Genomic DNA, 72,089 nt, shown 5'->3' on the forward strand with positions numbered 1-72,089 from the left:
CTATTTTTAACAGATTTCTATTTGTCTTTCGCCTATGGAGCATTTTGTTCTGTTAGAAAATTAACATTATTTCAATAGTCAAATTTGTCTTTCTCTTCTGTCATGGCTTCCTTCCAGGTTGTGTAATCTTCATTGTTAAATTATTTCTCAGGTGATACTACTGCTCTCTCCCATTTGAGAACCTTTACTGGTCTCAATTATTAATATGCACCTGAAAATCCATATTTCTGTAAAGAATCAGTGCAACTCACCCACTATAATGAAATGGAGTGTATCCTGAAACTCAAGAATGATTTGATTTAGGAAATCTATTCTATATTATATCATAGCAATATTTCAAAAGGGACAAACATATGGTAATTTCAACAGATGTAAAAAAATATGCGAGGCAATGCAACATATTTCTTACAGATGAAAAAGAAACTCTTGGAAAACTAAGAACATAATATTTCTGTAGATGATTAAGTGTCATAAAATATTAGCCAGCATAATGCTTAATGGTGAAGCACTAGGGACAATTCCAATTAAAACTGGGAACCTGACCAGAATTCCTGCAGCTGCCACCATTACTTTGCATTGTGATGAACGTACTGTCCAGCACAGTGTGGCAGAAAATGAGAAGAGGGCCCATGAATATCTGATGAGAACAAAATCATCATTATTTGCAGATGACATAGTGAGTACAGGGAAAATACAAAGAAATTCAACTGAAAATATCTTAGAATTAATGTAATTGCAGAAAGGGAATGTCTTAGTTCATTTGGACTGCTATTAAAAAAAATACCATAGGCTGAGTGGCTTAAACTACAAACATTTCTCACAATTCTGGAGACTGGGGAGTCCAAGAAACAAGGTGTTGACAGATGCAGTGTCTAGTGAGGGCCCCCTTCCTGGTTCATAGATAGCTGTCTTCTTGCTATGACCTCAAAAAGGGGCAAGAGAGCTGTCTGGAGCCTCTTTTAGAAGGGCACTAATCTCATTCACAAGGGCTCCACCCTCATGACCTAATCACCTCCCAAAGTCCCTGCCTCTAAATACCATCACATTGAGGTTAGGTTTCAACTTATGAATTTGGGAGGGATGCAGATATTCAGTGTACAGCAGAGAGGCAATAGAAAGTAAAGCGATGAAAAGATTATTTTTCTAGTAAACAAATAATAATTAGGAGAATTAATGGAAAATTTTTTTTAGTTTCTTTAAAAATAAACAATTCAAGCTAAGTCATTACAATAACCGCTCAAAATTTGTGGGGAGCTTATCTAAAGAAATTTCAAAACCCAGCTAAAGATATGTAAGTAAACATGGACAAAGGGATGTTCTTAGGTGGGATGGTCAAATGCTTTAACGATGTTAATTCTTCTCAGATTGATTTTTATGCTTAATATTTTTTCCATGAAAATCTCAATTTTGGGGGGTATTTGGTAAAATGATTCTGGAGTTCGTCTCAAAGAATAAGATGGGTAGGAGTAACAAATTATTTTGCAAAAGGTGCTGAGGGAGAGACCTTAATTTGTTGGATTTCAAAATGCTTAATGATGATATTGCAATGAAAATGACATACGCATCGAGGCAAGTTTCTAAATACACTCAGGATAGGTCCATGGTGCCTTATCTGAAACTCGTGGGATGAGATGTGTTTTGGAATTTAGAACTTGGTTTCTAGAAAGGTAATTTGGTTATATCCTAAATAATACTTAATACTTCCCATGGGGTCTGGACCAGCACTCCATAATCAAATACAGTGATATTTCTGTATTAAACTGAGTAGGATATATTGAACTCTACACAGCCTCCTACTGATTTAGGTCATATTTTGCTCTCAAATGAACTTTGGCACCAGACTCATGAAGAAGACCTTCGGGTTTTCAGAACTTTTGGAACTGTGGGTTGCAGACTGTGTACCTGCGTGTATGTATGTCATAGGCTGTGTTCCAGGAAGCTACTCTGAGATGGCGATTCTGTTGCAGGATACTTCTTGTGAGGTGCTCTTAGGGTCAGCATGGGAGGAGGAGATGGATGTATAATTGTCCAGAGGGAGGAGCTGAGCTGTGATTGGATTCCATCAAAGGCTTCAGCCACACAGGGAGCTAAAGGGGGCTTCATAGTCTCCTCAGTGCAGTGCCACCCAAGGTGAATCAAAGAGACAGCAGAACCTAGAGAGGAGGCCTTGGCTGTCTCTGTGGGCTGAGCCACTCTGGAACAGTGACCCTGATCCTCCTTGGTCTTGAGGTTCACAGCCTCCTAAAACCTGTGGCAGTGATTCTCTTTTCTTACTACAGTCCCCAGGCATGCTCTGCAAACAGACCGTTTCTTGATGGAAGAGACTTGGCCGATGTTTGTATTCTAGCCTCCCTGCTCTCTCTCTCCAAGGCTTCCCCACTTAACCTCTCTCTGCCCATCCTGCTAACCAGGTAATGGACACTCAGTGAGTGCAACCCAAACCAAATATTAGACTGTTAGTCAGCCTGGAATGTTCCTCAGTCATGTATATGAATAGCGTTTGCAATTTGGGGTTATCCACATGATCCGTCTCATTATCACAGATGACAAAGAACCAACTGTGTTCATAACCATATGAACATTACTCACACCAGCTAGATGTTATAAGCAAGAAAAAACAGAAAGGAAAAAAATGATTAAAATAAATGGAGCGCAGGGTGGGAGGCTGAGAGGAAGAAACAAATGAGAGATTGTTATAACTGGAAGGGACCATAAAGGACAGTCTTAAATTCCAACTCCATTATCTTTCATGGTTTCCATATCTTTGTAATCAACAGACAGAGTGAATTGAGCTTGGTCAGAGAGCTAGTAAGTGGCAGAGCCGGAACCAGAACTCATTCAGGTTCCTAACTCTGAGTGAGCTGTGTAAGATCCACGGGGGGCTTCTAAGTAATGGGAGGAAAAGAAGGAATTTGGAGAAAGCTGGAGGAGAAAAGTGAAGTTTTGATCAAGGCAAAGGTGATGTCAGCCACTTGGTTCTCACAGTGAACAGGAAATGTCATAATTTTCTGATCACTCTTAGAGTCAGTGCCACTGCTTACAAGTGGGAGCACACATCTCAGTTTTCCCACATCCTCTTGGCCTCTGTCTGGGTTCCTTGGGGCCTCAGGATGGCCCTGTGTTTATCTACAGTGTGATGGCTCATAACATCACTTCTCAGCTCCCATCCTTGCAGTCACCCCTCCAGCTTTCCTCTGGCTCTGTCGGGCTGCCTGGACTTCAGCCCGTCTTCTCGGAGGACTGCTATGGCCAAGATTCTCTTGAGCCCCATGACTCAGACCATGTAGTCTAAAGGGACTGGTATCCAACAGAACATTCAGGGTTTCCCCCCATCCCCGACCCACACTCCACCTTCTCACCTTGTTTCCTGACTCTGCCTGCATCTGCCCTTCATCTGTGGCCTCTAATGCAACCTGATATCCATGATTTTGTTCATGTAGCTCCCTCTGCCTGGGAGAGCTGCCCTCTCTGCTGGGGGAAATCTTAGCGATGGTTTAAGACCTAGTCATGTCTCATGTCTTGGGGAGGGACAGCTTTAGCGTCCAACGCATGTCGTCTTGCGCCCTGGCCCTTCCATGTACTAGCTCTGGGAATATGAGGATATGTGTTATGCCCAGCGTTGCTTAACTTTAGCTTGTGGGGTGACTAAATTCATGTATGTACAGCAACCAGATTGGTACCTGGCAAGATGAGTCCATAAGCCATTTCCCTTCCTTTTTCCTTTCCTATGGCTTAGTAGCCAATTTCCTTTTTTCCCCCTTCTTTTCTCTGAAGGCCTTTCCAGACCCTTAGAGGGAGTAGCTGTGCTCTTGGGCAGCCATTCTACAGGCCCTGCCGCTCTTTTTTTTTTTTTTTAATATGTTTTTATTGATTTCAGAGAGAGGAAGGGAGAGGGAGAGAGAGAGAAACATCAATGACAAGAGAGAGTCATTGATTGGCTGCCTTGTGTGCGCCCCGTAGTGGGGATTGAACCTGCAACCCGGGCATGTGCCCTGACAGGAAATCGAACCATGACCTCCTGGATCATAGGTCGATGCTCACCTTCTGAGCCACACCGGCTGGGCCCTGCTGCTCTTGTTAGATCTGAGCACTTGGGAGGCAGGACCTTGTCTTCTCTCTCTTTTCAGCTCTAGCTCAGTCCTGGCAAGTAAGGACTCAGAAAACCTGAATGAACTAGTGAATGGGTGATGCAGGGAATGAGGAAAGGACTGCATGCTGGTGATGTTATCTCTTAGTGGGAACCAAGAGATATTCTCTTTCTACGTCCTTGAATTATTGGCCACATTGAAAAAGACCTCATGGCTCAGTTTAGAGCATTGGGTGTTAAGGAGCTCTAAGGGGTTTCAGAGATCATCAGAGCTTTAAGCTGGGAGTGGGGTGGACTCTGGCGAGACAAACAGCCGGGCGCAGATGTCCTGCCTTCAGGTTCCTGGGCCAGGCCTTTCCCTGCTCCCCCATCCTGCTTGCCCCACACCCCAGGGAGGGGGGGATGGTGACTCAGCAAGAATGTTTACTAAATTCCCAGTATCTCGAATATTTCCAAACTGCAGGTCTTCAGACGGGTGGAGATTGAGTCTTGACCTGTCTGGTGACTGGACCTAAGCATCTGTAATGCCGATGAGAAGGTGCAGAAAGAATGCACCTCCTTGAATCCATATTTGATATGATCACACGACTCCCCATCTCCAGTGCTTCTCAATGCGGACTCTTCTGTCCTCAGACACACCCTACTAAGAAGGGGATCTCTTTCCTCCCTTTAAGAGCCACTCAAGGCCCAGCAGTGAAGCCATTTCCCTAGGACGCCTCATGAGTCAGTGAGGAGGCTTTAAATAGAACCGACCACCCTACCACTCCCACTTCCCACCCATGGACCACACTCTTGCACAGGAATGCAAGCCTTGCACATTCCTTTTTGGAACAAAATGCACCCCTTAGAATTAGCTCCAACAGTCCAGATTGAGTGGCATGAGTAAGGGAGCGAGGTTATGAGGACCAGGAAGGTGAAAGTGACTTGCTTTTCCTCTCTGTTTAGACCATGCATTTGTAGGGAGCTGAAATGTCAGGGGAAGGTGACCTAATTGTGAGACTGCATTTAAATGGTTACCCACCTGAGCCAAGGCCGCACATCCATAATCGCCATATGGCACTGGTCTTGGTAGCCAGTGCCACCTGCACGGCTAGTAATGGATAGCATGGGGAGATCAGTGTTTTTGATGCTGATTAATAAATTTTTCTTCTCACAGAGAAAGCCAGAAAGATAATACCTTGTTTAGTTCTTAAAACAGGTTATTCTCATAAAACAGGGAAATAAAGGGACAGAACAGAAGGTGTTGAGTAGGCTTGGGGAGAAAAATAGTAACGGGCACCGTGGATGCCCTGGCAGGTTGAATATCCTGTCCTGCATGGAAGAGTCTAGATTCCTTTAAGTTTCTACTTCAAAACAAACTCTTCCAGAGATGTGGCTTTACTGATATTTTATTCCTGATTCCCTCAACTGGGAGGGGAGTGTCAGAATTACCCGGGACTTTTTGTCACAAAGTCCATGGGTGCCTAGAATGGGATCAAGGACCGGGACCAGCTCTTCTGTGGCCAAGACAAAAACAAGGCCTGCAAAATCATTTTGGTCCCCGCCCCTCCTGTGCTAATGGGTAAAATTAGGATAGTGAAGATTATTAAAAGGCATATCTTCTAGCTACCAGCTTTTGAATGCAAGCTACTATATGGCAGAAACTGTGCTGAGCACTTTGTATGCATTCTTTCATTGCAAATTTTCACTGACAGCCATAGGGGTCATTATGATGCCATTGTACAGAAGAGGACACTGAGGCTGTGTACATTGCTTGGCAAAACTCACACATTCAGTAAGTTACGGAGCTGAGACTTCAACCCAACCTGGGCCTAGTGACAGCTTAGATGCTTTTGACTAGAATGACACAATGACATAATGTATAATCTCCAGAGCATTTCCTAATGTCTTTTGGGGTTTTGTGGCACAAAGAATGGGCTTTGCTCCTACTGATAGAGGGAAAGTGGGAAGGGGACAATACTTACTGAGCTTGGTGTCAGAGGATTTCGTTATGTCCATTCATTTAATTATCACAACAATCTTCTAAATTTAGTAGTATCATCTCTGTTTCTACAAATGATGTAGAATCTCAGGGAGGCAAAGAGCCTACGTTTTCAAGGCCCATCTGTGGTTGAGTTGACACGGAAACCTTGATGTGTCTCATTCTGATGCCCCAGCAGTTCACACCATGTCTCTTAAAGTTTCGTGCGTTGAGTGATTTTCATGTCAGCATATGACATTGGTCATTTATGCCTCTGATGTGGCATCTCCTGTGGTCTTAGGTGATCCAGCTATTCTACCTGACACGCCTTCCAAGAACCAGGGAACTGAATACATGTCCCAGGCAAGGTGGATGAAGTCTCTTTTATGCTTGTTTCAAATCGTGAGGCTTCAGCCCCACGTGCACTTGAAACACTGCCTCAGGCATGTAAAATCCAGGTGATGGCTCAGGAGTCAGATTTTATTGCTGTCTCCTTTCTATAAAGACAGAAAAGAAAGCCAGATGTAAATATTCAGCCGTAATATAAACATATTATGTATGTTTTTCATCTCTAAATATTTTAGATTACAAAATAATAAACTAGCCCGGCTGACGTGGCTCAGCGGTTGAGCATCGACCTATGAACGAGGAGGTCTTGGTTGGATTCCTGGTCAGGGGACATGCCCGGGTTGCAAGCTCGATCCCCAGTAGGGGGCTTGCACTAGGCAGCCAATCAGTAACTCATCTTTGATGTTTCTGTCTCTTTCCCTTCCTCTCTCTGAGATCAATAAAATATATTTAAAAAGTAATAAACTACTTAATTTATAACCGTACAACAAAACACACACGTGCATGCACACATACATGCCTGCACACCACACCGAGACCTAAAAAGCAAGCTCAGCATTAATGCAAATACACACCAGCTTTAGAGACCAGGGTGACAGATGTCATGGGTGATTCATGCCCATGAATCACTTACTTTAGCTCGTTGAAGAATGGCATGACGCAGCCCACACTAAGGGACACATTTGTTCTGTTTGGTAAATCCATAAAATTCCAGGCAGCTGTTTTGTTCCTTACATGGTTCATCCTGATTGGGGGGAGAGGGGGCATGGCAAAAATGTGGCTGGTGTGCATTCTGGGTGCAGTTAGTCCATCGTAGCTCCCTCCACGGTAGAGAGTGGCCCTCAGGCCTAGCCCTCAGTCCGTGCTGCGAACTTGTCTTGCTTGTTCCTCCGCAGTTTCTGACTTTCCCTGGGCAATATCATTGTCAGCACATATAACCCACCCAAGGCTGGGTGTCAAGAGTTTAGCTCAGTTACTGCATGGTGTTGCTGCCTTAGCATGCCTTTTGCATGGCTTTGGGGACCTTAACTGACACCAGCCCCCAATGCAAGAACACGTCCTGGACAGCAGCCCACAGAGTCATAGCCAATGCAGATTTCTAGTGTGACTTCCCAACAGTCCTTGTCATCAACAGAGTCCCTGTGCGCCGCTTAGATAAGACCCTCATGGTGCTCACCTGCTCTTTTTGGTTTGAACTGACCAGTCCAGCCTTAGCCCAGGAACCCCTCATTACTGCCCTAGGTCCTGCCTCTCTGCCTGCTTGCACCCTGCCTTTTCCTCCCCATGTGGCCCCTTAGGCATGCTGTGAATTTCCTCCAGGACCTCTGAGTAATGAACTTCTCTGTTTCAATTTCTTTTATGGTCTGTCGTTGAACCACAATTGACCACCCCATCATTCTGGGCTTTACTTAACAGAGTCATAAAAAGGTAGTAACAACCCAAATGTCCGCCTGTGGAAGAATGGATAAAGGAAATATGCTATGTCCATGCAGCAGAATATTGTTCAGCCTTAAAAAGGAAGGTAATTCTGACACATGCTACAATATGAATAAACCTTGCTTATGCTAAGTGTCAATATGAATAAACCTTGCTTATGCTAAGTGTCATAAGTCTATCACAAAAGACAAATAGTATATGTATGAATCAACAAATGTGAGGTACCTAGAGTAGTCATGTTCATAGACACAGAAAGTGGGATAGTAGTTGACAGGGGCTGGAGGGGGGAAATGAGAAATTGTTTAATAAGTATAGCATTTCAATTTTGCAAGATGGGAAGAGTTCTGAAGATTGGTTGTTCGACAACATGAGTATACTTAACACTACCGAGCTGTACGTTTAAAAATGATTAGGGTGGACAGTGTATTTGACCCCAATTAAAAAAAATAAAAATACAGTACTGTTAAAAAAAGAAACAACAGGCCCAAGATGGAGTCTCTTATCCCTAGGACAACAAACCAAGACTTAATGGCTATTTCTGCCTCTCCTGGCAATGTGACCTTAAACCAATCAGTCCAGAATGTCCTGATCACGTGACACTAGTGAGGTAAGAAGTGTCCCAAAGTAGGTACCCTTGCCTGAAACAGTCCTTTCTTCCCTTTTACTAATAACTTTCTTGTCCTGCCCAGTTTCTGCCTTCTATTTTTGTACAACTTCTCACAACTAGATAGGATGCTGCCCGATCTAGCAATCATTCAATAAAGACAATTAGATCCTTAAAACAGTACTGAGGCACAGCGAGAAGTCCAGGAGAGAAAGGACATTTGAAGGTATCGGAGAGTTTTGGGAAAAGGAATAGAGAGCTGATACATATTGCTCTCTTTTGTGAAATACACACAGCTGAATTTCAGAAGCAATCTCTCTATTTAATCATTACTAAAACCTTGTAGAGTAGATGTTATTTTACCCATTTCTAAAGATGGGACAAATGAAGTTGAGAGAGACTGAGTAATTTGGCAAGGCCCACAGCTGGCCAGTGGTAAGGCCGGGCTTCAAGCTCTACAAGACATGATTTCCAAGATGCCACGTCATCTCTGTGGAAGGAGGAAGAGGGCTGAGGCCTGGGCTTGGAGAACCACAAATAGGTCCAGGAGGGAAGAGAGAAGTCAGAAAGGATTCAGCAGGAGAAAGGTTAGAGCGGGAGAGATGCTGGGATCAGAAAAGTGTAGGGTCGTCGGAGTTCAAGAGAGAAATCCAGGGAGGCGATGAATGGCCCTTAAGTGTATCTGCCTTTCGTGTGATTGCTTATCATGCTACCTTTGTACTTAATTATTACAATTTTGTTCAGAAAAGAAAGCTAAATGAGCCTCATTTGCTTTAATTCTGTTGCTATTATGTGTACTCTTTTGAAATCCCATTTTTTGAAGTCATTCTGTGCTGCTTTCTACTTAATTCTTTATTATATAGTTTGACTTCCCTGAAATACTCACAATAGTGTTACCGAACAGAAAGAGCCCGTCCACTGGGCACTGGCAGAGCCAAACACTAGACACTGAGAATTGCGGTGGAGAAATGTTGGCTGTTTTATTATGAATGGTGCCACCCAGGAGAACGGAAGCTAATGCTCAAAAGCCTGAACTCCCTGATGGCATGTAGGTTACAGATCACATTGGGCAAAGTCACAAGACACCGTGGGTTAGGGGTTCAGGGTTGTGCGGGGAGCTGATTGGTTGGAGGGGAGGTAAGGTGATGAATCATTTCTTCAGGTCTTGAGGACAGCTCTGAGGTCTGCTCCCCTGTCCCTCTGTGTGGTTTTGTGGGGAAGTAGTCAGTTGGTTATGCCACTTTAGGGCTCAGGAGCTAAAACATGACTTAGGTCAAGATGTTATCTTTAGCCTGCTAAAGTCCAGACCTTGTGACCATTAGTCAGGTCTGGGCTACTGTCTTCTGCTACCTCGGGGGATGCTGATTATCTAGGTCTCTTGAGAGAGAAATGATTTCTAGAGCTAGGACTCAAAGCTATATTGAATCAAAGTCATAAAGACCCTCAGTTTCAATAGATGTCGCTTAAAATGTGTTTTCACTTCATTATCTGATGCTTTACCCTGGAAAAAACCAAATTTATGCAAGTTGGATTCCATGCCTCCCTTCCCTATGACCCTCCCTCACATTATTCCCCCCCCTCCCACCACACACACACACCATGATGTACCAGATGTCCCCAGGTGGCCCTGTAACTCCTTAGGACTAAAGAACAGCATATCCTTTTTTAAAGGAAGCAGAATATGCTACCCAAAATATGTCTCTTTGGCATAAGGATTATTTTGAGAGACTGCAGTCACAGGAGAAGCCCTAACAGCAGGGTAGAAATTCCCCTTCTATAAGAGAAATGTACATTCATGAAGGAGATCTGTTTGTAAGGGTGTCTCCATCTCTGTCCCAGGAAGAGGGAGATGAATCTAAATCACAAGAAACTCATCCATGGTGAGGCACCCACTTAAATCTGCACAACAACCTTACCCTTGCTGACCATGCTTACCCTTGCTCACCTCCCATGACTAGCCTTCCCCCAACTCCAACACCTTTCTTTTGTGTTTGGCCAAAGATGTATTGAAGGTAGTGGGTTGGGTCCTCTTGAGGGCATTACCGAGGTGTGCATGTTAATAAGCTTCTGTTGGTTTTTCTCTTGTTGATCTGCCTTTAACACAGGGGACCTCAGCAAAAATTCAGAAGGGTAAAGGAAAAATTATTTTTCCTGCCCTGCACTTTCAGCCTCCTGGCTTTCAGTGTAGAGATTGTAACTGTTACACAGTAGGTCACTGCCTCTAAGATGCCATTGTTATTATAGGCACCACTAAGAAGGAGAGGACCCCGTCAGATATATTTGTAGGACACCATCAAGAGACGTTAAAATGTTCACTTTCAAATCAATGAAATATGGTTGTGTAAAATTTTACTGTGATTAAAAAGAATACAAGTACCTTCTCTAAGGGCTTAACATAGACCCACAGATGAAATGCAAACACAGGTGGCCCAAGAGGGGAGCTTCAGTTGTGCTGCATCGCCCCACCACGCCAGCCCTCACCTCCTCCTCAAGGAAACCAGAATGTATCTGGCACATTGACACACTGGTGATTTTGAATTAAAGGCACTTAAGAAATAGCAGGTGCAAGGACACTCTGACCCTCTTTTTTCTTACTGAGAACAGGAGATAAACAGGTACCTTCCCAGATCCAGGAGGAAGGAAGACGACCTAGCACCAAAGATGGGGACTGAGGGCTGAGAAATCTGTACAAAACCTTTGTTAAACTAACCAGCTTCCTGGCCACTTCTTTGCGATCTACTATCCTCAAGACCAAACCTCTTTGTTTTGTCAATTTTTCACAAATGTATTGTGACATAGGGGAGAAATATTATCAATAAATGGTATGGTGCTGAGGACAAGTGAGGGTAGACCAAGGAAACCAGAAGTAAGAAGCCTCATGAACCTTGTCATCTTACCTTAGCCTTTCTTATAGTAAGCAGTTAAACATGTGCCACCTTGGCCTTCCCATAGTAAACAGTTAAACATGTGACCATACCCATGTTTGTGCATCTGGTCTACCCATCGCCACTGGGAAACAACTTCAGCAGTCAGGAGGCAAAATAGAGAATATCATTCCCATGACATTAACGTGGCGTTACGGACATCCGCGATCCTAAGAAGGCTAGTGGGATTTTGTGGGACTTGAAGGAGGACCTGGTTTTTTGTTCTGACTCTGTATTGTTACTTTTATTATACAGTCCTAATTTATTAAATAAACACTATCAGAAGGGACTATGAAGAAATGTCGCTGTTGCTAGATTAAGATGAAGGGCAAGTGTGTATTTTGCAGCTGGTGATACGGTAAAGGAGGTTTATAAGATAAAAGTCAATTGATAAATAAAAGTAGCATTTGGGAAAGAGAGTCATCACAGTGGGCTGGCAGGAAGGTTGCTGGGGAGGAAATGGGCTGAGACCTGGGCAGGAGGTAAGGGACAGTCCTGATTGACAGCGGAGGTGAAGCGTCGGAGGTAGAAGGGACTAACTAGCTCTGTGAGCAGTTCATGTCAACAGCGACCACCGGAGGTGCTGGCAGATGGCGCAGGACCTGGGACCCAGCAGGTGAGCAGAGCTTATAAGGAGAAGGCAGGTGGAGATGGAAATTCAGCCCACCAGCTGGCAGCATCTGGACCTGCCCTCGGGTCACAAGGCCTGGCCACTGGCTGAGGTTCAGAACAAAAACTAGAAGAGAGATTTAATCTTTAAAAATTGGAGCACATGGGTGCATTTTGGCTCAAACGTGCTGTTTACAAAGAAGCTGAACTACAGCTGGAGGCACAGAGGTCCTAGCTCCCAGGTCCAGGGAACTGGGAGGTGGGCTGGAGTTGTTTTAGCACTTTCTGCTTTAGAATGTTTGCTCCGCCAATCAAAAGGGCGTCCTCTTGCCAGGCTGAGGAGGGCAACTGTGGGCTGGTACAGACGATGGTGAAAATCCATGTTAAACCATAAAAGGAAGACCAGAACTAGTTAACTGAAGAAAAATTATGCAGCAAGCACCACATTGAGTCTGCATGGCTGTGTTTGGATGAATTCCGAACTAGCAGGAGGCACCAAGAATTAGAGATGGATTAGACAAAGGGTCCAAGTCCTGGAACATAGTGGATTCACTTCTATTATCTTTCTATCATTGGCAGGAGCTTGGACAGACCATTTAATTAATCCAAGAGGCAGTTTCATCGTCTCAAAAGTATATCCAGCTTTCTGTCCCCAATTCCACAAAGATTCACTGTGCACCCCTGTGCTATATGTGGTGCTAGGGAAACACAAAGACATGAAAGAAGGAGTGGCCCTGCCTCGGGGAGGTCACGGCCCATCAGGAAAGAGCAGGAGATAAGGGAAAGGATGAGACACTTACATTTACTAGGCACCAGGCCTGGGGCCTCCTACATGTGATCTCATTTAAAGAGCTCAACCAAGTGATGGGACAGGCATTATTATTTATTTTCTCAAAGATGAGAAGATAAAGGCCTGGAGAGGGGTTAGGTAACCTGTCCAAGGTCGTAGCATTGGTTACTGGTGAAGCCATGGTTTGAAGCCAGTTTGGTCTGACCTCAAAGCCCATGATCTTCCCCACATCCCCCACTGCTCAGAGGAGAGGGCACTGGGCAGGGACCTCTCCTTCAGTGCATGTGTGCAGTCCAGGGTCATTGGAGCCCGGGGGCGAGGCTGGGAATGTTTCATCTGGTTGTTTTTATTTGTTTGTTTGTTTTTTAAGTTAACATAGGATGGAAAAGGGCATTTAGGAAAATCGGGCAGTCTGATTTGTGTTAAAGTGCATTTTTCAGGCTGTGGACAGAATCTGAGCCTGTGAAATTGCAAAGGTAACTTCATAGCTTCTTCCACTAACGAGGCTGGGGCTGAGCAAACTATCATCTATCCCTCAGGAGGTGAGAGGGTGGCCTCAGAGGACAGGATGAAAATCAATAATGTTATCACTTCGGAGCAAGAAGCTGAGTGGGCACCAAATGCCAGCAGCCTGACAAGGCAAAGGCAGCCTTGGCCTGGGGCAATTGATATTGATTATAGTGACTTCAAGACAATTAGCTCTCGGCTTCGTCTCCCATTCATTTTACCTTCCTTCTCAAAATAAGTACCTTCAGAGCCACGGTGAACCATGGGTCCCTGGAGGGCTGGCTGTGCTGTGGAAAGACATCAGGAATCTCATCACTGTGCCATCAGCATCTCATCACAGGGCCCACCAGGAGCAAGGAAGGGTTTGGGAGCATCTGGGGCACCCAGGACCACAGACAGGAAAACACAACTGGTGATGGAGTTCAGGGCAGGCCACCCCCAACATGCCAGAGTAGCAGACTGATTATTTTGAATTAAAGTTACAGCTGGTACAAGAAGAACACACTGACCCACCCCTCTCTGTCCCCCTAAAGCAGGAAATAAATCTCCCACGTGAATGGGACCCTCCCTGCACCAGGATTCAGACATCCTTATAATTGGAAATAGGGAATTCAGGACCCAGAAGCTTGTTTAAACAAACCATATTACTTCACTAGTTTTCTGCCCTAAGCCCAAACTCTGCTTAGATTCTCCATGAATTAAGCACACAAGCCTAAGTCTTTGTCCTGTGAGTCTGTGATGTGCGTGTGTGCATATGTGTTGTGTCTGAGTGTGTTGTATAAACAGGTGTGCATGTGTGTCTGGGAGTATGTGTGGGGGTCGCTCTTTGGGTGAGTGTGTCTGTGTTGGTGTGTTTAGCCAGAGAGTTAGGCCTTGGCCTGAAGCGTATTTTCCTTCCCCCTTTGCTCACTTGCTACATGCCCCGTAGGTTATTTAATAGGTTTGATTACTTAACTTCGATGCTGATGAGTTTATTGGATTACACATCGGTCCCCACTGGTTCAGACTCCTTTGTGTGTTCTACTAATTAGCATCATTCCTGATTTTAACGCACTTAATTGGAATCGGCATAATCACGGCAGTCAGGTGGAGCTGAAGATGCCTTTCGCTTTATACTTTGAGAGGAAAAAGGGGGGTAAAGACCTCATGAGAGAGAGGAGAGGATTCGAGAGTCCTCCTCTGTATCCTGCCCACGTGCTGGGGAGCGTCTACCAAGGCATAACCAACGCTGCTGTTTGCCCCCAAGGAAGCGGGAACCCTGTCTCACCGACCTGGCCAGGCCTTGCTGGCACACAGTAGGCGCTTAGGACATACTTGCTGATGAATGTGGCGGGGTGAAACACGGGGCCCTCCTTGGAAAAAAAGTTTTATAGATAATATGGAAAAAATAGGCTTTCAGAACCGTGTTTCATGGAACAAAAATGACGATGTTAAACCGAAAATATGGTTTTTGTTATTTTTCCTAAAACTATTTTCTTTATATATTCCAAGCTTCTATGATAATAAAATAGTTTACTCTGATACCATTATCTCATATAAATAAAAACATAATTTAGAAAACTGATATATATATATATATATTTTACTCTTTAAGCAAAGCAAATGTCTAAGCTCCCATGGGGGAGATGCTCAGGGTCTGTGTTCCGGCGGCAGTTCTTCCTTCGTGGGCTCCCGAAATTTGGGGAGAAATGTGCTCTGTGCTCTTTTGATGGCAAAGAGTAGGTCTTAGGACGCCTTACATTTTCTCAACTCTCAGTACTAGAGAAAAGGCTCAGTAAATGCTTCCAATGAGATGTGAAATAACAGCAAGCTCGCTTGAGTGGAGCAGATCTATGTACCCCAAATCAATTTATTGAATGATTAATTTATCACATCATTATTCATGAGTTACTGATTAATTATTTCGAAGAATCACTTAGAGTTTATAATACTTCCTGTTTCACCATCATTCAGTATATTTTGTGTTTTCGTGTTCTTTGGGTCGGTGTTTGGTGGGAATCACAATTTCAGGTACCTTTAGAATTTGGAACTGAATTCTATCTTGACACGATTAAGGGTTTTACAGATGCTAAAGTGGGTTCATTTCTTCCATAGCATCTTCTACACACTCAGCTGCCCTTTTAATTTCTCTTAATTTACAAAATTCCTTTTTTTTCCTGCACTGGGGGAGAAAGGCATGGAGTCATCTCCCATCTTTGGGGAACTGTATTTGAGTTTGGGATACTCAGAGGCGTCTGTCACCCATGCTGTGTGTCCTGGTCCTCTCCACATCTCCCCGTCCCCATTGTACCCATGTGTGCACACAAATACAGATACCCATGTCCGTGTCTGTATCAGACCCCTCTGTGCTCACACGTCAGCTCTTTCCAAGAGGTGTGTGGTTTTCCTTGGTTAACCCAGGAAATAGGAAAGCTCGGCTTCCAGTTCATTTTCCTATATACATGACAACTTCAGTTTCTTTTTAAAGAGAGCCCATCTATCTGCCTATAAAACATTGCACTTTCAGAAAGCGCTCCGGTCCTGAAATAGAAAGCGTGTGTAAAATCCGCCTTCAACTGGGCTGGGCTGGCAAAGCATGAATGAGAAAAGCAATGGAAAAAAGAGCCCGCTGGGCTGAGGACAGTGAATGGAGTTCGGATTTCATGTGCAGGTCCTGCCACTCTTTATACATGGTACCTTCTGGACGCCGGCATTTCCATTCCGCTGCTTGGAATGGATTTGCCTTATTGTTGTCATTTGGTTTGGCCGGGGGAACAGACCTGGAGCCTCACCATGTGCCAAGGGCCAAGGCAGGCTCTGTTAGAAACGGCAGGGCAGGTGGAAGCAGCAGCTTCTTCCTTCAGGGAGCCAGATGTAGTCAGTCACCCGCTTGAAAGGTCCAGTGGCTCCCCGTGGCTTAGGATGCTGTGTGCTACTTGCGACCTGTACTGGCTTCTGTGACTCTCCTCGCCCACACTCCCCTGTGCCTAGCGTGCTTTCTCCCTCTCCATCAGGCCAGTTTCTTCCCACCTCGTGCCTTGCACTGGCTGCTCCCCCACTTGGAGAGCCTGTACCCCAGTCCTCTGCTGAGCTGGTCCTTGACACCCTTCAGACTCAAAAGATCTTCCCTGACCCCCTGCTCCTTACAGCACCTTCCCTCCCCACTGTACTCTCTCGGGTAGCACTCTGCTTCATTTTCATCATAATATTAATCTCCATGTGACATCAAAGACATTTTTTTCCTATCTGCTTCTCCCTAATCACTGGATCATAAGTTTGATGAGAGCAGGAAGCTTAGCTGCCCTGGGCACCTGGATATGCTCCTGACTCACAGTAACCTCAGGATATGTTTCTTTCATGAGTTCTTGAAACCACACTTTGTAGATGCAGGAACATCTTATTTTTCTCAGTATCCCATCAAAGAGGCTGTGCTGTGTGTTTTATTAATTTTTTTTTTTCCTCTTTTCATGTTGGGTGACAGTGGGTTTGGCCAGATAAATGTTTTGAATTGTTAGGTATTCGAATAGACCATTCATGGTTTCTTCCTCTGAAGGCCTGATCAGAAAATACTTCACATCAGGATGGTAAAAAAGCACCTAAATTTTCTTCTAGTGTTCCTGTGTGTTTGATTTATATGTCAATATTCAATCTATCCTGAATTTGTTTTGGACTAAGACACATGGTAAGACTCCAAATTAAATTTTATTCAAACTGCTAGTTGGTTGTCCCAACACCATGTATTGGAAAATTTTTCATCTCTCTACTGATTTGAAGTGACAGCTTAATAATATGCTAAATTTCTCTATATGCTTGCATCTTTCTCAGGACTGTTTTCTGTTCCATTGATCTGTTGGTCCAATTCTGTCCATGAACCACAACATTTTAATTATTATAGCTTTAAAAAAAAAATTATTTTTATTTTTAGATAGAGGAAGTGAGAGAGAGAGAAAAACATCAATATGAGAAAGAAACATCGATCCGTTGCTTCCCACAAGAGTCCACAACCTGTTGGTGTACAGAAAGATCAACCAACTGAGCCACCGGGCCAGGGCAGAACACAGCTTTTATCTGGCAGAGTCCATGTCTCCTTCTCAGGCCCCCACTATTATTGCCTTTTTAAATGTTTTATTCCCTACCCCTCAAATTCACTTTAGAATTATTATGTCAAATTTTTAAAAAACATGCTGGTGGGATTTATTGGGGTTGCCTTCATGGGATATACCAGTATTTTTAGGCTTGCTTGTCTAAACAGTTCAGCATGTTTCCTGATTTATTCTAATTTTTTTGTGTCCTCCAGGAATTTTCCTTTTTTCATTTTCATCTTATACCTGATGATCTATGGAAAATAAAACATCCTAAGCCTGCCCCTCTTTTTGTGCTATATCCACATTTCCTGTGGTTTGCTCTGAAGTGTCTCTCTGAACCCCACACATTGTGTCTGGGTTTAGTCCAGTGGAGTGAGAGCCACAGACAATGTTCTGAAGGTCCCGAGAGCCTTCCTGTTGGACAGAATCACCAGAGCCTCCCATGATTGTCAAGCTTTCTTAAAGCAGAGGTGAGCTTGCCAGGTCCCAGCCCTTCAGGTCCCACAATAATCTGCAGCAGACCACGTGCTAATCTTCCTGAAGCAGGCGATGTGTTTGTCACCCTGAGTTTGCTCGAGTCAGACAGACGTTCCTGTTAAACTCACCTTCCAGATACTAGAGGCTTGACTCAGGGCCATACCCAGCCCGAAAGGAGACATTAGCTCAGTGTGAATGTTGTGTGGGGATAAACAAAAGCAAGTCAGATTAACTTCTGTTGGCTCTGGACTGGAACCATCTTGGTCTGATTCTTGGGTCCCCCGTCCCCCACACCAGAATGGCAGACAGCGATTCCTGAGCTCAGCCAGGTACCAGATCCTTTATGGAAAGCGCAATCTCATAGAATCCTTGCAAGAACCTGAAATAACCGGCAATATTTCCCCTACATTGTAGGTGTTTAAAACCAAAAATCAAACTACTTGAGTCGTTTGTTCAGAATACTCAGCAGTAAGAACCAGAGTTAGGGTATGAACCCAGGTCTCTCTAATTCAGAACCTCCATATTTCTAAGTGGTGTGGGGGTGTTTGGGGTCCCCCACCCCCTCTTGTTTCTGGGCATCAGCATCTGCTGTTTCCTCCGTTCCCAGTCTTCCTGATTCATTTCTCCCCTTCTTACAATACCCGATCGATCATCAGCCCCTACCCGCTGCCTTTCCTTAAACCTCCGAACTCTCAAAGCCCAGCTTCCTCCGGGACCATTTCGCAGTCACGTTCTACGTTCTAACAGAAAAGACATTGTGTGTTTTTTTCCCTTCTTGATACTGAGCTCCTGGAGTGGGAAGGATCCTTCATTCTTAGCACTCTGTCTATCATGAGAAACACTTAATACTAATGGCTTCATTCATCTTTTCATTTATTTACTAAATAAGACAGGGGAAGTCCCTGCATGGAGCCTGCCTTCCAGTGGGGGGAGGTTGAAAGAGTAAACAGCAAATGAAAAACTGCGCGCATCTATTGTGTCTCCTTGTTTGCTCTGTTTGAAATTCACAGGGGGCCGAGTTGGTGGCTGCAGCAGCTGCTGCCTTTCGGCGTCGCCATCTGCTTCATCCTCGGTGTCCCAGGTGTTCAGCCTGCCTGACAGGGGCAGGGAGGCTCCCGCTCCTCCTTGTTGGTCCTGCTTCCCTGGGATCGGGAGTCTTCTTTCCACTTGGGGAATGGCCTGGGAGTACCCGGGAAATTCCCTTTTAGAGGTCATACGTTTCAGCTTCACTGCCATTCATAGAGCTGATGGTGATCTTATTTTATTTATTTATTTTTAAATATGTGTTTATTGATTGCAGACAGAGGAAGGGAGAGGGAGAGAGAAATAGAAGCATCAGTGATGAGTCATTGGTCGGCTGCCTCCTGCACGCCCCCGATTGGTTGGGGATCGAGCCCGCAACCCGGGCATGTGCCCTGACTGGAATCCAACTGGTGACCTTTGGGTGCGTGGGACGATGCTCCACCAATGTAGCCATACTGGCCAGGGCTGAATGGATATTTTTAAAAGAGTAGAGATTTGGTAAGAAAGTGAGTGTCAGTCCTTACTGGGTATATGTATAAATAATGAATATCCTGGTTAAAAAAATCAAACCCAAAGACTTATGCAACCATGATGGGTAAGAATTGTAAAACCTACCATTTAAACTTGTAATCTAGTTGATATGTGATTAAAATTGGAGGCTTCAATATTTCTTTAGGGAAGACTGCCCCCAATTAGAAGGACTAGTTAGAATATGCCATTTGGATACAATTTTTAAGCAAGTTTGGAGGTAAAATTCAGAAATGTTATAACCTGAACTAGATTCGGGACACCAGGACACTGTAAGAGATAGGCAAGGGGAGGCGAGCTGGGTGGTGCATTAACTGGATCAGGGCTGGGGTCATACCAGGGCCAGACAGTGCCACCCAAGCCCAAGTGATGGGTGAACAGAGAAAGGAACACGTATGCAGACAGAAGCCTGGATCCAAACAAAGAGGCCCCCTCCAGACAGGGTAACAACAGTGTCATGGGACACAAGGCAGGACAACTTCTGGATAAGGACCACCTCTAGGTCTTTTTGTTTGTTTTTAAAACCATCCAAGAGAGCTGATGAAATTGTCAGGCACTTTGAAACCTCCTGATACCAGTTCATCTGCTACTTCACTTCAGGCACCTCTTCTTCCCCTAAAGTAAACCATGCATGTTGCTCCTGACAGAGCCCACAGGCTCCCTGCCTCGGTCTTTGCATATGTTATTGCTTCTGCCCCAATTCTTTCCTTCCCCTTAGCATCTTCTATGTGTTCACTGCTGCTAATGCTTCAAGACCCAGATGAAAGAACAGCTTCAAGAAGGCTTCCTTGAGTCACTGAGCCCAGGGAACCCCTGCCTTTCCTTCTCTGGTAATTAGACCACAAGCCCCTTATGGGCAGGGTCTCTTTGTGATTCTCCATTGAATCCCCGATAGTACCTAGCCTGGAACACAGTACAAAGTAGCTGCTCATTAAACATGTTTAAACGAATGAAAAATGAAGTTCTAATCAACTATATGAATTCAGGATCCATATTTTTATTTTGCAGAATTAGATGAAATCATGTGCTCAGACACACGTGTCTTCTCCACCGCCTCCCACCTTTAAGATAAATGATAAATGATACCCAGCCATAATGGGTAACCATTTTCCCTTTACTCTTAGGATAAAAAATTAAAAAATCCTAACGCCGTTTGAGCTTTGAACTGGAGCTATCTTCCCGTTTCCAGGGTAATCGGAGTGGGTCCCAGAGGAGCCTGAGCCTCAGAAACCCCGGTGCTGGGACTTGGGCAGGACAGGGGCTCCGTTCTAATCCAAACCTGTGCTCAGTGACTTAGGGTTTTTTCCCCATTTATCGCTCAAGGCTCTGCTGATGAAAGGAACCGAATCAAGCACTTTTAAAGCTGCAGCATTGCAGAGAGGGGTTGAGGGCTTGAGAACTTTGCTTTGCCCCCCCCCCCCTTAATTGATTTAAAAAGCAAGAAAGGAGGAAGCAGCAATAAAGAAAAAAGAACAGCAAGCCTCCCAATCCCCCAAGCTGCTGACGTCCTCGCTCCCAGGGCGCATGACGCGCAGGCCAAGTGCGCCGAGAATGCATAAGCAGGAATATTTAATATGCGTGATAGAATTACGTGGTGTTGGTTCACTGATTTCCCAGTGTTGTTCTGCGCAGCTCTCTCCAAGGAGCAATCCCGGCGAAATGAAATTTTAATAAAAGGAATCCGTTCGGTATACTGTTGAACTTTCAGGACACTGTCTGCCTAGCCCAGTGGCACCAGGCTGACAACACGATCCTGTTTGAAAATAGGATGTTTAGGTACAAGTGTAATTCGCCAGCACAAAACAGTCCCTGCCCAGGATCCACGGAACACGTGCATTTTATTAAGCTGTCCCTGTGCAGGACTGTTTGTCTGCCTGTCTGTTTTTAGGTGGGCCTTGTTTATTTGCTTGGGTTATTATTTCCTTCAGCTGTTGTATAGGAACTTTGTGTAATTTATACGTGGGGCTCCGGAGGTGAGTTGTCCCTGAAATTTCAGCAATCAGTAATTTAGTTGGGTTCCGGACAGCTCCCTGCAGCCTGCTCTTTGAGGCTTGCAGAATCTGCACAGATGCAGTAACGCTCACAAGTTGAACACAGAAACCGCTGCTGAACCCAAACTTGATCATTGGACATCCGTGTGGGATACCCCGAGTGAGACGGACACCAGGGTGATTTCCGATTTCCACCCCCCTCTTTCTCTGATGACAGACCGAGATGGTAGAAATCCCTTGGCTGAAAAAGTGTAGCAGTTGCTAGTCCCCTTGCTCGAGGAACAGAGTGCTGTGTCATGCTGACGTTGACTAGCTCAGCAGGCCTTGTGGACATTACCTAAATTAATGCTCACACCAGGTCTTGGAGAGGACACAAAAGGTCAAATATCCCCCTACCCAGCAAAAGTGTTTCTATCCCTCCAGCAGCCTCATCAAAAGATGGAAATCTATGATGATTGACTTCCATATACAGTTGACCTTGAACAATGCAGGGGCTAGGGGTGCTGACCCCCCTCCTGTGCAGTTGAATATCCATGCATAACTTCTGACTCCCCCAAAACTTAACTACTAATGGCCTACTGTTGACCGGAGCCTGACTGATAACATAAACAGTCGATGAAGACCTATTTTGTCTGTTGTATGTATTATGTACTATATTCTTACAATAAAGTAAGCCAGAGCAAAGCAGATGTTATTAGGAAAAGGTCAGGAAGAGAAAATGCATTTACTATATTTATTGAAAAAATCTGCATGTGCACAGTTCAAACCTGTGTTGTTCAAGGGTCAGTTGTATATGGTAGTCCTCCCCATATCTGCATCCCAAACCAAACCAGGTTAGGGATTCTGTGTGTGTGTGTAGGGGGGGGGGAGATTGTTAGGGATTCTGTATGTGTGTGTGTGTGTGTGTGTGTGAGAGAGAGAGAGAGAGAGAGAGAAAGAGAGAGAGAGAGAGATTTGAGAACTGCAATGTAAGGAGGTGAGGTCACTAGTAAGTTCCTACAAGTCCCAGGCAGTGTGGACTAAGTCGTACAAAGAACAAAGAGCTCAGGCCCGCAGAGCTGCCTCCAGTCTCTTCTCTAACCTGAGGATGTGCCTTCACCCCGTCACGCCATGGGGATGCCTGCAGGACATGCCTTTTTGTTATATGTGGATACGCTGGGTCTTGGCAGGACAGGGTGGGTCCGGGAGAAAGAACAACCTCAGAAGAGGCTGAGCAGAGAAGCTAAAAGCTTGGAAAGTGGGAGAGGGAGCCTGGTGACTGCAGAAAGGCGTTAGAAGGAGACACAGGTGAGCAGCACCAAGGTGACCTCCAACTGGTGACTTGGAGTGGACTCATAGCTCCTCTCACGACATTGCCAGCTCCTCCCCCAGGGATGTCCATTCCTCTGAACCGCTCTTGTATTGGGGATGCTCCCAGCACAAAGACCAAGGCCAGCGGTGACTACAGAGTCAGCCTGAAGCCACTCGGGCTGGAAAGTTTTCTCCTTACTGTGTCCCCGCTTCCACGGAGCCACAGAGCCCCCACTTCATAGAGATCCATTCAACAGAAGCCCAAGTGGTCAGTTTCTGAACAGCCCAACTTACTCCCAGCAACGGGGCTCCTCACACACGCAGGCAGCTCTCTGTGCCCAGCTGCCCTGCTGTCCCGTGCGCTGGCGTTCCTGGCTTCTCCGGTGTCACACTATTTTTAAAGTTGTTACTATTTCGGATGTGACCGTTTTCTTAGAAAGTTACCATTTTTTCTTGGCAGCACACATCACCTCTTCCCTTCATGGTCATTTCACTCTAGCCAGGGTCCAGGATTTTACCCACTGTAACTAGTCACTGAGAGTTACAAAGAAAATCAGTGGGGGAAAAAGGAGATTTGCTTCTCAGCTGTTGTTTTTCTCCCCCTACCCTCCAGAAGACGTTTTCTTGCATCTTTTCTAGTCAATTCCTGCAACACATACTTCCATTCTGGATCTTTCCACATGCTTCCCCTTCACACACAAACACACACGAGCTCATGGCAAGTTTGAAAGACAGAACAGGTAGAATTATTACTGTTTTACAAGCGAGAGAATCGAATCTTTATATACTGAGTGACTTTTTTGGAGTTATCGGGCTAATGAGCAGAGTGGGGTATTGGGGCGCAGGTGTTTTGGGCTGCTGGTGGTGGGTGGGTGTAACTACCATGTGACATCATGTTGTATATCAGGAGGTGGTGACATAGCCAAGCAGTTAAGCCTGCAGGCCTCTGGAGATTTCTCGGTTGTGGCTTTGGACATGAAACATAGCTCTCTGCCTCGGTTTCCTCCTCTGTAAATGAAGATAATAATAGTACCTATCTTATACCTGCAGAACAGATCAGAGCACACATTAAGCACTTGGTAATTGTTAGCATTTTAACCTTTTATTACTCAAGCTTTTCCCCCATTCAATTTTTGTTTTCAAATTTAATTTTTATTTTATCTTATTTTATTTTATCTATCTCTATTAAAAATTTTTACTTTTAATGCTGTAATACTGTCAACAAAAAATAAATTTTAAAAGTTTGATTTTGATATTTTGGATTGTAGTAGTCTCTCATAGGGCTCAGGAATCCAAATTTTCAAAATACATATTCTTGAAATTTTTCCTTTCACTCCTGTTTTCTCTACTTTCCAGTGTCGTCTCCGGTTCTCAAAGCAGCAGCAACTGCTACTAATTTCTCTTTGTGTATCTGCTGGGGGATTTCCTTTGCATATACAGGGAAATATGAATATTTATTCCTCTGGCCCACAGACTTCTACATGAATAATAACTTACTCTGCACACTTTTCTGCCTTTATTTTCTTTCTTAGTACTAACCTTGAAGTTACTTCCCAACCCACGTACATTGAGCTTTCTCTTTTTTTAATTGCATTGTACAGCCTCATCGTATTGCATCACATGGACATACAGATGGACAGGTCGGCTGTTTCGGGTCTCCGCTCTTACAACAGTGGTGGAGTGAATGACTTTGCACATGTTGTTTTGCGCGAGCATCTCTGTAAGATGAATCGAATAGGTGTCATTATTCAAAGAATATGTTTACATCTCATTTTGGAGATACCATTAACCAAATTGCCTCCTGTAAGGCTGCACTCATTTGAACTCCTGCCAGCAGTAGGTGAGAGTATGAGTGATTGCTTCCCCAAAGCGTCACCGACGCAGGGACAATTACATTAACATTTCAAATCAACTTAGGAAAACCGATACATTTTTGATGATGAGTTTTCTTAAAAGTATGGCTTGTTTTAGTCTTTATTTCTGTCATTACAGGACATTTTAAAGTGCTTTCTATGTAGCCCTTGGATATTCCGTATGTTTATTTCTAGAACGCTTATTGCTTTTTGTGGCTAGTCTACTGGAATCTCCCATTATCTGCTAGAACTTGTGGGTGTTTGCCTATTTGCAAGTCGGCGATTTCCACGTGCTAATTTTGTCTTCCATAACCTTACTGAATTTTTCGTGTATATGCTGTTTTTTCAGTTGAGTTTGTTGGGTTTTCCAGATAGACAGTCATTACCAACTGCGAATGCTGGTAATTTTATTTTCATTTTTCCCCTTCTCTTGTCTACTTCCGTTGGGTAGTAATTTATTACAATATCAAACAATAGTGGTAACATGGTGATATGTCCATTTTATTTCTGGTTTGAGGCTTATTTTCTAAATAGGATTAGTAAGGGATCTCTCTTCTGTTCTGCGCGCACACACACATATCCTTATATATCCTACTGGTTCTGTTTCTAAAATGAGATTTATTATGAAGGATTGGCTTATGCAGTTATGGAGGCGAAATTTCAAAATCTGCCATTTGCAAGCTGGAGACCCAGGGAAGCCAGGGGTGAAATTCAGTCCACATTAGAAGTCTTGAGTCCGAGGGGAGCCAATGGTGCACATCCCAGCCTGTACATATGCACTTTTCCTCACGTATGCATACGTGTATATATATCGTATATGCCTTTTTCTATTCCTACCTTGAGTGTCTTTCATCAATTCAGTAATTTGAGTGATGCCAAATTTCTTTCCAACACCTGAGATGATTATTTGACTTTTTTCTTGAAATCTATGGTTATGATCAATTTTCTTAATCTAGTTCCTAATATTTAATCTCCTGGAATAATACCCACTTGGTTATGTTGTATTACCCTTTCATAGGCCACTAATTTTTGTTGTTGTTAATGTTTTATTAAGGATTTTTGCATCTAAAATGATAAGTATCCCTGGCATATAGTTATCATTTTTTGTATACTATTGATTTTTGTTATCAGTGTTAAAGTCAGTTCTTATAATGAATTTAGAAGGTTCAAATTTACTTTGAATTCATTTATGTGGAACTGAACAACAACAACAAAATGCTTCTGTGATTCTTCTATTTTCTTCGGTTTCTGTAATTATTTCCCGCATACCAGTTGTATACATTTTTTATGAGCACTCCATTTTTTTTCACCGATTAGGACATCTAGCAATTTATTTAGTTTTTGTTTTTGCTGTTTGGTTTGTTTATTTTTTCCAAGATCCAGCTTTTGGATTTATTGGCTGGTCTTACTGCTTTTATTTTTTCCTAAGTCATTAATTTCTGCTTTTATTTTTACTAATTTTTCCCTTCTGTTTCCTTTCAGGGTATTTTGTTGTTTTTTTCTGACTTCTTGAGTTGAATACTTAACTCTTTATTTTCATTTTTTCTTGCTTTCTGATGTATGTATTAGAAGTTATCAATTTATAAAAATTGAAGGGTATCTATATACACACTTTGAAGCCATAACATTATATAGACCAACCAATGCTTGGTCCCTGCCTTTTCTCCTCAATGCCCCCCATAGTACCTTTCCCAGTATCAGGCACATACTGTGCTATGTTCTCAAGAATGAGTTGATTCAACAAATGCATAGTAAACAGATCCATGGCAGAGGGAAATGGCCCCTCCCTGCCCTTCTACCCTGCAATACAAGTTTTCTTGCGCCACGTTTATTAGCACGCCCATGGGCTTTCGCCTCAGCAGAAACACTGGCTTGCATTAGCCAAAACGACTTCCTACCCAGCCAAGAGTCCCAAAGACAGGCTGGCTGCCTGATTGCTCAACAGAAAAATATTTTGATAAACTAAGTTGGCACCAGTGATTCTGGAGTTCTTGCTTGAGGGCGCAGGGTTTAGGTCTATCTGCAGATCTGCGCCAAGAATGAAAGCTTGTATTCATACAGGACCTATTTGGGAAGATCTGGTGTTCCTTAGAACTATGTTTTTCACTCTCTTACCACCCTAGAGAGGAATGCAAGGAGAAACTGGGATCTGAAGTCTCCCCATGAGAGGTTTTATCTCCTGTCAGTGATGGAGAAGACCAAGTTGTGTGCGGCCCTCACTGAATGTTCAGTTTCCACACTGTATGTGGTCATTGAAGGTTAACTAGGCCATTTGCGTGTCCAGAAGAAACACCTTCTGGCTCAGTAGAAGGACAGGGATCTTGTTGGACTTGAGCCGGCATTTGGTCTTTTGTTACTAGGAGCTTTCCCAATCAATTAGGCAGAGGAATGGTTCATTAAGAAGAGAGAGGCCAAGAGATGGTTTATTGGGAACAACAGCTGCTAAAAGGACAGATTTACTGTTTCTCGGGCATCCTGAAGGTGGTGTCTTGGTATTTAACTTCTGCTTATCTGGATAAACTGCAACTGAGATTTGGGGACATCCCCATACTCCCAACCTGACACCATCCTTTTTGGGGTCTTATTGAATATATTGATGGTGGTTCAGTGGTTTAAGGTGGGAGTGGATCTATTCCCTGGGCTTCCTTATGCTTGAGGCCCTATGATCATCAAGCTTTCTCTTTGCTGGCGAGGTAGAGAGGGATTAAGAGAAAGCTGATGAAAATATCATAATTCTGTTTCAATTAGTAAGTCAGCCTGGTCAACATGAAAAGTGCCTACAGATTTTAATTGGTCTCAGGGGAGAACAGACTGTTCCGAGATGTCCTTGCTCACCCTGATACTGAATTATCTGGGCCACAGGGCAGCTGCAGTCTTTCCCCAAGGGCTCAGGATGTCTGCTTGGAAATAAAATCCAAACTCACCGTTAACCTTTTTACCACCACGTTGCTTCAAAGCAGATATTTTCCAGTGGTGTGAGCTTTAGCGACACAGAGTCTGTGCCGTTTCTAAGGAGGTCAACTTTATTCCTAGAATGCTAACCCCGGAGGACACAGATGTCGGGGGAGGGGAAATGCCATCTAGGAAGAGTGATCGGAAATAGCTTAGATGAAATTTAGGTCTGTGTTCTCATGCTAATGTCACTCATCATTCCAGAAGTCAGCCTCTTTACTTTCTGTGCCAGTGGATTCTCCAGCGAGATAATGGGGATGCTTGTATTGTCTTAGAAACTAATATGGAAAACAGTAAGTTAGTATGGATGGACCTAGAGGGTATTGTGCTAAGTGAAATAAGTCAGAGAAAGACAAATACCATATGATTTTGCTTACATGTGGACGCTAAAGAACAAAATAAACAAACAAAACAGAAATAGACTCATAGATACAGAGAACAGACTGATGGTTGCCAGAGGGGAGGGATGTTGGGGGGCTGGGAGAAAGAGGTGGAGGGACCAAGAAGTACAGATTGGTAATTACAAATAGTCACGGGGATGTAAAGTGCAGCACAGGGAATGTAGTCAATAATATAATAACTGTGCATGGTGCCAGGTGGGTACTAGGCTTATTGGGGGGATCACTTCATAAATTATATACATGTCTGACCTCTGTGTTGTACACCTGAAACTAATCTAAAATAATATTGAATGCCAACTTTAACTGAAAAATAAAAATAATAAAAGTGATAAAAAAATGAGTTAGTAAATGCTGAGACCTTCATTTTACAGCATCCCAAATGAAAGGTAAACATGACAAGTCTTGAAAGAGAGAAAGTACATGGAAGACAGACTTTGAAGACAGAGCAGAGGAGAGGCCCTGATAGATCACTCCCCCAGTGGTGGCCTGCTACAATTTTGGGTGGTACCTGTAGCCCTGTCCACTATAGCATTCAGTTATTGGCCAGCAATGCTCTAAGGGGAATGAGAGCTGCCTCTGCCAGAGGGTTCCTCTCATTATTTACAGTCCTCTCACCCTGGAAGACTGATGTCTTTAGCCTAAGAAATTAGGATCCCAGCCCAAAAACATTATTTCCAGAAAATGACAGGACATATAGTAGAACCTTCTGGAAGCTACTCCCTCCCCAGGAGCTTGTACAGCTACTTTTGATGTGAGGCCTTTCAGAAAAGGTTACTGGCCATACTACCTTGCATTTGCACAGCATTTAATCATTTGCAAAACTCTTAAATATCCATTCAGTGAGCTGTGTAAAAAAAAAAAAAATGAGACCAATATTGAGGAGAGTGTGGGGAAATGGGCTGTTTTTTTTGCACTATTTGGAGAACATGTAAATTGCTACAGCCTTTTTGGAGGACAATTTGTCTGTCTACTTTTTCACCTAGTGATCATACTTCTAGGAATAAAAAAACTATAGAAATCGATGTTTGCACCAGAGCTAAAGATAAGAATGAATTTACTGCAGTATTATTTGAAATAGGAGAAGATGAGAGAACACTTCAGTATCAACTGGGGATTATCCGAATAAACCATTCTGTACTGGAACTATGAAACACTACGCATCTACTTAAAAATGAGACAAGTCTCATATGTTAATATGGAAGGATATCAAACAACCACTCTCAGAGCCACCCTTTAGGGGCAGTGGCTGTGAGAAGAACCAGGGTGGGAACCAGGAGAGGCTGAAAGGGCCGTCAAACCACATCGAAAACCCCTGAGGTTTTCAGAGCAGCATCTGGGCCCCAAGCCAACTGTGCTCCCCGCCATCGAAGACCTGAGTGGCCCATTTATACCAGCCACGGTGTGATGCGCTAGGTACGCATACCTGCGGACTCCCTTTGTGCTGTACCAGTATCCGTTGTGATTGTAAACCTCCAGGAAGGATTATAATGGTCACATCAGGAGGGCATCTCAGAGTCACAAGGAGACCGACAGATAGGAATTAACCGATTCAACCACAGAAGTTGTTTCTGAAACGGAGCAAGAGGTGATATGTGAAACGAAGGTGGTAGTGTTGCTATCAGAAGCTCTTTCTAACTTAATTTCGATTTTGGATTCGGCAGCTGGTGGGGTTTGTGAAACCCCCTTTCTCTTGGCTTTTAAAGACTGAGGACAAGCAACAAGTGTTGAGTATCTGCCATGTGCTTATCACTGTCCTGGGTGCCACCAGGACTGAAAACTATAAGAGGAAGCCCATGCTATGGAGGAGCACATTGGAGAGATAACTATATTCATGAATAACAAATAACTATGAACAGGGCAAGACAAGTATAGCTCTATAATGTGGACAGACAATAGAACCTGCTCAGACAAAAAGGAAAAGAGAGTCTTGCCCTTGACCATGAAACCAGCCCCTAGACTGTGCCATATCACTCCTCTCATCAGGGTTAAGTCATTGACAGGCCCTAGAAATGACAAAAACCAAATAAAGATTGGGAGTGCCATCAGTGAGATGGAATGAATGGAAATCTGAAATGAAAATATTATTATTAGGTGGCTGAGTAGGATCTTTCTTGGAGTTCTGGACACACAGTCCCACCTGTCACACAAGCTTCTGGGATAAACTCATGTTTCACTCTGAGTTCCTGAGCCATTGACCTGAGAGCTATACCTACCCCGTCCTTCATTCTTCCCTGGTGGTGGGGGCGGGGGGGTGGTTTCTATGCTTTCACGGCCATAGATGGGTCTGATCGACACTCTCACCCCCAGGCCTGGCCTCAGATGCCCTTTTCAGGAAGAGGGAGGCTTGGGCTGAGTCGCCCAGTGAGACACGCTGCAGTCACTCTGGGGAGGTATCCTCAGCTGCCCCTGCTGGAGGGCGACCAAGTGAGTAACCCTGCCGGTGTCACGTGGTCCTGGAATGGAGCTGGCTCATGTGTGTGCCAGGCCCCTGTGATGGCTCACAGCACACACCAGCCCTGACAATTCCTTTGAAGGGACCAGAGGTCTGTCTAAGGGTCTTGTAGAATTAACAGCTGAACTTGCAGAAGGAAGGCTGTGACCCTCTAGGTGAACTTGCAGGCAACTGGAGCTGACATGAAAGCTTCTAGAGAAGAAAGTTCCTGGAGATTGTTGGCTGGGAAACTCCGGGTGGGGATCTCTGGGAATCACCTGCCCCTTCCCACGCATGTCCTTGCCCCCCTCAACCCAGCTCCTGGGGCTGACACAGACTCTCCAGCATCTTGCTCGCCCAGGGCAGAGAGGGAGAGAAATCATCTCCTGGTGCAGGATGTTGTTAAGGCTGAAAACCACCATTGGAATCTGAGTAGGGGACATGGGAGACCAAGACTCTCCTCCTTGGAGTTGGCCACGGTGCCTAAAGTTTTGAGTTGCTGCTTGGCCGATCCAGCTTCCCAAGGGACTTTTATTTCAGGCCATTTGTGTTACTAATGGTGAGGCTCGGCTCTTTGCTCTGGGCTTTCAAATGTCTTCAACTCGATCTTCCGTGTCATTCATTTGGGTCTCATCTGTGTAGTCAAATCCCCTAAATTCTCATATTCTCTCTCTCCCTCTCTCCTGCTCCTCCGCCTCCTCCTTGCTGTCTTTCTGTCTCTCCCATTCCTTCTCCCCCTCCCAGATTGACATCTGTCCCCTGAGGCACTCCATTTCTTTAGGGCCATTATTTTGGGTGGTCAGCTGGCTCTTCCTGTCTGTACTCCCTTCAGTGTCTACTCAGGGCCTCAGACCCAAGGCCTGGGGTGCTTGAAGCGACACCCCAACACAGGATGTAGAAGGTGCACAGGCTCCCTTGAGCTTGACTTTTTTGCTACCTGGGGTGTTCAGTTACAAGTGTGCCACTACTTAATGTTCACTTATGTGGGCAGGTCGCCCATTAGCGCTCATTAGAGCGTTGGCACAGATGAATTAACCAAACTAGCCCTGTGCCACCTACTTCAGTGAATAATTGCTCAGACAAAATGGGACTCAAGTAGTGGGGTAGAGAGGAAAAAGGCTAGAGGCAGCTCGTATGGAGGTTCAGACAAGCTGACAGTAGCAGTAGGGGTGGCTCAGAGGGGTGCCTCACTGTTTCTGTCTCAGCGTCCTGCCACCAACTCAAGTTTGGTGATTTGTTAGAAGGACTCACTTGTGCTTGCAGTTAAGGTTTATCATAGCGAAAGGAACAGGAAGAGGGTATGCTTTGGGTGGAGCCCAGAGATGTCCGAGACAGGCTTCTGAGTTTTTCTCCACCTGTGGCCACACAGTATATAATCTTATTGTAGAAATAAACCACAGAGACATTTGCAGAATGTCTCTGCCCAGGGAAGCCCATTCCAGCCTCAGGATCTGAAGGTTTTGTGGAGGGCTGGTCCCATTGGCACATACTCATCTGCAACTAGCCATGGTAAGCAAAACTTAGGACCCCAGCAATGAAACCAGGCATATCATGACTCTTGCTACATGGTCTTGACTATCTGGTACAGCATCCCCATCTCTCCAGGTGTCTTCCCTTCCTGAGGTCCTTGTGACCAGTATGAAAATGTCTAAGGGCCTGGATGGTGGATCAGTGGACTGAGCATTGTCCCATGTACTAGGAGGTCACTGGTTCGATTCCTGGTCAGGGCACATGCCTGAGGGCTTGATCCCCAGTAGGGGGTGTGCAGGAGGCAGCCAGTCAATGTTTCTCGTTTATCGATGTTTCTATCTCTCTCTCCCTCTCCATTCCTCTCTCTGAAATCAGAGCATATGTGTTCCAAAGCAAATGGGTGGGGTTTGGGGTAGGGGAACAGCTTCTCTCTCCCCTCCTTTCCACCCATGTATCCTATAGAGGTGCTATGTGACTATATAGGTCTTTGTGTCTTTGCCCAGGAAAAGACAAACTGTCTCATAGTGTGTTAAGTCTGATACTTGTATAAATGTGTCATTTTCTCCTAGCTCCTCTTATGTGTACAGAGCCACACTGAATTTCATACCCTGTCAACACCCTAGATTCCCGATAGCAAATACAGCAGATATTTGTAAGTGAGCCATAGCAAACGCTAGAGAGGGACTCACTCTTCCCAGCCCTTCTGCATGAGCACATGCAGAACACAGAAGAAGGGCATCCTGGGGCTTGTTTGTACTGGCTCTGGGATCGACCGCTTAGGAAGCATGCACAGCCAATAATGACTAATGTCCTCAAATATTACTTATTACTCATATAGCATAATCACAACACATACTCCGAGGCCTATTTGCTTGTTTGGCTCTTTGCACCACAATTTCATGTCTGCCCAGTGTGGCATCTCCATGGAAGGCCTATTAGCTCGCTGTACTAAACTATATTTAAAGAGCAGTCAATTGTATGAATTCTTTGCTCTTAATTTGCAGTTAAGTTCCAATTAAACCTGTGCTTTATTTAATCAAGTTAAATTGCAATGACTGTTGAGTCAGAAAAAAAATGTAAAAGAACTGTCTGGGACTGAGACTGTGGTTTGCACTGATCCTGTTAGAGAAGGGGGTGGAGATACTTGGAGTTATAGAGCAGAAAACAATTCTCCTATGAGAAGGCACCACTATATGTGTCTAGTCAACAAGTATTTATTGAAGATTTATTGCTGGGCATTGTGGATATCTCCAAAAATATATACAATACAGTTTATGTCTGTATTGAGACTACAAATGATCCTTGAATAACGTGGGGGTTAGGGTTACTGATCTATCTGTCTATCTAACATTTAGCCTTTGTAGAAATAACATCTACTTCACCTAAGATAATGGGCTTTTAGAGTGGAAACATTCCTGTCAGTGGGCACAGTTCTAACCCTATGTACAGGGGGAAAGGGAGCCCAGAATTCTAAAGAAGACAAATTCCTGGGATACAAAATGAGCAGGGAAAGTGATGAGGGTGTGATTAAAAAATGAAGCTGGAGAGGGCAGAGATAGAGAAAGGAAGGAAGAAATTTGGACAGCCCTGGAACCCAAGGAAAGAATGGTAAAATCAAACCCAGGACCAAAGAACACAGAATGTCAGCCCCCTAAATACACAGAGAAACTCCAGTGCCTGTGGCATGATCATGGGATGGGCTAGATAGAAACCTTAGACAGTTTCTAACATAGTAGCTGGAGGAAGATGAAGGGAAAACACACCCAGCCAGTGGAATGCTCAGCCTAAGACTCCAAGCAGCCTGTTACGCCTCTTAATTTTAAGTGAAAGTTTGCTATTTAAACCAGCGGGGAAAGATTTTCCAGAGCATCTGAGCTACCTGCCAGTCAACGTGCTTTTTTTCTGAGGGCGTGCAGGGTGGAACAGTGGTGACCATGTCTCCCAGTGATCTTGGCCCCCCTTGGCCTTGACCCCCAGTGACTCACATCATTTAACTCCCTTCTCTGGCTTCCATCGTTCCTTTCCTGTCACCCAAGCAGAGAGGTTCCTTTTGGGGACGTAATGTCATGGTCATTTCCTTGGTCTGCTGAATAAGGGAAATCTACCCTTCCCTGTTGAGCTGCGCCTCTTGACACCGCCTACCTGGAATGACGCCGTTGGCGATGGGCAACTTCAGGTGCCATGGCCATGCGTTTCTGGGCAAGATGAGCGCATATCCCACTTTGCCTGGCAGTGTCTCATCTTTCGATGTGTTTAGCACTCAGCAGAGCCTCACTGTGTAAGACGGAATTGCATCTGTTTCCCTTCATGGCCACCTCAAGGCAAGGCAATCATTCCATCTCAGGGCCCAAGTTGGCCGGCCAATGGGGGAAGTGAGAACAAGCTGGGATCTGCTCCCTGAATCATCCACCAGCTGTCTGCACCACCTCAGAGGCAGGCCTGACCTGCTTTCATGATGAACCATGATGTTGGAAGAAGGGAAATCCAGCTGGGTGAGTCAGTCCCAGGTGGGCTCTTCAGGCAGCAGCATCTGGACGCTTCCTCCTGTGGACCGCACATGGAACACAGTCTGGAAGTCATTAGGAGAACCTAAGCCCAGAACACCCTGATGTCATCCTTAAACGGTGACCTGATCCGAGAGCATAAATCTGACCCTCACATAACTCTCCCAAACTACATGCTTATGGTTGACCCAAAAGTTTCAACAGATGCACAATCTCTTCACTGTTGCCTCATTTGGAGTAGTCTTGGTGGCGCCTAAACACACTAATGAGATGCTGCTGAGCTTAATGCCAACCCTACTCAGCTGTTTATTGCATCCCCCCCCCCCCCCCCCCCCAGCTAGACTTTTTCAGCTTATTTCCACATAAACCAGGGTTAAGGGGCCAGCTCCTTTTCCACATCCCTGACACAGAATGAATGCTACTCTGGGCATCCAGAAGGGCCCCTCCATGTAGGGTGAGGAGCTACAGAGCGTGGGCCCATGCTCAGATGTTCCATCATTAGCTGGCTCTTCCTACTGGTAGGAGACCAGGGAATCGGCACTCTACATGGGAGGCGCACTGGCCCATCTACCCTCATGATGTTGCCCTGGGATATTGACCATCCCAGGGCTGTGGCATAAACAACGTGGCAATCATCCCTTCAAAGTTAGCAGTTAACAGGGAGTTGCAGAAGCATTCGAAACAATGTGAGCAAGTCTGCTTTGGGGCCATCTCTCTGTTTTTTCTCCTCTTTTTATTTTATTTTTTTATAGTTGCTTCATACAGATTTTCAAGCTCTGCCTCAGACCTATGGATTTAGTTTAATAAACTCTTGAGGTTATTCTGTTGCGCCAGCCAGGGTTGTAACCACTGATCTGAAATGCCTGTCTTAGGTTTAATCTCGTTGTGCAAGTCTCCGGGTCTATATGAATGGGACTGTAGGTACAACCCCAGGTCTGCAATTCTCCGATCATTTTATCCCCTTGGCTGGGTTGATCATATTCTCTCTCTTTGTCTCTTGATAAGGAGCCAGGCTTGAAGGAAGGTGGTGGTGTAATGGTCATTTCACTCTCCCAGGCTGGTGGACGAGGTGACCAGATGTCTGTGCTTGTGCCGCCTCATTTGGAAAAGTGAGCTCCCTCTACTCACCCAGACCATGACGTATCCACAGAGGTGCTCTTTAAAGCAGCACAACAGAAAAATATTGGAAATCAATAAACTCCAAACAATGAGAATTTATTAAGGCTATTATGACACATCCTTCAATGCTGCTTTAAAATTGTATTTGCAGAGAATTTTGCATAGAAAAACCCTTTCCACAATCAATACTTATGGTATAATATTAGCTGAAAAAACAGTGCACACATTTTATACAAAATATTTTAAATACGTAAAACATGCATGGAAATACAATGGAAATGGATTCACTAAAATGCTAACAGTGGTTTTCTGTGGGTGGAAGAATCTTTTACATTTTTATTCGATTTTTCTAGATTTGCAACAATTTCTACAATGATTATATTAAGAGCTTTCATATTAAAATGTCAAAGGCTATTTAGCAGATTTTACAAGGATATTATGAGAATAAAATGAGATAAATGGAAGGCAGCTGAGAAACATGTGGTTGATTGCTGTTGTTCTGAACAGTGATTACCCAACTTTAGGGGAAGCAGTAATAAAATTTTAATTTAAAAGTGAGCCCGGAACAGATTGGACCATCTCCACTGGCAAGTGATAATCGTATGCCAACTTAGCGCATCACCCGTCACTTCCGGTTCACATGATGACGTCAGGTTTTGGATCACCTGGGGGGAGGGTACCAATCTGTACCTCAGAGGTCAAGTCCTCTACATCTCAAGCCTCTGACACCCATGTTTGCTTTGCATTGTCCAGAATCAGTCCACTGCCCAGTGAAATTGCAGCATCACCTGGCTACCCTTCCCTTGCTGGTCCAACCCTGACTTTGGCGACTGTCCCCCTGGCAGCTCGGGCAGTGGGGAGATCGAGATGTGGGCGAACCCTGGGTTTCCCACCTTCCTCGGTGCCTCTCTCAGCTGTGGTGTGTACGAGTGATGAGCGTGGCTACTTTGGGAGATGACATTTGCCCGGGGCCAGGTGCTCAGCTCTAATCTCGCTTCCTCTTCTTACATGTCTCCCAAGGGGCATAATCCCAGTCTCTAAATATAAACTGTGTCTTCTTAAAATATATACCCTCTTCTGCCAGGGCTTTCCGTTTTTGCCCAGGTGGCATTACCAAAATTTCTATTAATAAAGAGAAGGCCAAGTGGCCAAACATGGCTCCCTATCTTCTCCAGGGAGGGGTGTGCAGATATGAGCTGCCCCTTTGCTTTTCTCTGGGAAACAGCCCGCCACACTCTGGTAGGTGGCACTAGCCTTCGGGACCGTACGTGCTTGCTTCTCATTGTCATATTGCCGCCAGCCTTGACGACCAACTTTGCACCTTTGAAGAAAATCCCTGAGAGATGGACTGAGCCCAGTGGGTGAGCAGGAAGAGCCCGCAGTCCTGACCAGGCCCCAGCTCACCTTGCAGTTTCTGCTTCCCACCATCAATCATGGTACCAACCCTTCCCGATATCAGCAAGATGCCAACGCTGGAGCCATCTAATGGCCAATACAGTCCCGTGTCCTCACTCTGGCCTTGACCCAGGGGACACAGAGTAGAACTCAATCATCATCATCTCTGATCTCTGCCCCTGCCATCCCAGAACCCGTAAATAAACCCCGCTTACTCCAACCCTAAGAATAGCTGCGTCGCATTGAGAGCTTACTATGGGCCGGGCCCTTCAATCACAGATGACTAATCTTCACAACACCCCTGTGAGGTGCCCGATGTTGTGTAAACCGATGCAGAGACCGATACTCAGCGAGGTTAAATAACTTGCCCCGGTCACGTGTCCTGACAGTAGCGTCTGAATTTAAACACAGACCCACCAGACTATTCTCCTAAACCATTTCGCTTTCTCCCAATTCCAGAGACTGTTGGCAAGTCTTTGCAAGACAGTTCAATGACTTCGTGTCCTCCAAGGGCAGAGAACTGGGAGTTCAAGGACCTGCTATACTTATTTGCCCTAGGCTCGCTCTAAGTGACCTTAGGGAGCAGGACATAGACTCGCAGTCACCCCTTCTGAAACTGAGAAGGACCCAAATGTTCCCTGCTGGGGATTAGCCTTTTGGGGACTTAGGACATCAAGCAGGCTTCTTAAAAGGGGAATTGAGGTGTGTGGTATCATTTTATACCAGAGTTTACAAAGGCTGAAGGAATTTGGTTCTAATATTAACAGCTCAAGGTGCCTCTTGCCAGAAAGGGCGACAAATGTCCTTCCTGAGATAGCTCATGGCCTTGGCATATGAGCTTATGGAAGGAAGCGATCCTACTGAAAGATGCAACGGCCAGGGCTCATGAAAACTGCACAGGGGATGGGAGACTCGATTATCATTTCAAGACTTGGATGGCAGCTAATAGACTGCCCCTCTATTGCTCCAAAATGATTTTTAATGGGTTCTGGAACGATCGCTTATCTAGTTACATAGAGTGTGGGAAAAGAGTGATTGTGGTGTCATTGAGGGTATCAGTGTCATGCTTGGGTCCCTCATGTCTTTCTGCCACGTGTCCTGCCATTCTGATGGGAAAGCCAGGGTTGGGGGAATCGAGTCCAATGTGATGGGGACAGCTGGGAAAGGCAAGGAGCATAGGTTCCCATGGGCTCCATCCAGGACAACTTAGTAAGGGCAGCCCTTGCCGCAGGCCAGTGTCACTGCCCTCCAGACTGTCCTAGGACCAGAGTCAAGGGTCCTGACCAGTTGATTCTGCTTTTAGTTAAAGTCGACGGTATCTGCCTTTTTCGTTCTCTATCCTTGTGTGTATTTGTGGTATATGTTGTCAGAATCCAACTCACACAACAAACTGAGTTAACACCTTAATGTTGGAGTGACCTTGAGGAGAACCAAGAGGACATGTCCCCCACACCATGGAAAAGGTTACAGTCTCTCAGAGGCCATCCACCAAGTTTTTAGGGGACTATGATGAAGACAAGATAGATGCTGCTGCGAGGTTTCAGAGGAGGAAGGAGCATTAGTCTCCCAGGAGACCGACTCTTAACATCTAGAAAGTCAACCTGGAGTAAAAGAAGCATCTCGATTCAATGGAGAAATGTGGTGTTATTCACACGTGTGAAAAATACTAGCATTTAAGAAAAAAATCTGTACAGGCCTTCCCCTTCAGACATACAAAAGGAAACCAGAGCTGGAAAATAATGAGTTGAGGATTTAAAAAGAAAACCAAAGAAAACGAGAAGCTGATAGACGCAAGTCATCTAAAACTTCAAGAAGTAAGAACTCTTTAAGTGTAGAAGCAACAGAATATGTCTCAGAGGAATCTGGTAAATTACCAGATTTGAGTCCTTAAAATTTTTGAAGTTCTATGTGCTTAAAATCTTCATGAAAATATAACTCGAGTGAAAAGATCTGCCTCCCCCCCCCCCCCCCAGCTGATTCAGGAAAAATACTGCAGCATATTGTACTTGCAAAGGTTAATATCTTTATCCGTCTACATAGCTGATAGCAGTTGCCCAGTGAAACTTGCAGAGGAGCTGTGGAATCAGCCCATTTTACAGATGAGGAAGCTGACAGGGAGTACCAGAGGAACCCACTAGAGAGTTCGTCCCAGAGATGGAGCCACATTCATGGGACTCCTGGTTCATGGGCTGGACTTTTTCTGCCGTTTCCACGTTAATCAGTGTCAGAGCCCCACGTGGGTTTCCTCCTGCGGGGACCCAGGGAGAGTTTGCCTCCTCCATAGCATCAAGGATGACCAGCCACCACCCAGGTGGACATAAGCCTGAGACAAACTCTGTGAGTTGGAAAAGCTTGGGGTTTCAGAGAGGCGGTTATTTATCCCAAAGAAAGTGAGTATCAGTTATCAAGGAGAAGTGAAATTAAGAAATAGCTAAAAAGAAATCCATATACACTGTTATTTTTTTATACATTCTTAAGTGTAATGCTGAAAAGGCAGAATGGCCGACTAATTAAAATGAGAGTGTACCAATAATCCTAAAGCCAGAGTTTTGTTTAAATCATCACATCACAGTGTGCTATGCTAGTATTTTGTTTTTGATGATAAATGAGGAAATTGTTATAGAAATCTTTGGAGGTATTTTGGAGAAAGATGCAACTCATTCATATAGATAGGTAGATAAATAGGTAGATACAATACATTCATTCATATACATATATATGATGTATTTTAACGCTCATCGTTTTTATTCTGTGATTGCGTTCAGAATCCTAAACACTGCACCAAGGCTATTTTTTTAAAATCCTTGGGCTACATATATACACATTTAGGTGATAATAACCTGTGATGTGCGCGCTCTCCCTGGGAGGAAGATTTCAGGGGGACAATTCAAATTCTGGTGGATAACGACTGCCAGCCAGAGAGGAATTTAAAAAAAATTTCCGTAAGCCCAATATTTTAATCAGATCAGTTCATAGTTTTATGGAGGAGTCATCTTTTACAGGAAAAAAAGTATATTTTTTTCCAACATGGACCAAAAAAAAAAAAATGAGACCCAAGGGAAACGATTTCTTCACAAGGCAGCTGTTTAACGGATCCGTTTGGCCCCTCAGACCACGTTGCTGCATGCTAATTGCAAGTCATTTTTAAGCAGAATCCGCTCGGATCACGATTGATTTAACGCAGTGGAGCTGACCCGGCCACCTCGGGAGGGAAGCGTGCACGGGGCCCTGGCTTTACAAGCCCCATGGAGGGAGCAGTAATGTGGGTGAGACAGAAAGAACAACAAACCAGAGCTCCAGGGATGACACAGAGCTTGGCAGCCTTTCAGAGCAACATGCTAAGTCTTCAGTGACTCCTCACGCCCCGACGGCGTGGGCCCACAGGCTGGCGGTAGCACCTCTGTCCCCCAGCACTCCCCCCTGGGGCTTCCCAACCCCAGTCTTCACGTCCAGAATTTGCCTTCTGGAAAGATGGACTGGATAAGCCCCGGTTAGCACACTCACTCCAGATCCCCGGCCGGCACCGTTATAACTTTATCTTGCTGGGCCAGGAAGGTTTGTTTTCTTTCTATTTTGTTTCGGCCTTTCAAAGAGTATCTAAAATTCATCATAGTTCAAATGCGCTGCCCTCAAAGGCGACGTCTTAAGACAGCGCATTTGCGAGTGTGAATACCTGGTGGGTACTCAGCGGGGCAGGCGGGCACCTGGATATGGGGGCAGTGAGATCCTCATGAAGGGCAAGGAGGGGGGCCTGGCTGGACTGCGTGGGCCTTGCCTTCCTCCTTGGACGCGTACGAGTAAGGGACCAGGCCCCGATCTGGGAAGGAATGATTCCTAACTTTCTCCGTTAGGCTTGCTGTGCAGCGTGGGAAGGAAGAGGTATTTTTATATTTATTAACTGTAAGATGGATGTACCAGGAGGATAATTTTGCCTCCCCAGATATTTAACTATTCAACTTGGTAACATTGCAACTACACATTAGGTAGGCACTATGGTGAACACCCTCTAGACCACCCCCCCAACAGCCCGGCTCCCTTTCTGTATCTGATATATCCTTCCAGAAACTATTCTTTAGTAATTGTCAACACACATATATTGATACTAAATGTTTAATAAACAATCTCAGAAGCAGGTATTGTATTTAATGCCATTTGGTAAGTTCTGGAATAGGATGTTCCTATGGCATTGTGACATCATTGAAATGAATGAATGGTGACAAACGATGACTCCATATATACCTGGGGAATTTAGAATGGAACTGTATATATTTCTACTGAAGGCAATGTGTGTTTCTTTGGAGTTTAAAATTTAATCGAGCACCTACTAGGTGTCTAGCACTGTACAAAGTTCTCGAGCTACAGAGTTGAGTGATAGAGGGACTTTTCCTTAAAGAACTTACAAAGGAGCAGGTCCACGGAGATCAAAGCTGAGGCAGAGAAACAAGCAAAGCGCAAGAGGAGCAGTGGCAGGCAGCTGGGCTCCTGGGGGGCTTCCTGCAGGAGGCAGCATGTGATCTGGCCTTAAAGGACCAGTGGGATTGTCACAGGGAAGACTGGTGTGGGGGCCTCTCAGTGGGGAGGCATGGGACAAGCAGAGGGACCGGGGTGGAGGAAGAGGTGTGGCAGCAGGTGGTTTTATTTGGCTGGAAAACACTCAAATGAAAAGGTATTGGGAAGGATGGGCAGACCCAGTGAGGAACCAGCCAGTGGAATCTTGGGGCCTCCCTTGGTGGGCAATAAGGAGCTGCTTATTTTTTTGTAGGTTTTGTAAAAGGAAACGGGTGCTCAGGTCTATGTTTTAGGACAATTTAGATGGGGCAGAGACAGGAAAGAGGGACGTGATGGGGAAAGACTGTCTCATGTCTAATAGTTTAAATCATTCTGAAGTTTGGATGGTCTCATTTCAGCTAATTGAAAAGCACAGAGTCGTGAAGAAATGCATTAAAAATTAAGAGGTCTGAGTTCTAGCTCGCGTTCCTCTACAGTTAGTTGTGTGTCTGGATGAGATGCTTCCATCACTGATCCTTAATAGTCTCACCTCTGTGGGGGGATGTGTGTGTGTGTTGATGACAAAGGTGGGTTCCTTGAAACTAAGGTTCCTTGAGTTGTATGATCCTGTATGGTGGATACATTCATCATTTTCTCCTCTGGCATTTTCATCTCAAAATTTCCAAAATGATTTAAATAGAATATTAAATTATTCCTGCCTTATTCTAAAACAAGCCATCTCCTTTGAGATCGCTACGTAGCATTCACCTCTCAGATGTCCTCTCCTCCTGTTTCCACTTTTGTCATTTAAATATTTTATCCAGGAAAAGACGAAGGCGACACCCTACTGCCACCACGTCTCTCCATGTGTTATGGTCTCTAAGCTTTAGGGTCTAACGGACTGGACTTCAAAAAGATACCTCTATGTGCTAGTAAAGTGTCTTTAAGGACAGCTACTAATTGAGCCAAGTTGGGAGGTGGTGACATAAGGGACAACTAGTACAGAGTAGAAGAGAGAGTTAACTTGCCCTCTGTCCCAGGCCTCACATGGAGAAACCACTCCCTGACGTTTAATTGCGGCCATCATTCTAGGGACAATGCCCGTTTCCCAAGAGACCACTTCCCTGGCACCTCAGGTTGCTGTTTCAAAGCGGGGACATGTTACTGGATGAAAATCATGTAGAGCAAGTAGACATGAATAAATATGTTATAACGGAAGGCACTCTACAAAATACCGGTTGCTAAGAAATAAATGAGAATTCTGTCAGTCAGCAAAATGACTGCATATTTGGGAATACATAGATTGCATATTTTTTTTAACTTTCTGTCCAGATCTTTATACAGAGTGGGGGAAAAGTAGGTTTATAGTTGTTGGTATGGACAATAATACAATAATTAATAAATAACAATCCAAGAATAAACTCTTTTGTGTACTAACCACTAACTGTAAACCCACTTTTGCCCCACCCTGTATGTGGTTTTTACACGTAATTATTTGACTTTTATTTTATGTTTAACTTATGGACAGCCCTCTTTTCACCAAGTCATATAGTCTAATAAGAAAAGCAGTCCTTTCTGGGCTGCGGGAATTTGGCAAAGAGACAGCACCGTTGACTTCTTACACTCTACTGTCTTAACCAAGAGCTCTTCAGGCCCACTCTGCGGTCTTTTTCAATTTGTCTTCCAATATGACGCTGACTCAAACATTTGGCAGATTTAGAATGTCTCCATTCTCCCCTGCCACTCACTCTTCCGTCTGAGATTTTTCTCATTTGATGGCTGTGGCAGTGTTTTACGCGTCCCATAGATCTCCGTGACATTTCCCAAGCCAGCGCCATGCAAGTGAGTGGCCCTCTCGCGTCATCGTCTGAGGACCTGGCTGCTCTCTTCTCTCGCTCTGCCTGAATGACTCCTCTGCCTGTGGGAACGAGTCCCCCCTGTTCATCAGGAAGGCTGGCAGTTTCTTGCTCTCTACCCGTAACGAGGTGAGCGCTCAGAGCTTCTGCTGAAGCTGCCAGACCCCCTGAGCTTGGAGGGTTCCTTCTCTAGCTGTGAGGCTCCTGGCTCGGGAAGTGGGTCCTCAAGAGCCATGAACCCCCTAGACAGAGGTCAGAGGTCTGCAGGAACCTGACTTTCCCAGGTCTTCCTCTCTCTGCATTCTTGCTGGGACTTCCAGTTCTGTTCTCAGCTTGGATATTTCCTCCGTGAGTTATGCTGTAACATAGATGGGTGATGACAACAATAAAAAATGCAGCCTTAAAAAATAGCAACAGAAAATTGCCCAAATTTTCTGCTTAAAAGTCCCTGAAATCCAGTTTGAAGAAAATCCATCAGCAACCCTTGATTCAATACCTTCCCCTCTGCCACACCCCACAGCCTCCCCACCAGTTATTAGTAACCTTTCCTTTAATTGTTCACTCTTTCACTACTTTGGGCTTCCATTTTTTCTCTTCCTGAGGCAGCGAAGTCTAATAACTGGGTTTGGGCACCATCCCAGGTCTGCTGGCTCTTGCTCCTACATAGAGTTCTTTTGATTTTGTACCTGGTTTATTGTTAGGTGGGAAGTTGGGGATCCAGCCTTCACTCTGGGGTATAATGTGGTAGACTGGACGTCATGTTGAAGTCCAAGTGAGTGCCCTCACCGCCTTGCTGCTGAGGATGTTGGTCAGATTTCAGTTCACTAGGATTGACTGTGTTTCACAGGACAGCAGGTGTGGGGCCTGGAGTCGGGGAAGAGGGATGGAGGCAGCCTCACGATGTATCGACATTGCTGCCTCAATACAAAGTGGGCTGGTGTCGATACAACTTCCTAGATTTGCAGCCCACATCCACAACGTGAGGAGGAAGGGTTAGTTGGCGTTCCAAAAACCGACCTATGAACGGAAAAGCAAACATAACTTGGGTGGAAGAAAACAGAAGACAGGTGTATTGTTAAATGTCAGCATTGCCCTTGAAGGTGCCAGAACCCTGGGCTTATCTAGTTCTTTTGTCTGTTAGACTCTAGGGTCAGTCACAACAGATATGATCTCAGCTTTTCTCAGTCTTCCCCAAAGGAGGCAAAGAACAGTCAGATTATGATATTTTATACATGTGTTGCTGATGGTGCAGATCGGCTAAACCATTGCCCAAGGTCACCTAGCCCAGTCAGCGACAATACCTCCATCCAACGGATGGGAAAATGTAAATAAAGAAAATTTTAAGATTTTTACATTGCCATGATTTAGACTCTTTGAGTACCATGCTTCAATAGTACCTTATAACTACAGGATTTCTTCACCTGACAGTACTTTTGCATACATTTCACATGCAAATACATTGTGTTATTTCAATTATAGACAATAACATCTCCCTTCCAGACTGGTTGGGAAGATTAAATGAGAAGATAGATGTAAGGGACTCAGCACAGTGCCCAGAGCCTGATGGATCTTGTGTAAGGGTTGCTTGTTTGGCACAAGGTTTCTCCTGTGCCCTACACTTGATAGATACTTTTTACATCAGTGTTCACCTCACATGCATACCCTGAACCTAGGCATTCCCAGACCTGGTTTCTTAGTCAGTTATGGCTTTCCTCTTAACACAGGAAGCACTGCTTCGAACCATCGCAGAATCAGAGCCATCTGCCCTCTGCAGTTCAGTGGTTCTATAAATGAATCGCCTGTCTAACGGCTCCTAAAGGCATTTGGTTTTCTCCAGAGGATGTGATCACGCCAGTGAAGTGAGAAAGCCTTTAAAATGTAGGTTCGCCACTGAACATCAGCAGCCACTGCTTCCCAAATGACAGCCCCCCTGGGATTCCAGCTTTTAATTACTAGGTAGTTTGCAGGTATAATTGCCTCGTAATTGCCTGAACACATGTAGCAACAAGGTGTGTTTACAAGTCATTGGCCGTGCAATAAATGGCCCACTGATTCCCATCCGTCCCAGCCAGCAGTGGCTTGGGTTTTGGAGATTCAAAGACCAGCTGCCTTGATAGGGAGCTGAAAGTGTCTGATACATTCATCTTCAGTGTCTCCTTGAAATTCGCTTCGACATGTCTTTCCGAAGGGCATTCTAATCTTCACCCAGTGTCGTTTATTGGCTCGTCTGCTCTGTGGACCGCAAGTAAACTTTACTTAAGCAAGTATGTAAAACAGTCCATTAACATTCCGAGGTCTGTTCACTCATTTCTCAGTAGTATATTAATCAGCATAGACCTAAGCTAAACGGAGTGCTGAGTAGGCGATGTCTGCTTGTGTCTCTGTGACTTTAGCATGATTTATGCTTCGAGGAGACTTTATTGGGATGTCTCATTAGGACCAGACATAAGGAAGTCATTGAGTAAAAACTAGTCAGATGGAAACAGGAGAATTTTTCATTTTATGCTGGTAAGTGTGACTGTTAGCCTGTTTGTTTTTGACGGTGAATTGTTTCTTTGTCAAGGAAAGCCATTGCCTCTGGGGCATCAAAAGGTAGGTTTGCTATTGGACATCAGCGGCATGTGGTCTTTATAATCTGGTTAAGGTTTGGGGGAAGCTAAATAATGGAGTGAGAAGTTCAGAGAAAGCCTTTAAGTCTCTGCCATTTGTAACTTGCATAACAACTTACTCCATTCATGAGGCCCCAGCTTCTCCATCTAGGAGATGATAGGTTTGAGAAAGAGGGAAAGAGCTCTTGATCTGCTCCCTACGGTCACCCTGCGAGTACACAGATTCATCCTGGTCTGGGTGCAGCCCCCCACAAGGTGAGCTTGGCCATACTGCATAGTCCAGTGACAGGAAGTCTCAAAGCTTAGCTTGTCGGTGCCACCTTTGGCTCCTATGTGTCACGGTCGGGACCTGGAAATAGTCCCCAGGGAGTCAAGTAACCCTGGACTCATACTTGCACACCAGTAGCAGAGGGTGGGTAATGATCCGGTCCTGTAGGAAGTCAAAAGACCCATTCCCCGCCTTCTTTATACGGTAGCATCAGTCGCTGCTCAGACACCGTCTCTAAGGGCCAGAGGCAGAAGGCAGAGGCCTCTGAGGGCCCAGCATGTGACCGAAACATTCACTAAAGAGGCTGCTTCCATGATCACACCCGACTAGGTTGGAAATTGATAGGGCTGTTAGTCGGTGAGCCCTCAGGAAAGAAACCCTTAGAGTTATAGACAGAATAAAGAGTTGTGTCTCGTGTGGGTACACCCGCGTCATAGCGTGAATGAAATCTGTGATGTCACGGGACTTAGAGACTGTGAGAGCATTTCACTGTGGGGTGTGAAGGACTCCACGTGTTGTGCGTGCCTCTCCTTCCTGTGTCTTTGCCTCCACATCAGAAAGGACTTCCTTTTGCTCTTTCCCAAGATTGATGTGCGGTGTACATGGTTTTTGCTGCCCTAACCCGCCTGTCCCCCCAAACAAGGGGTAGCGCTACTCAGAGGCTCTGGCTTCTGCGTGGAGGTCACTGTGTGGCTCACGCAAACACACTGGCTTCATGGGGCCTGGGCTCACCCCTGCCAGTGAGCAGACAGCTGCTTTTCCCTCCCAAGCAAGAGCAGGGACTAGACTGAACACGACAGGCCACTCTCCTCCTTCTGGGACTCGATGTCCTGCCAAGAGCTGGAGAGAGGGCCTCGCACGCAGGTAACCCCCGCGCTCCAGCCCCCGGCCTCCCCCGAGAGCCTGTCCACACCTCGCTCGGTGCCAGCGAGGGCCGCCCGTGTTCTTCGACACCGTGTTCCTCACAGGTTGATGGGACTGTAAACATTGAGTCACAGCCAGAGTCTGGATGCTGAGGGAAACCGCGCGTGGTGAAGAGATGACCTCACAGGCCCGGGCTGCCAAGGGGAGACGTTAGACATCGCTGCTGGCAGCTGGCGCCGCAGGGGGACAAAAGGCGCGGCGAGCCTCTAAAGACCGTCTTGGAGGTGGAGCTGCCCTCTGTGTGCCCCAAAGGGTCAGGCTGCGGGTGGCCAGCCAGAATGAAAGCCACGGGCTGGATCGACGGCCCAGGAGGGAGCCGAACCCCACTCCTTGCTCTCTGAGTGATAATGGGGGGGAGAAACTGCCTGTGCCAGGAGGTGCTGCGCCGGCAGGCGAGGGGGAGAGGGCGCGGGCTACTGTAAAACACAGTCGGGGTGTCTTTCGGTTTCCTGAGGTGCCCTGAAGAACTGCCCTTAAACAGAGTAAAAGGAAGGGGAGTTGCTGGGGTAGGCTGCATACTGTTAAAAAAGAAAAAAAAAGACAGTAAAAGAATATTGCGCACTGGAATTTGCATACTGACAAAAGAAAACAAAGCTTAGTGATGCCTCAATCCCATTCTGTACAATAGCAAAGCAACTGCATTATGTATGCTAGGTGCATCCCACACTGGGTGCATTGTACACTGGCTGCATCCCACACTGGGTGCATTGTACACTGGGTGCATCCCACACTGGGTGCATCCCACACTGGGTGCATTGTACACTAGCTGCATCCCACACTGGGTGCATCCCACACTGGGTGCATCCCACACTGGGTGCATCGTACACTGGGTGCATCCCACACTGGGTGCATCCCACACTGGGTGCATCCCACACTGGGTGCATCCCACACTGGCTGCATCCCACACTGGGTGCATCCCACACTGGGTGCATTGTACACTGGCTGCATCCCACACTGGCTGCATCCCACACTGGGTGCATTGTACACTGGGTGCATCCCACACTGGCTGCATCCCACTAGGTGCATCCACACTGGGTGCATTGCACACTAGGCCCATTTAACATTCTTCTCGAAGTAGTAGCTAATGTAATTAGACTAGAGAAAGCAATCATAGGCCAATGACTATAAAAAAAGAAATAAAGTGATTTCTACTTGCAAAAGACATAATAATATGCCTGGAAAATCCGAGAGAATTAATGATAAAATAACTCAATAAAAGAATCAGCAAGACAGCAAGATAGAAGGTTAATATAAAAATGTTAATGACATTAACATATACAAATAACCATTAGAATATATAAGGGATGAGACAACTGAATTTATAACGGAGAAAAGGGATACAATAAAATATTTAGTAATAAAATGATATCTCATTAAAAATATATGTGCGCATAAACTTGTACTTGTTTGTAACATCTCCATTTATCAAGGCCAAAAACTGGAAACAAAACCCCAATGCCCGTCAACCTGTTTTATGGAAAAACAGATTATGGCATATTTATACAATGGGACACTACTCAGCGATAACAGGGAGTGAATTAGTGACTTGTGCAATAGCAGCGATGAATCTCTAAAGCATTTTGCTAAATGAAAGAAGCTAAACCAAATGGCTACTTAATGTTTGATTACATCTATATAAAATTCTATAGAGGCAAAGCTAAGGTGACAGAAAGATCGGTGGATCCTGGAGCCCAGGGCTTGGGAGAGGGATTCATAATTAAGAAAATTGGAGGTAACAGAACCGTTTTATAAGTTGATTGCAGGGCTGGTTACATTACTGTATGCATATGCCCAACTCATTGAACAGTACACCCAAAATGGTTGGTTTTTTATTATGCGTAAATCATACCTTGATAAAGCCGACTTTCAAAAATAACTTTAGTCTTTGAGTAGCTTGCTTTCTAGAAGTCCCCAGAAAATCAGCCAAGGCACCTGGAGTGCAGCTAAAACGGAAAAGGGGTGTCTTTGTATAAAATAGCCTTGTAGGGTGTTGAGACATAAACTAGATGTTTTGGGGCAGCAAACTCAGGGCCACCAGGTCATTTCTCCTGGACTTACAGATTTCGAGGTTCTCAGCATTCTCGGCAAAGCTCAGAGTAGACCAAGCAATGGAGAAAGTGGCGACAGCACAGAACCACTATCCTCACAGTACCACCTACCATTTCCTTCATTTGTCATCGCCCTGTCTGGCCGATGAATCACTACAGCTGCTCATTCATTCATTCAACAAACATTTGCTAAGCGCCTGCTCTTTCACAGGCCTCGATGTCACGTCCTCCATGAAGTTTCCCACAACTTCCCTCACAGGAGTTAGTCCCTTCCCCTCTGCCTCTCCCTGGCACCTGACTCACATCCCATGATGTCTCTTGTGCATGTTGCAGTGGTACCCCACTCCTCTCCTCTGTAGGCTCATGATGCTTCTGCTTGAGGGAGGCCAGTCTTACTGGTACCCCAATGTCCGGCACTCTACGGATGTTGACTGATGACGAATAATGAATGGAAACAGGGATCAGTGCAAACACAGGAGCTCTTACTGCCCAGGAGGGAGCGTGGCTTTGCCGTCAAGGTCACAGGTTTTGAAGGCTTACCGCCTTGTTTTTCATCCCGGCTCTAAGATTTAGCAGCAGTGTGTTCCTAGGCAAGGCACGTACCCGCTCTGAGCCTCAATGGCTACACTTGAAAAACGGTAATAATCGCAGTACCCACCTCACAGAGTCACTGTGCGGCTGAGCTAAAAGAATCCGGAGTGAGTATGCAGAAGACTGCAGGCATATAGTATGTGCTCACTAAATGGTGACTGTTATCGCTCACTCTTCCTCTCTTGCGAAGTGGGTTGTTTTGGGTAAAATGTTTGTGTACTTAGATGGACAGTTGGGTGGGTTTGCGGTGTGGAGAACAGAGAAAAGTTTGATTTCATTTCCAGTGAGCAGCAGAGAGAATAAGTTAATACATCTCATGCTCTGCCTTCGTTCCTCCCAGCTAGGGGCCAGTTACACCTCCTGTGTTACTCCCCCGCTTCGCAAGGACTCTGGTGCGACAAGAAGGATGCTGGAATCTAGTCATGTAGAGCTATGAGGGGACTTTCTAGCCAAAGAAAGTACAGTTGGAGGGTAAAATATGTCATCCAACAGGGAAAAAAATCTGCATGTTTCTTATTGGGGAAAATAAGGTGGATTTGAGATAGATTCTGCTGTGTTAATGGCTACAATAGCCATGAGATAAATGATTACCTTCTGAGAGTGGGCAGCAATTCCTAGTCTGGAGACATGATTTTGAGACCATTTAGGGAATCTTAAATTTACCTAGCTTCTCCACAGAGTCTTTGAAAAAGTGCTGAACTTTTTGAAAGACTCAGTTGGTTAGAGCGTTGTCCCAATTCACCAAGGTTGTGGGTGTGATTCCAGTCAGGGCACATACAAGAATCAGCCAGTGAATGCGTAAATAAGTGCAACAGCCAATTGACATTTCTCTCTCTCAAATAAATTGGTAAAAAAAAAAGGAAAGAAGAGTTTTTTAAAAAGTGCCGCACAAGCTTTCTCTAAGGATCCCTCAGACACCACCTCAGCTCTTCATGTCCTGCCACTGATAGTGTCTAGTCCCAGAGCTCTCAGATGAATCCTTGAAAACGTCCACATTAATGTGGGAATCCATTTGTCCTGATACTGGATGTGATGGGAAGAGTCAGGAACCACAGAATGCTGCCCCCAATTACAGGCACGTGATGGGAGAGTTTGGGGAGAAATGCCAGGTATCAGGAGGCCAGGAAGAGACGCAGGGATGCGGGGAGGCTCCGCCTGCAGAGCAGCGGGCCGGGCATCTGGAGAACTCCAGGGAAGTGAGCCTAGACTTGTTCATATCTGTCCAAATGCCTACTTTTCTTTTCCCGGATCTCTGGCTTTCCCTGAATTTCCCAGAATCGGATTTTCAGTTTCCCCTGCCTTCAACATCCCGGCTCCCTCTCGCACCTTCCCATGAACTGAGGTTGGATGGTGACAGGGCAAAAGTTTTCATCTGGTGGGTCTCAAGGTTCTGTGTTCTTGAGTCAGGTGCTGCCCAGCCTCCTGTTGGCCCTGCATAGCCACTCGCTACTTTCTCCGCCTTGCCTGTGACCTAGGGGGCTGACCTGTGTGTTGCTTGCCTCTGGCTTCCCGTTGCATTTGGCCTGTGTGGGTCCCGGCAGAAGATGGATGGTCAGGAGCGAAGGCAGGTTGGGGTGTTCATTCGCCTGGCTCCCTCCCTGTGGGGGCCAGCAAGGGCTGGCTGAGTCCCTCCATCTGGAGAATGCCAAGGATGTCCTGTCTAGTCTGGTGGCCATCCCCAAACAACCCCTCTTCTGCAGGTTGCAATAACCCTTCTCTCTTCATGCCCCTTCACACCTGACCCAAGGTTCTTACAAGACAGAGCACTGTAGTTTTGGTTTCCCCTCTCCCTGGCTACCTCTTTGAAAATGGTCCCTTTATGAAACTCTCCTAGAATTACCCTAACTTGAGTGTATCATCAGTTTCCTTAGGGGCACTGACCTCACAGATCAATAGGGAGCTTGTTTAAAATTCAGCTTCCTGGGCATCAAGTGCAGATTTTTGAATGACTAAATAGGTCCAGATTGGGATTTGTGACAAGCACCTGATTCGGACGCCAGTGGTCCAGGGATGGCTTTGGAGAGAGACTTGACCAGATTCCGAATGTCAAACTGGACTGAGTACCGATTTAGTCAAACAGTAAGAAAAATGCAGCCCTCCTAGTTCCCACTGTTCTAGCACATCTTCTGAGAAGACCAGATTTTTTTATGAGATCATGATGAGCTAAGTTGGGAAAGGCAGGGGGATTTCTAAACCAAGTTCTGGAATCCGTGGGAGGGCTCTGGTAACCAGAAAAATAGAACTAGTATCAGCATTATGTGATAGTTTCTCAACACCTCATTGATTTATGCTGGCATGGTTTACCTGGAGCTGAGGGCAGCCGAAGCTTATTTGTATTGATTGCACCATCACTAATAAGAGAGGGAGATGTAATAGATGGCAGATGCCCAACCTGAAATTAAAGACCCATGCAAGCCAGCCGTGCACACCTCTAGTCCAACCCAACAGTTGTTAATTGCATGGTAGTACAAGGAGGCACTGGGCCAAGGAGAGAAACCAGAAAACGAATGAACTGGTATCAGGAAAATACCAGTGAGGACCAGCCAGGCATGCAGAGAACATCCACCTGGATGTTGAAGTTGTGTGGACGTAACCATTTCAGAAATCTGTCCTGATTTGGACCCACCAGGTGCATTCTTGGACGGTGACTACTTCAGACATTGAGGTTAATATTTGTTTAGGCAACAGGGTAGACAGCAGGAGACCTGGAGAAGAACCATGCCTCTTCTGGGAACTGTCACCTCCTCTCCTCCTCGAGTTCACTTCTTAGAACAGCTGCTCAGAAAGTAGAAGGGACCCCACTGCTAGTGTCTGCCTTGAAAGTCTTCAAGCAAGAATCCCATCATGGATGTCTCTTCAAGATCACCTACTTTAAATCCTGCTCTTGCTCAGTCATAGGCGAGAAAGAATCCTTCAAATAATCCAATGTGCAATGACACAAATGGAGTATTTACTATTAATTCTTCATTCTGTTACTGTGACCACCACCATCAATGGAAATTTTATTCAGGGAAGAAGAAGGGACAGCTTGGGATGGGATTGGGGGAGGAACTTGGGCGGTTAGTACTAATGGAAGTAGCCTGAGAAATGCCGGATTGGCAACTGTCTGTTAGAAGGGAAGGTGATGATAATAGAATAGACCTTCAGGTGTGGGGGTGGCACTTGCAGTGTGCTGGGCACTATTTTAGGTTCTTATCTGTATTATTACATTGAATTCTCAAACAAGTCTACGAAGGTAGGAAGTATACATGGTCTCTTGGGGCATATAAATTGGGGTTGCCGTACATATAGAAGGATGGCATTACATACAGAAAGTGGTCTTACATAGAGGTTGATGTTGCATGTAGATTGCTTACAGAAGGATGCATTCTGATCAAAGGACCATTTACCAAGATGGCAACTCTCACTGGAAACTGACCTTCCCCTGCACTTATAATTTAAAGCCGTGACCTCGTTTAGGAAGTAAACTCTGTGCCTCTGGCCTCTGGGAAGAGCCGGGAACAAAAGCAACTGGGTGCTCGTAGAAAAACAAACAGAGAGGACAGCAAATCTCAGAGTGGCATCTGAACTCAAGATTAAATGTGTGAGCCTCGGGGAAGGCAACAAGCAGAGCTCACTTTACAAGGAGTGGGGAAGAAGAAGCATCCATCTGTGTATCGTGTGTGCTGTAGTGTAGGACACCCCAGCCCTCCAGTCACCTTTTCAATTTAATTTGTTAATCACCCCTCAACATAGCAGAGCCTGCACATATGATGGACTGAATAAAAGTTAGTTTCCATATTTGTTTGGTAAGATATAAATGCTTGATCAGTAAAGTACACCTTTCTATGAATTCATTTATAGATCCAGTCTTAAGAATAGGTTTTGCTAAATGTAATTAAGGAGAGAGCCTGGAAATATTCCCCTCTCTCTCCCTTTCTCCGTTCCTTCCACTCTCTCTAAAAATGAATGGAAAAAATATCCTCGGGTGGGAATTAACAACAAATTCTTTGAAAAGTCTCAGCCCTGTTCCTAACACTGGCTCAGGTAGGAAAGTAGGACATGTCCTCTGGGAGTCTACAAAGCATATACTCATAAAACAGGTAAGTAGCAAGAGCAAGGTATGATTAAATACTAGAATTAGTCATCTACGTATTATCTGTGCGTCTCTGCCCGAGCTGTGCATTAGGATCCCCTGCGAAGCTCTGTCAAACCACAGATGCCTGCAGCTCACCCACAGTGATTCTGATTAGGTCTGTCTGGTCAGGGTCTGTATTTTTTAAATAGTCCCCAAGTGATTCACATGAGCACACAGGATATGAATCACCGTAACAAGTGCAGAGGAGTATAATTAAAAGGGAGGCCAGTGAGAACCAGAGTGGGGAGAGAAGCCTAATGGCACAGTTGGACCTTGCGTTGAACCTTGAATCATAGCAAGGATGTGGATGGTCGGTGCTAGAGAGAGGAGAGCATCCCGCCTGGGGAGAGGGAGTGGAGATGTTGTGAACAAAGGGAGTTGGAAACCAAGTTGATGCATATTTGATGAGTGCAAGCACACGTTAGAGGAAGGGTGCAGAGGTTCATGTCCAGCTGCATCATGTGCCACCAGCTACGTGATGGCAGAAGGAACAGCCTAAGGGACCAAAGGAAAGAGGCAGAGGGGGAGTATTTTGGCCCACAAGCCTGGGAAATAATGTACCTTAGTTTGTGTCCATAAACCAGCTATCGGTGGTTATCAACACAGTTTTGAGGAAAGCTTGAGACTAAGAAATGTGTGCGTTTTAACTCGAGATGCCATTAGTAAGACTCTGATCTGAAACAAGTCCCCAGGTTTGGAGCCCAGGTTCTTGGAACTATTACTCCTAGAACTGTTGCATCGTAAGGGTTGGGAGGATGTCTCCCTGACCTTCCTTACTTCCCAGATTGTCTGGTTTCTTTTCCTCAATGGCAAGCTCTCTTGCCTTTCTGCTTCCTCTCTAGGGAGTAATAAAGAAGCTGGGTGGGGGTGGTGATCAGGGTCATTGGAGGTAGAGTGGAGATTCAAGGAGATGAACCAAAAAATTCATAAATGAAAAATGATCTAAATGGGGTGTAAGGGGGTGACTATGCCTGATTCCTACCCGTTAATGTGCAAAATGAGATAATTAAAAAGAGCTTACCCCAAATGGTCAGGTGAGATTGCTGACGGTATGCACCAGATTTCGTGAGCTCACTTATGGTGTATGGTGAGGGCGCCCTCATTGCTTGAAGGACTTTTAACAGTGTGTGTGGGGATGGATCCCAAAATTATGGAAAAAGCAACTCATCAGAGCAGCTCAAGATGTTGTGATATTTTGCTGACTTCCTCCATCCATAGCTTGTCTGTTTCTCTATCCAATTGAGGGCAAACAAAGAGAACCAACCACAAAACAATTTTCAGAAAGAACTTACAGAAAATTAGAAGGTGAGACACGACCCCCCCCTCCCCACCCCAGTCCCCAGGATCATGAGCCATAGGTTTGTGTCACTTCTGCTAACAATGGAGTCATTATTAGAGAGGCAGAAAATAGCAGGGAGTAAGACCTAAAGATTTTGCCTAGAGGCGTAGCAGACAAAGGGAGCAGCAGTTTCCCAGGAAAGCAGGATGATTCCCATTGAACTCATCCAACGAAACTTTTCCAAGAATGAAGCCAGACTCCCTAACTGTATCTTGCAGGGAGCTGGAGGCGGTCCCATCGCAGTGATGCCAGCTGCTGCTGTGGGTGCCAGTGCCAGAGTTACTGTCTGTGGGCTTTGGCGAGGTGCACTCCCATGTGTGTTTGGGGCAAGCAGTGATCTAAATTAAGACAGTTGTCTGGGTCCCCAGGTCAGATCCGCCACTCCCCAGGCCCTCGTGGAGAGTGCATATTATTGAAGTTTCAGCTTCCCTGGTGTCCTCTCTCAGGTTCCCAGTACCTACAGCCAGATCCACTGATCCCATAACCTCAGGCCTCAGTCCCCAGACCAGTTTGGACTTGAGACAGGAAGTACTCACAAAGGGTCAGTCCTTGCCCTCCCCCCTCCCAGCCGTGGCCCCTCACCACTGAGTCACTCTCACCAGATGACCACTGGGCTCCCTCCCTTCCTTGAGTCACCCTTACTGTCCATTACCCCCAGTGCTCCCCAGTGGGCTTTCCTCCAGCACTGAGCGGCGCCTGATATTCCATCCTGGGACCAGAGACCTGAGAGGGGCCAAGGTGACATTGGCGCTCCGGGGTTCAGTGTCACAGTGTGGATTACAATTAGCCTCGATGGGTGGTCACCCTTTTCCTGGCAGCCACTCACCAGAGACTATTCAGAGGAGGGCAGTTTCCCACTCATTGGCCCAAACACTGGCTAACCTTCTGGAAACAAGCAGGCAGCCTGGGTGAGCTCGCAGGGCAGCAACACAGCAGGTGGGACATGCAGCCTCCAAGACGATTCCCTGCAGGGTCTTTGTTTTGATTCCTGGTGAAATGGGACCTTTTATAAAGTCATCCAGGCATTAGGAAACCTGACTCATTTCAACCTTAACAGGAGTTATCTCCTTTAATCATCCAAACTTGTCTGAATCTCTCATTCCTGGATGCCAGACCCCACAGCAAGGGGACGCAGTTTTAACTTTAAATTTCTGCCTCTTTCCTATGGTTTAATCCTCACAATGCATCCCGGCCCTTCAGTGCTTTCTCCCCTCTGTTGGTCCTCAAAATGCAGTCACCAAAACAGCAGCATTAGTATTTTAGCTTGCAAGAAATGCAAATTCTCAGAGGTTGTGGGCAGGGTTCAGCAGCCTGTGTTAGTGGGTTCTCTAGGGAGCTTCTGATGGGTGCTAAGTGTGAGAACCTCTCTCCCAGGACCATGGATCCTTTCTGATTAACTTCTACTGCAGATAAGCTGTTTGGTTCTGACCTCCAGGAAGGAGAGATTTCTGGCAAGCTTTGAGCCAGAGACCAAACTATGATCCAGTCTCGTTTAATATTTAATCAATACACAATTAACATTCAAGTCGTTTTAGGAGGCCACCCTGGTCATTGGAATCCATGGCTGAAAGGAGGTTCTCTGGAAACTTGTCACAAGTCCTTGCAGTTATATTTTTATCATCTTCATGAATTCCAGATGCTATAAAGTAATTTGGTATCCTTGGCATGGTTCCCTTTGTCAATAGCTCTCCACTGCTACTTCTAGAATAAGGTCCATTGAGAGAGGCGTCCAGTGCTTTGCTAAAAGATCTATTCTACTCACACTAATGAAACCCCCATTGTCCGCCAAAACTGGAATGGTTTCAGAGAGTGCCATGGAGTTTTTCTGAAAGGTCTCTTTGTTTCCTTTACGCATCGCTCACCTGTTTATACCCTGTGAGCTCAGCTCTGTTAGCTTGGGGTGCATTGTCTCACAAGTGAGATTATTTGAATGAAAGAGTTGTTCCTGTTAGACTCCCATGGGTTCCTTCCCATTGAGGGACCTCCAGTAACTTTAACGTGTTTACAGGCAAGGGAGGCCAGTTACAACCAGTCAGGGAATGGAAAACCATGCCTGGTCCCAGAAGTTTGTCTATAATCCTCACTATACCTTCCAGTTCCTGGCTTGGCTTGACTTAAAATTCCACTCCTTATAAGAAATATAGGAAATAACCCTTTTGGGTAAACTTCTGTTAACAGCCCACTTTCCATCGTTGCCCATCTCATCTCTGTCTCCACGTCTCACTCAAAGCCTGATGCATTTCTGAGTCCTCCTGTTACTGACCACACTCATCTCATGATTCTGTTTCAGCAAAATCCCATTATTCTAGCTCAACGTTTCTCAAGCTTCTGGGTGCATCCTGATCACCTGGGGGGTTGTGACAGTATGGATTGTTGAGCTCCACTTATGGAGTTTTTGATTTAGTAGACCTGGGGGTGGAACACAAGTTCATGGGCAAGACTGATACTGCTGGTCCAGGGACCATACTTGGAGAACCACTGGCTAGTGGCAATATCTGGATTCTTTCTGATTGTTGCAGCCCCGATGCCCTGCTGTTCCCAGTGCAGTGTTTCACTCATTCCCTTTACAGCAGCATATCTCCTGCAAGTTGCCAGGCAACTGTGACCTATTGTTTGAACAAGCAGAGTTGATATAAATCTCACCATCTTCCCATAACTTTTATTTGGGACAGTGAACTGATGTGTGTCCAGAAAAACAACTCACTTCCTTGCCCAAAGTAAAGAGCTTAGAGAGTGTTAAAACCACATAGCGTCCTTGAAAAACAGTGCATCCCATGGCATTTCCTGACAGACACACAGCCACATGTAATAGGATTATAGATCAGCCTCATTTAAGATAAAGTTTGCTGGGGGAGATTAGAATTGCTCCTTGTGGGACTTAAATTAGGTACAAAGCAATTAACTTGAAGCAACCAAAAAATTGGCTCTATAAAAAATTCCATTTCAAATCAGTTCTTAACCACGAGCTTGTTACCAGTTACCTTCACTACATAAGAGCCAAGCAAGTCCCTGGAGCTAGAAAACGTGCACTCGGTTTTTGAGACATCTCCTCAAATATGGAAACTGATGCGGCCTTACATCTGACATCTCACAAGTATCAGATATTTCCACAGACTTTCTGACTTTTCAATTTATTCCTACACCTGGAAATAGAAATCTTCCCATTACTGAAAACAAATACATTTGGGTTTCACTTCAGAGGATGGGTTTGGTTGCGCATTATTAAATGCATTAGATTTCCTTCTGTTTCTTTCCGAGTGTGAACATGTTCAGTGGCTTTTATTGAGAACCAGCACATCAGCTCAGGACACTTATTTTCACAAAGCATGTTTCTTTGCTTGGTTTATGGTAAGAGCTTTATAAGTATTTGTTGATCAGAACATGAACAGGTTGTTGATTTGTTAATTGTTGAATTAATGAATTGAAAGTTCATTTTTATGATTATAAAATCAATGTCATTGTTTTGAAACTTGAAAATCACAAAAATATAAAGAAATAATCATCTAAAATTTCACAACCTGGGACTAATATTAACTTTGGAGACTTTCTTCCCATCATATGTGTCTATATGTGTGTATATTTACTGTAATTGAAACCATATTGAATATAAAATTGGATTCTGTTCATTTTACTTTTGTCATGGAAATTTTGAGTCATTAGCAATTCATTGCAAGCATCATTTTCATGGTCACTCATCAGTATTTTCAGTTCAGTTGCTTCTATTGTCAGCTATTAAGGTGTGTCTAATATTATTTCTTTGTACCTAGATATTCACGTTTCTAGAGAACTATTTTATTTAGAATCTATTTAGAATTTAGAATCTGTTTCTTGAAGTGAAATCGTTAGGTCAAAAGGTAGGAACATTTTTAAATCTCTTGACAACTATTGCCAAATTGCCTTCCAGGGTGGTCGTACCTGTCTATACGCTGACCTGCAGTGTGTGAAGCATCCGCCTCCCGGACTGTGAGTATCTCCTTTCCATTTATCACACAGTGTGTTTTCATTTTAATTTGTTGTTGTTTTTTGCCAGTGAGCTTAAACATGGCAAGTTCCACTACCGTTAGCACTTTCTTATGCGAAGTGTGTGTTCATGCCCTTTGTCCATTTTTCAACTGGCGTCTTAGACAATTTATTATTTATTTGCATGTGCTCTTTGTACAGTAAGGATATAAACACATTATAGACCATGTCCCATTGTAAAATTCTGGACAAGCGATAGGGAGCAAAGAGCAGAGCCATTTGGGGGATGTTGTAAAATATTTTTCTAAGATATAATCTGTACAGACTAATGCATGTCTCATAATTAACCCGTTGCCTTTTAAATTTTTTATTCATATAAATGATTTATTCATATAAATGATTACGTCTATACATTTTCTCCTGTCACTGGGGTGAGGTGGCTGCACTAAAGGAATGGAAGATCTTGAATACTTTGGATTTATTTTGCTGAGTTGATTTCTAAGTATTTGTGGTAACACTCCCAGCAGCAGGCAGAGAGGAGAATAAGTTTGTGCTTGTGATTTTCTCAGAGTGTGGGGTGTGGGGGAGGAGTAACACCTGCTGGTCCTGGGTCTCTGGGAACCGGTGTGTGTGGGGCAGGTGAGGGGGACTGTCCAGCCTCTCTTTTAGGGATGTCGTCGCCCCAACTAAAAATGAGGAACTGAGGTCACACTAGATGTACCCATGTTAAAGTACCTCTTTCCATTTACATGTCAACTCTCCTCTTATGAGACAATCAGGAAATGAACTTTGAGTAGGAAATGAATCAGAAAAGAGAGCCAAGATGAGCTAATCTCTCAACACATGCTGTCTGGGGACTCCAGAGAAAGGACAGAGGGGCGCCTGCCCAGGCCTTGGGGATGAGACAGGGCCCAAGCCAACCTTAGCTCCGGTGAAGATGGCGCACCGCTCGTCTGCTCCTCTAGAATCGGTATCTCTCTTCCTTTCTGCATTTATTCTTTAATCCATTCAACACTGATGGAGCTAAGAGCTGTAAAATGAAAGGGGGTGCAGAAGTGAGGGGCTCCCAGTCTAGTGTGTCTTTGAGTAAAGTCATGGGAATAGGAACAGATCCGAGACACATCAACAGCCCAACATGCCCCCGTGTCGATGAGTAGAGCAATGACCCGGGCATGAGTCTCAGAAAGTCTTCGCAGATGAGGTCACTTGTAAGCTGTGGAGGCCAAGTCGCCTTTGTCCAGGCAGAGAAAAAGAGGACATTCCAGAAAAAGCACAGAGAAGTGAAGGAGCCTCACATGTTTGGGATTGCGGCAGCAAAGACCGCAGTGGAGGTGGGGGCTTGGGACAGAGAAGGGCAGGCCCACAGTGACAGGGAGTGAGGCTGTGAAGTGAGTCAGAGTTTCTACCGTAGAGCCTTTGTAGTCCATTCAAAGGGCTTTCACCTGTCCCGTAGGAATGGGGAAACCCGAGGATGACACTTACATGATCTGTACTTCTGATATAAAAGGATAACAGGGGACAGAGGCAAGGGGCTGAAAAATAGGAAAGCCTGGGATGGGGAGTGACTAAAACCGTGACATACAGTAATGACGTGAAGACATCACCATGCATGGATTTTGTGGTTCAACGTATTTTTGAAACAGAGGCAGAAGGCAGAAAGTATACGGCAGAAATGACCAGAATCCACGGATGAGCTCATGGTCGATAGTGACAGTGATGGAGCTTGAAGTCGGGGTGGCTGTCATTGCAGAGAATGAGACACCGCCCAGAACACTCCAAATATTAGAATAATGTCATTATTGTTCCCTTACCTGTGACAGCTGACAGGCCAGCGTGATCTATGGTCTTTTCTGGGCCTTTCATTAAGTTTCCATCACTGTGCCGCCTTCACAATGCACTGCCTCGGGGGACATTTGAGATTTGAATTCGAAAACGAGAGTCACAAGATTAGATAGTCTTCATATTTTCTTTCTTTCTCTGTTTTTGAACTGACTTTTTAAACAAAGGATTTGAAGGGTGAGGTCCTTGAGCCCTTTGACCTTCAGCTGTGAGACAGCTAAGATTTCAGTCCCCAAGCATACAGTTCAGAAATCTGTCCCTGTTCCTTTATTATTTGCAAATATATGTTTTTTTCTTGGAAACTCCCAACCCCTGCCGTGGGAGGAAGAGCGTGCTTGGGCGAGTCTCATGCCTGGGCTCTCAGAAGGTTAAGGGAGGGGCGAGGAAGCTTTGGAGGATGTTCTGAGGGCAAAGAAATCAACAGTCATGATGCAAGGAGACCGCGTTGAAGGCTGTCCAGCCAGGCGAGGAACACAGAGAGCTGGGCCCTGCTGAAGTTCAGGGAAAGCTCTGACCTTGTGAGGCCAGGAAGTGACCTTTAGCTAATCAAGCACCAAAGATGAGAGGACAGAGGTGACATCCAGAGAAAATAAGCAACAAAGGTTATGGTGAGAAGGGAAATTATAGTTTTTATTTCTCTCTTCGGATCATGTGCTCTCTCGAGCTAGATCTCTGTCCCTGGGCGGCTGGGGGAAAAGCAAAACATTTAATTCAGGACTTGAACAATTAATGTAGGCAGAGGTTTCGTGTCACGTAGTAATACGTCTGATCGACGGATGTGACTCTCTGTGGCCACAGAGAGCTTGCTGATTGCCGTCTCTGTGGTTTGCTTTGCTTCTTGGCATCTGATCTTGCCCAGAAACTTGAAAACATCACGTCTACCTCGCCAACCACGCCTACCCCCAACGACAACCAATTGTGGACCTCTGCTACCTTCATGTATTTCACAGCCTTGGACTTCGGCCCTTGTGCCAGCCAGACTTACACTGCTCTTTCTGACAAACGCCTGCTTCCATCCTGGCCCACAATTTGGGTTGGCCTTTGGGTCACACTGGGTGCCCAAGCCATGCAGGGCTGCTCAGATGGAACACTCCCGTCCATACAGCCCCCCAGGAGCAGTTTCCAGGGGCCTGCCACATGGTGCTCGAGCAGGTCCCACCATTGTGTGCATGACTTCCCCAAAACAAGCTAGGATGCCTTCTAGGACCTCAGGACATTGCGCGGGTCCCCTACTACTGACGCTTCCAAACTTCTGTCACCCACTTAGCAGATATCTCTGTGACCTCAGGGTTGTTCCCTTGAATGGCTCCCAATGCTCTGGGATGTCCCAAAGGATGTACAACCATGACAGAAAGAAGGAAAGGTCTGGGGACTTGGAGAACAAAATTCCCTGAGAACACTGGGTTCTCCACACCAGGGAGACTCTAGAGCTGAGATCTGCTTCCACTGCCCACCCCCCAGTACCTCATCTATGTTGTAACGAGGACTCTGAAACAGGTGGTACAAAGATGATTCCTGAAAAATCAATCCATTTTAGGCAAGTTCGAGTGCATTTAAGGACACAGGATTTAGTGAGTTGGTTTTTGGAAATTCTCTACTTGGGTCAGTGATTTGGGGGAACTTTTCATTTTAAAAAAATTGAATAAATGCTCACTATTCAAGGATTTTTTTAAAATGGGAAGTAGGAGCTTCCCTCAGACATCTATTTCTTGATGTATCCATTCACTTTAGATATTTCACTGCATCCTGTTAAAAAGCAGTCAGCTATTTGCCATCTGTAGTGAACAGCTGTGGTTTCCTTCCTACCCAAGCACAACATTTTATTATAGAGAAACTGGCATATTGTGCTGGTTGCTGGCTTTTTGCATCTCCCCGGCCATAGCTAGACTAATCAGAGAAGGAAAAGAATTCTCATGTCCCAGGTCCTAGCTAGGTCAGGTAAATCCAGGTGACATCATGTGTCTCTTTGTCACCAGGTTAGCATTGCCTTGCCTTGCCCAGCTCTGGGAGCTTCTTAGCTGAGACATCTGTGCACAGTGTTATTTATGAATGGGCACAAATGCTTGACTGTCCGTGGGACTTCCTGTTACATGTGTTGGATTGAATGCAAATATTTATCTTTGCTCTTTTGGAAATTTTATTAAAAATGAGAGTAGAAAGAAGCAAAGCTAAAAATTAACAAGGAGATAGAGAACAGCAAGATGATCTCAGCCAATGAGAAATGTCAACAAAATTTGGAAATCTGAAAACAGATGGGTGAACAGTAACTCATTCATTAGAGCCTAGAAAGAATGGGGGGGGGGGGCAGAAGAATTAAATGAATTTGATGGGCAGAACTCTGAAAAGGCTTAGGAATCGGAGGCAGGAGGTATTGAGGGCTCGAGGACAGATGGGGCTTAAGACAGGGGGATGAGTTAGATCTCTATAAAGAACATTGAGACCCTCCATCTTCTTCTGATCACTCCGTTCCAGTCACCTCACCCTCCTTCACCCAGGCAGGGGGCTGGAGGCTTTTCTCTGAATGAATCTGACCTGGAAATCTTGCCGGGAGGACTCAGGTGCAGCGGAGGGTAGAGCAGAATATGAGGCTGGAAACAGGGCCAATTAAGTGAAAGACTAATTGAGTATTAGCTGCTGATCTTAGCTTAGACTCCCCCAGAAAGAACCGGAGACTCCTTTTTGTAGAAAGAGCCACGTGGGCCCAGAATGCTCACAGATACTGATGAGTGTGGTTCTCCCATGAAATGACTTGGTCCCCACCTTGTAACTCTGTGGTAAACCCTACTGATGAGCAAGCTACTTCTAAACCCACTTCTCTCTCTCTTTTATAAAGAAATATTTTTATTATGCATGGAGTGCTGTGTTTATTATAGATAATCTAGAAAATATATAAAAGCATAAAGAAGAAATACAACTCACCTAGATTGCCATAGTCTATTCATTATCATGGCTTAGATGTATCATCAAGCCTTTTTTTGTGTACCTATATATCATAAATAGTGTCATTTTCAGTGGACCTCCATTTTTATACAATCTTCTTTCATATTTTTAACTTAACATTATGTCATTAACATCTTTCTTTGTCAATAAATAAGTTCCAATAATATTATTCCTTATAGCTAAATAGGATTCCTCAGATAATATAACCATCATGTATCCTGTTTATAATTTGTATTGTGTCCAATTTTCACTATAATAAGCAAATTTGACTAATTATCTCCTTAATATTAGGAGCTATAGAATTGCTGGCTCAAAGGGTACACTCTTTTTACATAGAGCTGAATTATACCCTGAAAAAATGAACCAATTTATAGTCCTCCCAGCAACGTATGAGAGTAACCTCTTCCCATCCTTGCCAAGATTTAAAATTACAGTTAAAAAAAAAAAAAAAGACAATTTGGTGCTAAAAATGTCCTCTTGATGTTTTCATTTATATCTGATTACTAGTTAAGCATTTTAAATGTTTTAGCTAATTGTATTTTGCAAATTGGTTGTTCATGACATTTATCCTATTTTATTGAAACAGTTCTCTTATTGATTTGTTCATGCTCTTTAGATATATAAACGTTGGCCATTGTTCTGTCATATATAACAAATATTTCCTCTGGTTTGGAATTTTCCTTTTGAATTTGTTTATGGCTCTTATTTGATTTTTAGTCCTTTGTTCTGAAATGGGAACAGAGAACTGGGAAACGTCAGACACGCTGAGGAAAAGATGCAGAATTAAAACAGATACCCCCCGCCAAAAAAAAGAGGCCGAAAAAGAAAGAAAGAAATTGAGAAGGAAAGAATAAAATGAGGGAAAGGAAGGCAATTAAAAACGTTACGATAATAGACTCAGAGAGACAAGAGAAGATAAGGCATTCGTGAAAAGAGAGGCGCTATTTAAAAAACAACATGATTGTGAGAAGCTGAGGACCTTTTAAGAATAAAAACCTGTATATTTGTTGGAGCAGTTGAAAGAGGTGCTAATAAATATACCAGAAAATGGGAGAGAAAGAAAAATAGGAGAGAAAAAGGAAATGTAATGAACGGGAGTTCCAGGAAAGAAAGGCAGAGGGGAGTCAATTATCCAATATATCACGTAAAGCAAAAACCCCAAAAGTACCCAGATTACATGAGATTGAAAAGCCCTGCCAGGAGCCCAGCTGTAGGAAGCACTCGAGCCTTTTGATGAACTAACTCCACAGTGTCATCTTTGGCACCAGGGCCCACAGATGAGCGGCTAATTTGCAGGGAGAGAAAATCACTTAATCTCCTTCTCACCCATTATCAATCAGCTAGTCCACAGACTAAAAAAAAATAGCTTTGTTGGCAAAAGACTGTAGAAGGTTGCCCAAGGCCGTTCTAATTGTCGTTCGCTATTTTCATGTTCTAATAATGTTTTCTTAACCTGGTGAATTGTATTGTACAGATTCCATTCGCGTGAAAATCTGTGTGTGCAGGCGGTGGAGTTGAGGGTGCAGGGGCAGGTTCTTCCTTCACTGACCTCGTCTGTACCCACATCCCCTAACCCCTCTCCCCCCATCTCATTTTCTGGGCCCCACCCGCGCCTGCACCAATCCAACTGTACCTGAAGAATTTTGCTGCTTTTCTTACCTGTTGTGACAAAACGCGATGGCACACATCTTTAAAGCAAAGACAATACGTGGGATTGGCAGAATTATAAAGCTCCCTTCCCTTTGTTCTGTTTTCAGAGATTGCTAAAGATGCAGAAAGGGGCTATTTTTGAGTGTTACAAGCGAACAGCGCTCATGTTCTTTACCTTAGTGAGACAGAAAAAAAGGTAGAAGAAAGAGGCGAGTGAGTGACAAGCAAAGGCGAGTAGGCTTGTGTACAGTTTTCAAGATAAATGGAATCCTGGCGTGCTAAAGAGCATCTAGAAACCATTGTTAACGGGATTTTTAATAATATAATTTATCAGGTTAAGAAAACTTTTGAATACAGAAATAGTAAACAATAATTAGAACTGCCTCAAGCAACCTTTTCTAGTCATTTGCCAATAAAGCTATTTTTTTAAAAGAGTGCGGTTTGGAACACTGATGATAGGTTTATTTAATGAGGTTTTATCAACCGTGTTATTTTCCCTAGAAAAACCCAAACCTATAATCATCGAAGATTTAATCCTTGTGTATCACCCGTGACGGAGCAGCGCTGGTTTGAAGAGAAGTTGATTAGATTATGACCATTTTTCTAGAGCAAGTAGAAGACTGAGCCCTTAATGACACCTTACGTAGCTAACAATCAATAAAACATAGCTGACATTTCAGATCCATTTCCTTGAATCTATAGTACTCCATGGGATCGTTACTTTATCTTGTGAATGTATCAATAGGTCATTAAAAACCACTGGCGAGCGCACTTGGCCTTTATCCCTGAAGACCAATAAAGTCAGCCAAAATGACCTTTTTACTTTTCCCTTGGCTTTTGAGCCATGCCATAATTGGACTTGTCACCTGACTCTCCAGCTGGAAATAATCACAAACCAGCCTGATCAAATGATATTAAAGACTCGCACACACGACAACAGAAGTGGTTCCCAAAGCAACCAGCCCCTGCCAGTCATCCCGTTCATTGTGCACTCGAGGGCTGGTTATGTCTGAGATGTTATGTCAGTTCTTCTTTGCTTGTTTTCTTCCTGGAGTCAGGCCCTATAATACTCTGAAGGAAGGACAGAGAAGACAGAAAAGAAAAGTGTCAGCAGAACAGGGTCAGAGGTGGAGGGGGGAAAAATCGGAGCAGCTTGTGGCTTTTGTACAAATTACCTAAGTGAGTCAGCCCCTATGAATCACTCCCCACTCCTGGAAAGAGGCTCTGTGAGTACCTAGCCCAGCCTCCCAAGACTGTTTACAGCCAGGCAGCGACTAAACGAGCTCTGAAGGAGCCCGTGTCACCCAAACCCTCAATGACAGGTGTCTGTGGTTAAAATCCGGAGCTCGACAATCTGGGGAGATCTTATGAGTCTCTGTCCACTAAAGTGCTGAGTCAGGTTTGACACCCAGCAGCCTTTCTGCCTGAACACACCGAGTTCTGTATTGAAATGGGCCCCATTCACTTTCCCCTGTGCCAACACCATCTCCCCGCTCTACCTTCCTGTCCACCTGCTGGCGACTTCTGTCCCATGCTCCTGCTCCCCATCTGGCCTGGTAAAATGAGCAGAGGTCTCTAAGGCATCATTGGCATTCTTTTACAGAAGCAAATCCCCGAAACAGCCAGGAGAAAAAGAAATATGTCTGTTTTTTTCCCAGATATTGGATTGGGAAAGAGGGAAAACAGAGCTCTACATTATTGCATGCTTAAAATAAGTGAGCCCTGTGCTGGAAGCTTTGCTTTTATAATGCTATTTAATCAAACAACTATACTACATAGCATGCAGTGCTGACTCAGGAAACTGAGGCTAAGGTACCCCAAGCTTGACTGCCACACAATCCCAAATTCTGTGCATTGACACATATGTGGCTGATGGGGGCCGTGAAGATAAATTTGCATGGTTGTTACTATACATCATGCACAGCAAATGACATAATGCATTAGGAAGGGCTGTGTAACTCTGAAGTGCTATACAAATATTACTGCCATTATTGTGGTTATATTTATTACCTCTTTGCAGGGGATGGGACTGCACATGTCATAGAATAGCCAAATATTTAGAAATCACTAGTCTCTAATGAAGGGTTAAGATTTTGACAAGGCTCCTTCTTGACAGAGCAGAGACACACACCAGAGCACAGTGCGATTTGTTGAACTTCATGAAACCAGACTAGTGCTTGTCTCTTTTCTGCCTCTCACATCTGTGATTCCCCCCCCCACCATGTCTCTCATTATGCTATAGGGGGGCCATAGACTATATACATATGCACATACAAATGTATGTCTATGTACATGTAAAATACAGTGTCTAAAAAGATGCAGGGTTTCATCTTAGCTATGGTTCCCCTAGGGAGACAGCAGGCATGTAGACAGAGGGGAGGAAGACTTTCGTAGCTTGTTTATTGTATTTCTGTATTGTTCAAATTGTGTATAAGATGAATAAATGCATGCATTATGTGTGTAATAAAAAAGCAGCAGTGAATTTTAAAATTGCAAACTTAGTTATAAAAAATTAATTAAAATAGATGCTGTTTTATTGTGCAAATTGGCCAAGAGTTTTTTTGAAACAGAAGGCAATAAACTATAAAGAAGTAATACATTTTTAAAAAATCCTGGGATTAAAGAACATGAATTTCTATAATGAAAGGGCCCACCAAATGCCTAGCTGAATGAATGGGTAGATGATAGGTAGGTAGGTAGGTAGGTAGATGGATGGATAGGTAGATAGATAGATATAAGTAGATAGGTCACTTCAAGGCAGATTGATATGAAATTTTAAAATACTATCGATAGAGGAGTCCAAAACTTCCAGAGAAGGGAACAAATGGTGGTGTGCAAATTCTGGAATTAGAAAGGGATTGAACTAAAAAGAAAAAATGGAAGCTAGGAAACAGCAGAGCAATGTCTTCAAAGTTGTGAAGGATACTGTACCCAGACAAACTATCCATCAATTGTGATGGGAAAATAAAGACACTTGCATGTGAACCAAGGCTCAGAGTTCTCCCTCATGCACCTTTCCTCAAAAAGCTGCTGGAGGATATGTTTCATCTGAATGCAGGAGTAAACCAAGAAAGAGCAAGGCATCAAAACAAAACAAAACAGGAGATGCAAAACACGAGCGAGGCAAAGAGAATTCCCGGGATGATTGCAATGATGATTATCTGGACAAAAGAGGTGCACCTGGCCTATAAAACAATCAGTGAAATTAGAATAGATAATAAAGGACTCCAAGCAGGATGTCTTTAGGAAAAAACAAACAGAACTCAGATTAGTTGATGTATTTAAGCAATGGGGCAAGTTGCAGGAAAGTTTGAGAAGAAAACGGGATATGTACATAGAAAATTGAGCCAACGACTAAAACAAAAATATTCAGTTATTAATCATATAAAAATAAAATGTTGCATGTGCAAAAAATTAAATTTAATCATAGCATACCACTTGTCTCAGCAGAGAAGAATTTCTTTTATGATCATCATAATTTCCATGATGCCTCTTGATTTAACTGAGTTGTAATTTTATTCTAATTGGGAGAGATGGTGAAAGCTGTTGGGATTGGAGTACCAGATCCTCATCTCCCATCAATACAGTCACTGGCTTTGGTTAAAAAAAAAAAAAAGCACCCCAAACCCTGATAAATTGAGAGTGAGAGGAGAAGCACCTAATTTTGAAACCTTGAGGTAATTAATAAAGAGGCGGTCAAAAGATTGAAAACGTCTGTCACTGGGAGTAGGGATCTAGACTAGGGAAGGATGGGCAGGGGCCTGCTGTCTTCTCTGAAAAGTTCTGTATTTGCTTCTTAACTTTTTATATAATTAAAAAACTTTGTATATAGTTTGTATTACTTTGGTCAAAATAAAAGTTAGTTTGGAGCACCTGGAATCACAAAGAACAACCACAAAAGCCCTATCATGGAGCCCCCTACCCAAATTTTCATAGAATAGAATATTACTCAATCTTTAACATGACTTATGAGTTTAAATAATTTTTAATGACAAAGAAAATGCTCATGAGATAAAGTTTTGAAAAATCAGGGTACAGTAGTATCCTTGGCATATTATCCAACCCACGCTAAAAAGAAAAGGTTGGGGAGAAATACACATAAACTCGAATTACCTCTCAGAGTCAGATGATAAGCAGTCATTATTTTATTCCTACATGTTCCTATATTTCCAAGTGTTCACACAATAAGCACGTATTACTTTAATGAAAACAGGGTTAACTGTTTTTAAGCATACAGCCGTTCATCATCATGCCAGTGCCTGCTCTTGTGTAACTCCGCCCAGGACCAAAGTAAAGAAATCAGTCTGCAGTGCGGGAGGGGACATTCCAGTTAGACATAAGGACACCAGTGTCACTAAATTCGGAAAGTGGGTAGCTGGGAAGGTGACAGAAAATATTTTTCAGTGAAACGGGCTGTATCTTACAATGTTAATGCTGGGAAGAAACACCAAGATGGCCCACTCCAAGCTGGTTCTCTATAGATGAGATGGAGCGTTGTGGAGCTTACGTGGCTGGCCGGGGGTCGCCAAGCTATTAAGAGGCAGAGGCATGAGTGGACTATCGGCCTGTGGACCCCAGCGGTAGGTCCTTTCTACTCCTACCCTGTGCCTTTGCTCTATGAAGTGACTTCATCGTGTTAAAAGTCTGGGCCTGGGCTGCATGGAGCTGGGTTCTTCATGCCTATTTCGTCTCTTGTTTCAATTCTACCCTTTTCTTTCTGGCCTCTCCATGGAACGTCACACCATAAATATAGCCTAAGGGCGTGTCCTTTTGCCTTCCTGTGCAGCTGTGTCATGCAGAAGTTGTCTTCTCTTTGGGGTGACGCCTTCCCCAAACAACCACTGCCTTTGGCTCCATTAGTTTGGGCTCTGGGAGCCCTAACCAGGATTTGGACTTCCTGTTGGTATGAAGCCACTCCCTATGGACTGTAAGGCCCCAGAGGGCGGTGACCTTGTAAACGTCCCTCTATGGCTCCTAATTGCCAGGAAAGTGCCTTGTACATGGTGGAGACTCTTGTACTTTTTTTGAATGAGCACATGTATGTCCTACCCATTCTGAGCTCCACACACAAGCTCTCCCCAGCTGTGGGATCCATAAGACGTGCATGGTTAGCTAAGACATGGCAGCGGCAGCCTCAGTGAGCCTAAAGGGGACCTTATGGGACAGGGGAGCAGAAGAGTAAGGCCTAAAACCCAGGTCCCTCTGCCTCTGCATCTTCCCTGCTGGGGGCCCTGTCCAAGTCCCCATCATTATTTGTTCTCTCCCTGCTCTGGTTAATGGGAGAAAGGCTATCTGGAATTGCCAGCAAGCCTTCTGCTCTGATTCCCTGGCCTGACGCGAAGTGGGTGAACGGCTGCTGTCACTGAAGATGAATAGCGTTTGTAGCCACGAGCGTCTGATGCTGTGTCCCCGTGAGGCCCTCTCGTTGGGTTTCTTGATTAGGTCACTAGATAAAATTTGGATGATCTCTGCACTCGTCTGCATGTTTATCCAGACCTCTGGACTCTTAGGTCTTCTCATTGTAACCTACCAGGAGGGGAGAAATATATGACTGCATAAGGAAGGTATTTTCACTTAAAAAAATAAATTTGAATTAAATGGCCATGATTTCCCTGAGCTCAGCTTCTATTTTAAAGTAAACTTCTTTGGTTGGATAACAAGGAAATCCTGCTTAGATTGAACCCACCTCTCCTTTCCTCACCCCTTCCTCTAGTCACATTGGTTCAACTCCCATCAAAGTGGCCTGGACAGAGCTTGAAGCCCAAAGGTGGATGCTCCCCAACGGACTCCCCTTGCTGAAGCCCCTCCCCAGCAAAGGAGGTACACGGGGCATTTCCAGAAACTTCGAAGGCCATGCCTTAAACCCTGAGTTTACAACTAGGGCTTCCTTTAGTATTTAAAGGTGCTCTGGTGTTTCCCTGGACACAAGTGCGTGTATGTAGGTGGGGCAGCTGCAGAGCAGCATAGGGGTGCCTTAGGGGTGCTGAGGCTTTGAGCTCCTGGGGGGGCCTTCTGGCAGGCAGGTTAAGAGTTGATAATCAATCATAGAGCCCAGGGTGCACTTCTGTATAAACACAGACCACGGGGGAAGGCTTTCCCAACGGTTGACATTTTAACATGGATTCATCAGGTGTTTTTTTTGTTTGTTTGCTTTTGTGTTTGTTTTTAATCTTCACTCATGGACATGTTTAGAGAGAGGAAGGGAGAGAGAGAGAAACGTCAATTGGTTGACTTCCGTACATGCCCCAACCAGGGATCGAACCCTCAACTCAGGTATGTGCCCTGGCCAGGAATCGAACCAGCAGCCTTTTGGTGCACGAGATGACGCTCAACCAACTGAGCGGCTCCAGCGGGGCAGTTTTCTTCCTTTCTTCCTTTCTTCCTTTCTTTCCCTTCCTTCCTTCCTTTCCCTCCCTTCCTTCCTTTCTTTCCCTCCCTTCCTTCCTTTCTTTCCCTCCCTCCCTCCCTCCCTCCCTCCCTCCCTCCCTCCCTCCCTCCCTCCCTCCCTCCCTCCCTCCCTCCCTCCTTCCTTCCTTCCTTCCTTCCTTCCTTCCTTCCTTCCTTCCTTCCTTCCTTCCTTCTTTCCTTCCTTCCGATGCTGAGGGATGGGTTGGGTTGGAGGGCAGCAGCTGAACAGAGCGACGAATGGAGTTGAGAGCAAAAGTAAGCTACACATCTAACTCTGGGGGATTTTAA

Source organism: Miniopterus natalensis, chromosome 21 (genome assembly GCF_054644295.1).
Source record: "Miniopterus natalensis isolate mMinNat1 chromosome 21, mMinNat1.hap1, whole genome shotgun sequence".
Taxonomy (NCBI): domain Eukaryota; kingdom Metazoa; phylum Chordata; class Mammalia; order Chiroptera; family Miniopteridae; genus Miniopterus; species Miniopterus natalensis.